Here is a 72,089-nt window from a genome sequence, read left to right as displayed (position 1 = left end):
CTGTCACCTTTTGTTAAAGTCAACATTTCAGTTTTAGCAATGAGTCTGTGGCCACACTGACTAGACAGATAATTTAAGCTGGAAACTCCGCTGCGTATTCCCCCAGAGTCAAGATCTCTATACTGTTTCCTGGTTCAGTCGTTTCCTAAGGACCCAGCCTTTACGGAGGCATACCGCACACGTGTGGGAGGACCTGTGTTATGAATAGAGGGAGCCTCTTAAATAGTAGTGACCTCGGGCAAGCATTATATACAGCAATGAATATTATTTATATTTCACAGAGAAGGAGACAGAGGCCATAGCAAGTGACGCCAGTTGGTTCACAGAACAGGAAGTGGTGGGCCTGCATGTTGCAGGGAAGGCCCAGTGCCTGAGCTCTCTCCCACCGGTGCACTTCTACGAAGTTATCAGTCCCAGAGCATCTGAGATAGGCATTCCGAGGTCAAGGAAGTGTGGGGGATGCAGAATAGTCTACTGCCTTCTCATGGAGCCAAGATTCCCACCGCTGCCTCTATGTTCAAAGAACCCGCCGAAAACTGTGTCATCTCCCCACCCACCCTGAACACAAAATTCCTCCACTCCGCTGACCTCGAGAGGCCCTAGAATGGATCAGTTGTTCCAACTCACACCTAAGTGAGTCTGAAAACCATATAAAAGCCTCCATTACTGGCAGACTTCTTTCTTCAAGGTCAGCCTCAGCTCTTTGGGGTTAGACCACCCCAAAGAGCTACAGTTCTATAAGCTGAAGAGGAACTGATCAAGAGTTCCATCAGTTGGTGTCATCCTTGTGGGTCTAATCTCAACCCAGCCCTACAAAGAAGACAGATAGAGGGAGCCACACTTCTGGGGACCAACGTTGGTGGCTTGAGAAAGTGCTGCTGGCATAGTCTGTTGGGCTTCCCAGGCAGCCAGTGAGCCTCTCCCTGGGTGCTGGGCCTAGCCTTGGGGAAACAGGCAGAGATGCATCTTAGGAAGAGTCCAGGCGTAAGAGAACACAGGCAGAGCAGCAACTAGCCCCTTGAATCTCACCCAGAAAAACAGGTACATCTCTGCGCACAAGCAGCCCTCTCCACATCCACGGGAGCTCTATACTGTAGGCCCGAGGAAGGTCCTCTTCCTGAGAGGCTCCTTTAGTTTTTCCCAAAGCCCAGGAAGTAACAGACACTTCTGCTAGGGACAGGCATAGAGAATGAATTCAGCAGGAGAGAAGGAGCCTGCTCTGTCTCACAGCAGAGCAGTTCTTGGGAGCTGCACTGGTTATCATAAGTGAATCCTGTCCTTGGAAACTAAGGCATTTATTTGCATTCCCATATTAAAAAACAAAACTACTATGTTTCATAAGGAGCATATATCTACTCAGAGTGCCGTGGTCTATAGGGCAAAAGAGCGCATTCCATGTACAATGACTACCTCAGTGTTCAGGAGGACCACTCCTGGGTTCAAACTCCTCTCACTGTGGCTTTGGGAACCTATACAATTATTCAGAGACTATTCAGAGACTGTTCGTCGCCTGTGAGAATTACAGGGGCGGGGTGACTATACAAGGCACAGGCAGAGTTTTTACCATCAAACTTTAGTCGCCATTATGCTAGCCTTACTCCACCACAATCGGGGGCCATTGTCAGGCCGTCTATGTCTGACCTCCACGCACCATCAGGCAACCAGAAAATACAGCAGGGAATGCGCCATCAAGTCGACTTCCTGGACACACACGCCTTGTTTTTGAACTTGGGGTATTTTGCCCCTTGGTAACTGTATCAGCTGAGAACACACTTTTATGAAATACCAGGCAAACCTGCTATCAAAGTTCAGTTAGGCCTTCAACATCAAGGTCTCTTCACACCCTAAGGTGAAATGCTTGGTTTCTAGGCCAGAGAGGCTGAGGCTGAGGAAGCAGCTGTTTCGAACTGCAGCCCTGACTACTCATCATGGGTCTGTTTTTCACGTCAGTGACATGGAGTGCCCACAAAACAAGGCTGCTCACTCCTGACCCGGGGTTTGTCCTCTTTCTCACAGCAACCATCTGACCTGGGATCTCCTTCCTCTCACTAAAGAATAACTTATTTGTGACAATTTGTAAAGCTTTCTCGATGCTTTCTAGCATAAAAAAAAAAAAAAAAAAAAGGAAGTGGGGAAGTATATGAAGCTGAAAAATGTTTTTTTTCAATCATCAGATTGTGACTAAGTGCAAGAACAATTCTTTTCCACTCTTATTTGTAACATATCTTTGCAGTTATTTATTTGTGTGTGTGTGCGTGCCATGGCACACCTACGGAGGTCAAAGAGCAACTCTCCTTCTGCCATTAGGCTCTGGGCCTGGAACTCGGGTCACCATGCCTTTCTTTACCCTCTGATCCATTTTACCGCTCTGTGATTTCATCTTTTGAGTGCATAGTTCAAAAACAACACTTGGTCCATATCAGTTTTTTTTTTTTCCCTCATGATCTGTATACATTTCAATAAACAAGTTTACCTTTAACCATGGATTAACAAGTTCTTTGAAGAGTAAAAAAATAATAAATGAACCAACCATGGAGATGGCGCAGTCAGTAAAGCCCTTACCTTGCAAGCATTAGGGCCTTGGTTAATTTGATCCCCAGCACCCATATAAAAGCTGGATGCAGCAGCTGACATGTTACCCCACTGCTGAGGAGACAGAGGCAGGAGGCTCTGGGGCTTGCTAGCCAGCTGACCGAGTCAGTGAGCTTCAGGCTCAGTGAGAGACCCTAGCTTAAAAAATAAGATGGGGGGGGGGGCAGATGATAGAGAAAGTTACCTGACACAAACCTTTACTCCCTCTCCATGAAAACACACATACACAGGTGTATATGAGGGCCCCTTACCCAAAATAATAATAATCTGTTACTTTTTTGGGGGGGAGAGGGGCATCTGTAGAATGAGCTCAGTATGAAGGGAAAAGGAGGCAGTGCCAGGGAACATGAAGAAAAGGCCTTAAAGAGACCTGTGGTGGTCAAAGGGAAAATGGTTAAGTTTAAGATGTAAGAACAAGCAAAGGCAGAGCTCGGGCAGCCTTAAATAGATCATCAGTGTGTGATGACAATCCTCACTGCCAGGCCACTCATATCCCCAGTCAGCTTGGAGACAGTGCCATCAAGAACACAGTTACCCGGTGGTCTAGGCTGTCATCCCTCTCCTCTGATCTCTCGGCCCTGCTGAAATCTGTCCACCGAGCTAGCACACAGTGCTAACACTGAGATGCGGGGCAAACAGCAGAAGCCCTACTCCTGCTTCTCTTCTATACCACCTCTGTGGTCAACAGAAACAATGGACAGAGCATGCACCACCAGGGCCAGGGTACCAGGGAAGAAGAGCAAAGTATTTGGGCCAAATAGAAATTAAAATGGAAGAAGAGAAAGGCAAAGAGAAGAGAGGATAGTTCTCATAAGCAAGTCTGACAGAACATGGATGGAATTGTCCTTGTATGTATGTATGTGTTCATTTACATGCTGAGTGCTTGTGTGTGAAGGTCAGAGGTCAATATCTGGTGTCAGTCCTTAGCCTCCATCTACCCTTTTGGAGACAGGGTCTGGGAGTGCCCTTGAACTCACTCAGTGGACTAGGCTGACTGGCCAGTGAGCCCCAGGGATCCTCCTGTCTCCGTATCCCCAGGACTGAGATTATAAACACATCTACCATGAAGAACTTTTGTTTTTAATGTGGGTTTTGGGATCAAACTTAAGTCCTCTTGCTTGCAAGACATGAGCTTTACTGACAGCCATCTCCAAAGAGCCCAGTGGAAATATTTTTAAGATGCACAGGCTGCATTTGTCATCACTCACCCAGGGGCCTTCGGACTGTGAAATTCCAAACGTGTGCAATTCTACTAGCAAAATCACCAACCTATATCTCAAGCAACTCAGCCTTTCTACTATCCCACTCTGCAATTTAAAAACAGAAAAATAAAGCAGAAAACACAGGGCAACAGTAATTGCATAAAAAAAGAAAACCTCTTTGTGGTTTTTATGACTGATGGAAAAACTGGTAAATAACTATTTTAAGAAGCAAAAGTATATGTTAATAACTATTTTAAAGTACAGCTAGATAGATGACTTTGATCCATAAAATTCAAGAGTCTTGACCACAACTCTCTGATGACTACTTCCATTCCGAGAAAAGAAAGTTCGAAAACTTACAGATGTAATGAGTCTTATTAATAAAATTAACCAGATCATTCATCACACAAATCTAGCAGACACTTGGAATACAAGAGGATGCAACTCATAAACACACTGACAGCAAGAAGGCAGGGTTCCACAGGCTGTCTCCGATGGCCTGTTAGGAGGAAGCCACTCTCAAATCTTATCTGCAGGAATGGCTCCAGCTTTTCAGTTACTGGGGCCACGTGACACTGTGCGTGTCCCCAGGCCTTCTTTCTGTATGAGCAGCAGATTCTCAACGTCATTTCACATTTCCACTTCAAATACACTTACTCTACAATGTCAGCGATTCATAGAACACCATCACAAAAGTGAAGCCTCCAAGGAGTGATGGGTCACAGCAAGCCAGTCTCCCACATGGAAAGAAAATAGATAACGATAATGAAGATGAGGCCAGCAAAAATGGCTCGGTGGATCAAGCTACTTGTTCTAGAAGCTAGTGACCTGAGTTCAGTTTCTGGAACTCACACAAAGGTGGAAAAGAACAGACTCTACAAAGGTGTCCAAGTTGACCCTTGACCTTCACACACTCACTAAGGCACACACATCCCCTACCACTAATAAAGTAAGGAAGACTAGGACTGACAGGCATTTCATATATTCAGTGTCTTCATCAACACGTTTAGAAAATGAGCAACAGACAACCTGAGAGGTGAGAGACAAGTGTTGTCCCTCTGTACTGAGGGGAGGCTGGTAGGCTGGCTTGGTAGGTAACCTTGTGTGCCACCGCGCCTCGCAACCTGAGTTCAGTCCCCAGGACCCACACAGAGCAAGGAGAGACGCGTAGGCAGCTGCTGTCAGCCCTCCACATGCTCAATAAATATAATTTTAAAATTATTTCAAGTGCCGTGGTTCACACACTACTGACTTTTTATGCTGATTATTCCTTTTAATAAAACCTGTTGGTCCCACAAACCCAGGACTCCTGGAAAGTTAACATCAAGAAACCGAGAGTTGAGTATGAAAATGTTTTGTGTTTAATATTCCTACAATCTATGGTTCCTGAGTCGGGTATGTCTTTCTTAAAAAAACAAAGGCATCTTTACAGTTCCTAACAAATGGCAAACTATCCATAAACTAAAGAAAGAAATCAGAAACAGTATGTCATGGTGACCTGAGCCTCAGCAACTTGGAAATGATCTTACAGATGATTAGTTTTATTTGCTCCTTAGAGAAGTCTTTGGATTTTATGTTGAGTCAGGGCCATTAGTGAACACGATGTTCTAGGGTCAGGCTGGCTAACTGACCAGGTGTAACAATTTAGTCAAAGCCAGTTACACTCATGCAGAAAGCAACTACTCAATTCGTGGGTGGAGAGAAATTCCACCAGAGGAGTCAATGACAACCCAAACTCTGCCACCTGGGGGACAGTAGTGGTATTTCACAACTTCCAATTTCCAAAAACCCAGCACACTCTCAATCTAGGATATTTTCCTCATAGCTACCATGTCGCCTGATATGAAAAACTAGCAAACTTAACAGTTTCACCTCACGAATATTTTCTATTACTGCACATAAAATTAAAATTACAGTTTTTAAAGTGTGGCATTTTGGAAAACTCCTTGGGTCAGGAGCTGGGGATGCCTCAGTTGGTTGGGCTTGCTTAGCATTTGGGAAGCCTGGGTCTGATGCCTAGCTAGTGCACATAGGTCATCCCAGCACTCGGGAGACAGAGGCAGGGAGACCAAAAGTTCAAGGCCATCCTCATGTTGAGGCTAGCATGAGCCAAATGACACCCTGCTTCAAAACAAAAATCCTTGATCAGTGGCAATGGGGCATTCTTGATCATCCTTGAGTCCCCCGTTATGTCCTAGATGTTAACATTCTCAGCTAAAATCTACTTTATAAAGCATAACAAAAATGCCTGCCACTGTGGTAAGCAAAAAACAGCAGTCCAAGGCAATCCATTGCATCTCAGCACTAAAGGGAGCCCTACCAAGACTGTGGGTGCCAGACAGCACCCAGATAATCAAAATAAAACCTTTTAATTACCAGACATGCTCAGGCAAGACCTGTAATGGCTTCTCCAGCAACACACTATGCAATAAACTGACCTCAACTGTCAAAACACACCCTGGAGTTATAGAACTCAATGTTGCCATTGCCAGGAAGATGGGCATCTCGTTCCATGGTGTCTGAGTCCGTCTCACACTGGCCACACTCATGTCACACTTAAGGCCACTATGTTGAGATACTCTATTCTCTTTCCCGTCGAGTTTACTTTCTAGAATGTTATTTGCTCTAAGCTAAGACTGACAGCAGTTAACAGGTTGGCATCCCTTATCCACAGAGAGCATTTAGAGATGCCTGAAGGGCTGTCTTGAACTGGAAAACAGCAAGCCCTACTTATACTATCTTTATTTCTATATAGACATACCTATGGCTACTATGTATAACTAGGTTTATAGACATATTATAATTATGTATATATAATCAGTATATAATTAAAATAATTACTAAAATATACTGTAATAAAATAAACGTCCTCTAAAAGTAGTCCACCATACTACACATCTTTTTGCACCCCCAGTAATTTTCCTAAGACAACTTCACCTTTTCATTTAAAGGAAGCCTTTTTAAGATTCCCTTTGGCACAAACTGCCAGCCTACTATTCTACTTAGGAGCCACTGTTAGGGTTATTTGAATATAAACACTGCAATATAATGACCAACATGGCTACTCCTGGTTTGGTAGTGTATATCGTGTGGATATAGTGGACGAAAGGATGATTCATTCCCAGGCAGGATGGTGGAGCATTCTCTCCTGATGCTCAGAGCAACAGACAGCTTAAAGCACGTCAACTCCTGACATTTTTCATTTAGTATTTTTACAACATGGTTATCCACGGGTAACTGAAATTGCAGAAGGCATAATCACACTGAAGTGGATGACAATAAACCAAGAAAACTGGTGCCCACCTAAAAATCAGCTTTCAGATGAGGCTCAAGGAAGCAGGTCAGGGAGTCAAGCTTCCATGTTCCATGTCCCTCTGGGGTACTTAGTCAGCTTGCTGATATAAAATCTCTTCCTTTCATTCTCTAAGAGGCAAAAGACTGACATTTCTGCAACTGTTAGTGTTTTTCAGCATGAGGCTTTTCTCCTCAGATTCTAAAGTCTCTGTCACTCTATCTATTTCTAATACATCTGGACCACACCATCCATGATATTTCCAGTGGCATTGTTGGTAAGTTCTCATTTGTCTTTGGTGATCATTCTAAATGGGAGAAATGCAGAGTTTTCAGGTAACATTAACATCCTCAGATCCATGAATTTGTATGTGGCTTTTGCTCTACTAAGACCAGTTCCAAACCAGAGCATTTCCTCTCTGTGGTATCTTGAACTGAAAGGGACTTCCAAGGAGAACCAGCACACTGCTGAGGAGCTCCTGGAAACGTCCTCTGGAGACATATGTGGTTAATGGAAAGCCAGGCACTTGAGGGTCACGGTGTCCTCTGCTCCTCGTACCACTGCCTTGTGGAGGACAACCGACCCTCTTGGATCAGAGCCTTTATGTTGGTTACACTCTCGGGAGAAGCCAGTGCTATTGTACAAAGACAAATATTATTGTGTAGATGTTATGTTTCTACTCCCCAGCATTTGGGGAGAGCTGCTGTGACCCGCTGTCTTTAGAGCTGATGTCAACTCACTGTTTATGTCCCTTCCATGGCGGGGTATGCATTTTTGCCTAAGACTGGTCTGGTTCCACAAAGGCAAACAGGCAACTGTCTAGAGCCTAATCAACAGCTGCAGGGCCACCCACGCACACACCGGGGACACAGCTCTCACTCAGCTGTCTCTCTACCACCAGTCCCAGTTAGTCCTGACCCCATACAAAGTTGGTGTTCCCACTTTGATGTTTATGAACTGATTGCATTAAAAATGCAGCATAATGATTCCAGAGTTACAGAAACTGTTATTTATACAAAATGTGGTTAACACCTCATCATTTAAACCGGCTGGGCTAATAACACCCACTACGTTGTTCTCTATTTCCCCTCAAGTCTGTGGCTCTGGCAGCAGGTCCAGTGTGCACTGGGACAGCATGGAGCCCTCCGACAGCTGACGGCACTTCCTGAGGAAGGTCCTAAGGAGGGACCCGACCCAGATGGAGCTGTGAAACAGGGAGGCTCATCACTGCAGAGCCCCTACACTTCATCATAAGCCTAGTCCTGCAGTGTGCTGACAGGACTTAAAGCACAAGGCATACATTCTACAGACTTACCCATGCCCAAACCAAGAATTATTTGTAATTAACAGTGACATGACACTTGAGAACAATAGCTATTCCATACCCTTCAATTATATAATAGTGTGTGTTACACACACTTCAAAATATGTCCCCCAAACTGGACAGCTCCATTACTATTAAGAGTCCTTGTGCATGTGGATGAACTACACTCCAGAAAGTATGAGAGGTCAACACAGACTTGCACAGCACTGAGTTTCCTGCTAAACTTACAGAAGAATAAGTTTATTTGGGCTTATTGTTCCAGAGGGACAGGACTTTGTGGCCGCATAGCAGAAGCATGGCAACAAGCAGACATGGCGTGTGGAGAAGGGGGATACAGGGATAATGACAACAGGAAGCTGGGAGCTCACTTCCTGAGTTGCAAGCACTAGCAGCACGAGGCCCGGAATGCCACCCTTCCCCCTGCAAGGCCGCATCTCCTAAGCCGCGCTAATAGCCCTGCCGGCTGGGGACCAAGTGATCAGATGCCCACTGGCATTTGAGGAAATTTTTCACTCAGACTAGAATTAAACATAATTCCCAAACCTACCACTGTTTTAATCAAACTGAGCATATATGCTGAATAACTTTACTATCTTCAGAGTCAATACGTGACAAGAAGCTACACGTAGCTTTGAGAAATTTTAATGGAAAGTAAAATTAAAAATGTGTTTCTTGTTATTTCTACCCACAACAAAATGGTCACCAGCCATCTATCTGTGCCAGTGACACCACAGTGCAGAGGGCAGACATACACTGTGTCTGTCACCAGGAGGGCACTGGCTTAGGACAAGCAGAAGGCGCCATGCTCACTCTGCTCGGGTATGTCTGCTGACCTCAGGTGAAATCAGTTTCCAGGGTATACGCTGTTGTGGGGATTAGGTGAGAGGGTACCTCATGTAACAACACGTAAGAGGTTCACTCTGCACCTACCCGAAAAGCCACCACTACTAACTACCCAAACTGCTCAGCAGAATAGAGGAAAATTCTGAGGCCCTCTGAGCTAGAATCTACATATTGGCTTACAGGATCAAGGTTTAGTTATGAAGAGCTAGAACCTATTTCCATCTATGGAATTCTGACTATCTTCATCAGAACCATTCACCCTCGATACGCTACTCACTGAGGGGACCTAACCCTTCCTTAATCTGCCATGATGTCTAACAGAGCTTCAGAAAGGCCCACCCCAAGAAAGCCCGTCGCCCTGCTCTGCTGCAGCCCTCAATAAAGTCATCTGCCCCACCGGCCAAACTGCAGACTCTTGTTTGCTTCATGAAGGAGAGAGCTGTTTGCAGGCCTTGAGTAGTTCTCCCGTTTCCAAAATTAGCTCTTCCTGCCAGCTCACCTCAAACAGTCTCTGTGCTCACAACACACGTAAGGCTCAAGAGCCTCTGCGCCCCCCCCCCCCCCCCAGGAGCAGTGAGAGCATGCCCGACCACCTCCCTCGCAATTGTGAGTGTGGGGAATGGATGGACAGGGTGAATCCTCTCAAATGGAAGGGGGCTGGCCCAGCGACAGCAGCGAAGCTAACACTCAGCACCAAGCAGTCACCTCCACAGCTCTGCGCAGGCTTCTTCTCCCACGGCCTCAGCAACGTAAAGCCTAGGCTCCGTCTTAGGTACTTTAACACCTCTCTCCTTAAAACCTGTTGGCGCAATGCGCCTGGGGATGCATGTAAGCTGCGGTCGACCTCAAGCACCCTTCCCGGAGCCACCCAGCGTGCCTTCAACGGAGTCTCCGACTGGGTCAGAGGGCCACAGGTTAGACCAGGTTACCTGGGAGGCAAGCATCCCTCCTGCCTCCACCTCCCTCAGCAGGGATTCATGATCTGCTGCAACACCCGGCCTTTTCCACGCATTCTGGGGAATCAAACCCAGACCTTCCATGCAAGCACTTCAGCATTTACTGTGAACATTGAACTTCAATGTGAAAAAGAAGATTCAACTCCATCACTACAGTTTCAAGTAACTTATTAGGCTGTAAACAAAACACCCAACTGTCGCATGGCACCTAGGAGGAGCGTTCAACCAATGCCATCAAAATGGTGAATTAACTTCCAAACTCTGCTAGATTTGTAAGGTCATAAATTTCAGTAGCTAAAGCTTCTGAGTTAAAACCTGGACTGATGGCCCAGCAATTAAGGGCAGCTGTTGCTCTTGCAGAGGACCTGGGTTTGACTGTCAGTGTCCAATTGTGGTTCAAACCTAACAAAGATCCAACAACTTTTTCTGGCCTCTGGGAAACCAGACATGCACACAGGACACACACATAAATGCAGGCAAAAAAAGAACTAAAAATTACTGTTAAAAAAAATCTATCCCCAGTTACTTGACAGCATATTTCCTAAGAAACACTTAAGTTGCCTGGTGTGGAGTCCCAGCTACTGAAGAGGCTGAGGCCAGAGGATCTCTAGAGACCAGGAGTATAAGGCCAGCCTAGGCAACACAGTGATGCTCCTAACAAGTCAGGAGCCTCCCACAGAGGGCCTCTGAAAGGCTCTGCCCTGCAGACTATCAAAGCAGATGTTGAGACTTATGGCCAAACTTTGGGCAGAATGCAGGGAATCTTATGAAAGAAGTGGTAAATAATAGAGCTGGAGAGGACAGGAACTCCACAAGGAGAGCAACAAAACCAAAAATTTTGAGCACAGGGGTCTTCCCTGAGACCCATACTCCAACCAACTACCAGGCATGGAGATAACCTAGAACCCCTGCACAGATGTAGCCCATGGCAGTTCAGTGTCCCACTCATCTATTTGCTCTTCAGTAACTCTGACTAATCTTTGGATCCCTTGAGGGACCAAAGGTAACTTAAAGCTAGTCTATCTATCCATGGAGTTTTGAAGGTGTATCTGTTCAGTAGCACTCAAGCAAGGAAGAACCCTATGTATCCTGACGATGATGATGAGTCAGGACTCCAATTCCATGCTCTAAGGCATGTTACCTATTACCAAGATTCACTCCAAAACACATACTGCTTCTGACGTTCAAACAGTAACCAATGAGAAACTGTTCAGTCACTGTACCAGAAAAGGGAGTAAGGCACACTATCACGCTGTTGGCTATTAGGCTCCATAATTCTTCCTAGATAAAGAAAATAAACTTCCGGCTCTGGGAAGCTAGTTCAGTTGATAAAGTGTTTACCACGTGAGTACGAGCACTTGAATTCAATGCCCGAACCACGTAAAAGCAAGGCATATTGATGTTCAACTACAACCCCAGTTAGCTGGTCTGCCAAATCTGCAATCTCCCAGTTCAGTGTGAGGCCGTAGACAGACAGAGAGACAGACAGACAGATAAAAAGAATGAAGAGGAACTGAGGAAGATAGCCATATTCACATCTGGCCTACACACAAACTCTTATGCATGTACATAAAAGTCTCCCATGCCTGGGTAACAAACAGCATACATACACTGTGTTTGTCTATGTATGCATGCATGAATGTATGATTGTCTGTGTGCACAGAAGTCTCTGTGTGTATGCATGTATGTATGTATTTGACCAAGAAGCATAAGGATGTAGGTTCAATCATTAGTATTTTAAACAGCACCTCCCCGCTCCCCAGACTTCCTTAACTACTTCATTAAATTAGTTACTAAAAACAAACCAAGAAATTACTGGAGCTGGAGGGACTCTGTGGTTCAAGCACTGGCTCCTCTTCTTAGACTCAAGTTCAGGTCACAGCACCACACCAGCTACGCCACAACCAGCTGTAACCCTGGCCCTAGGGGATTCAACTCCCTCTTTGCCCTTCAAGAACAATAAATTCACGTGCACATACCTAATACAGAAACACATATAAACAAAAATAAATAATCAGTAATGGGGCTGGAAAGATGGCTCAGAAGTTAAGAGCACTGGCTATTCTCCGGGATTCAGGTTCAAATTCCTGCACCTACATGGCAACTCACGGATATCTGTAATGCCAGCTCTTGGGTATCTGACACCCTCTTCTGGCCTCCACAGTTACTGAATAGACATGGCACATAGACATGGATGTAGGCAAAACACCACACACATAAAGTAGATTTTAAATAGTAACAATGTAACATAATGCTGTTATCTTTAGATGTGAGAAGACTGAAGCTTGTCTCTTCTCTATACAAAGTAGAAACAGAAGAGACTGAGAATCTCGGATGACAGAGGAATTTTGATTATTTAGAAATCCACAGGGCAGAGGCAACAGAAGTACCCTGTTTACAACACCCATCTCCAGCGCACACCTCACGGCTGGGTATGGTGGTGCACACGTGCAGTCCCCGAGACTGGGAAGCTGAAGCAGACGATGGTGATTTCCAAGCCAACCCAACCCTGGTACTTCAGAAGTCTGACTCAAGAATTAACCATAGATATTCTCACCTTAGGCGGCTCCTGACATACCTGTTCTGCTTAAGTATTTTCAATCAGGACACAGATGAGAACGTAGAAGACATGTCCACATGACAAAATAATGTCACAACCTCCCTCGAGTGACCCTCTGTTCCAGTGGCAACTTGATGTTATTATGGAATGATATCCCTTCTGAAAGAGGAGATCTACTTTATGTGTGGTGTTTTGCCTACATCCATGTCTATTCAGTACCTGTGGAGGCCAGAAGAGGGTGTCAGATACCCAAGAGCTGGCATTACAGATATCCGTGAGTTGCCATGTAGAATTTGAACCTGAATCCGGGAGAGTAGCCAGTGCTCTTAACTTCTGAGCCATCTTCCTTATTTGCGTTTTGAAAGCTAGGCTCCGCTTCCAGAAGTTAAATGAAGGGCTGTAAAGCCAGACCTCCACTCCAGACAACCGGATCTCCACAAGCAGCCACTTACCCACTCACCTTCAGCATCAAGTGTGAGCTCCAGAAAAAATTGCAAACACTTAGTAGGGCCCAAAAGCAGCCACCAGAAGACAATGAAGAATACTTTTGTTCTGAAGAGCCAAAGTTCACAGGTAGTACAGTTTTCCCCAAACTACCGCTGTGTCGAATTCTGTTGAAATGGTGACCTGTTAGGAGGTATCTGGGTTCCTCAGCATCCCTCTATCACTACCGAGGAAAATGTGTTCACAGCTATATCAGAATCAGCACAATTCAACACAAGACCCACGTTACACAGTGACATAAAGACCAGCGCTCACTTTGGACCTGTTCCGTAGGAAGCACTCAGCACTATGGTGCGTCCTCTCCGCTCTGAGCAAACTCCAGCCAGGGCTCATTCCCCTCAGTCGCAGAAGAGCTGCTGCCCTCGAACTGGTGTGAAAACTAAACATCTGTGCTGCAGCACACAGCAGGGCTAGGCCTCAGTGTGCAGAAGGTGAAAGCACGTGAATGTGTGTGGTGGCAGGGCTCACTTCATGGGAAGATGGAGAGAAACGGATCCTTCTCAAAAGAACACCTCACACGTGTACCTAATTTCCCTCACAAACTTCGGAACTCGAGCCAAGTTTCACAGAAGACTTGGATGAATATTAGACAACTTTATCGGTGTTTCTAAAATTCAAATAAAAAAGATTACAGCTTGAAATTTAACTACAGAGGTTTTTCTCAAAGGTTTAGCAACACAAACAAATGACACCAATTATCCCTCCCTCCTCTCCACCACAGGTGACTGGATCTGAGTAGGAAAGCAGAGAAATCTTATATCAAATTCATTTAATTAACTATAAACGGGACTGCACTTTAGAAAAACTGGTGCAACACAGTATGTGTCTGCATGTAAGAAAAGTGCACATCTTCCTGCTCAAGAAAAAATATTTCTTTGTACAAGTGTTTTGGGAAAAAGGCTTAGCGTTGTAAGGATTAAAATATGGCAACACAGTCTGTCGGTGGAGGAGCACTAGCTCTCAGGGAGTCACGGTTGTCAGCAGATGGCCTCTCAGCTCCAACCCTTAGGGACATTTGGAGTCTCAGATGCTCAGTCACTGGCCGACCCTGCCCTGCCTCCAGCAGGCTCATCGCTCTCCTTGTCCCAGTCCTTCATGCTGGCTCCCATCATGAAATCATCTCGCAGAATCTTCCACCCTGGGCCCTCTTCTGATTTCACTTCCGTCTGAGAAAAATTACAGAGCCAAAAATTCACAAATCAATTTAACCAGAAAGAAATATTTAAAATTGTACACTTCAAAATAAACTTTTCAATATGTAGTTTTAAATGAGATTAAACTAAGATAATAAAAAATTGATTTTATATACTGTGCTCATATATATACAAATACAGAGTAAAGTGAAAATTTCCAAGTCCACCAATGAAACATGAAAGCAAAATAATTTAGAGCTGGGAAAAATATAGTAAAATATAGATTTGGTAGCAATTCAGACACATTAATTAAACCTCAGTGATGCCTTATTAGAAAAATCCTTGACAACTGTTTTAATGGAGTCATTAACCCCAACTGCACTAACAAGAGAAGATGGGCAGGTGCTCCGGACAGTACCCCATCCAGACTTTGTAAAAATGTGAATAAACAAGCTCTCATTACCCAGCACAATCATGGAATCACAAACTAGTAAGATGACAAAATTACAGATAACTGAAGCAGGCGACAAACTTAGTAGCCGATTCACTGCATGCAGTCACAGGACCGATGTGACGCCTGGAGCTCTGTACACAGGCTTCCTCTGCAGGGCAACAGCACCACCTTGTGGGATTACGTAAGTACTGCAATACATTTCTCGGACATTAACCATTGTCCACCTGGGTCTCAGTGCCACAGCTATTATCTATGCAATAAGCATTTTAAAGGAAAAAAGACATCAAAATGTTTGCAAGGTTTCACAAGCCAATTACATAACTCTGCTAAAGCTTGTCTTTTCTTAAGGACACTGTTTACATATTAAGAGGAAAAATGTCCTACTGGAATCACTTGTAGATTTGTAGGACGAACAACTGAAACGCAGCTTGCACCCAAGCACATCCTGGAGACATGGCAGCATATAAGCTTGAAAAGATGGAGAAACCTCCACAGTGTTTCTATATCAGACACTGTGCTAGAATTTACCCAGCACTGGAACCAGAAACACTTGTGCTGTTTGTAGCATGACAATGCAGTGCTTGCTTGTCAGGCTGCAAAGCAGGAGGCAGAGCTCCCCTCGGCTGTGTAGCCAGGCCCTCTGACTTTGGGATTCGCCAGCCAACCCTCAGAAACTGATGCTCCGCCGCTGCCATTGCAGGCCTTTTCTGACTCGGAATTAAAGATTGCTCACGGTGTGTTACATACGCCCTCCAGACAGGCTCAGTTCTCAAAATTATGATATTTTAAATACACTTCACGATGTATGATTTGAATAGCTGAAATTCTTGTTTAAGGGATAAAATACAGCAAGTCTAACCTTCAGGAACAGGCAACAAGCTTCACTTCAGTTTTCAAGTGGCCATTACAAACACCAAGGAGGGAAGCTAAAGCAAGACAAGAGGCCCCCAGTGATGAGGCCCCAGTTCAGCGACAGGCCTTCTGCTATAGACAAGGATTCATCTGTCCACCTCTGGCCTCCACACACTAGCTTGTGGGTGAGTGTACCAAAAAAACCCACGTGACACAAAGAAACACAGCAGTGCCCCAGGGCCACTGTACGCAACTATGCATTAAAGGCCACTGAAGTGATTTGCACAAACTGTGAAGATGAGGACGGTTCTTGCAGTGTGGAGCAACGCCACCTAAGAACAGACACGCCGACAGCCAGGTGGCGCTGAGGAAGATAGGGCGTTACCATTAGTCCAACAGCAAGCACTTTAACGGCTCCACCTCACCCCATCTGAAAGGGAGAGAACGTCAACCCCCAAGGGAAAGTCACATCTAAATTCAGCAGTCACCAACAAGTGTATGTCGACTGACTCATAACACTGAGCTTTACTTTGATTTTAGCTAAACTGAACGGTTTTACTTCTGGGTAATTTCCTCTCAATTCCAATAGCAAACTATTTCCAACCACAGCTGTCCATCTACTGCTAACTAGCCTGTTGCAACATTCTCCCTGGGAGATGAAGGACACACAGGGAGTCCCTTCACATCTGAAAGCATGTAACATGGAATTAATTCAGCCTTTCCTCTCACAAGTGGAAACGTACATCGACGGCTTTTCATCCTGCAGGACATCCTACCACCTCACTGGTCCTAACACAGAAACGGTCCTCATGAATGCACAAAAGCTCGATTAAGACCCCACACTAGAGGGGAGACTGTGGACAAGCATAGCAGCATACTGCCAGTTTTCCCTGGGCCTCAAAGAACTGTTAGCAAGTGACAGCCAAGGGTCCTGATGGGTTGCTCCCTCTCACATCTTCCACAGTCTTGCTGTAATTTGCTTTGCCCGTTTTTGCAAGGTAATAAATAGTGTAGGCAGTAAGATCGCTGGGGCTTCATTTTTTAACTCCTCATTTAGTTTCCAAAGTTCTGTGAGGGGCATGGTGACACAGCCTATGTTCCCAACACCTGGGACGCTGAAACAGCATATCATAAATTCAAGGCCACTCAGAGCTATTAAGGGAAAGTCCACCCAAACAAGCAAGCAAACAAACATGTAGTTTCCACATTTCAGATGGGTAATTTATGAGATCCAAAATTACCAGACAGATAAAGAATGCTCCAGAGAGAACGAGAGAAAAAACTTCCAGCTACTAAGATTCAGCTGCCTTTAATAATAATCCAAGTACATTTGAAATGGACATACTTTTCAGAGAAAGCCTAATTCCCCTGTCCATGGCTATTACTGAAGCCTAGGCTCTGCTGATCCCTGCTTGGAGCCAATGAGCTGTTTCTGCTGTGACCTCCTTGTCCGCCCTACTCAACAGTCCTCACTCAAGGCTGTCCTGTGCGGCTTCTATCCCACGTCACTCTCGTGTGTCGAGTCCCACAGGACTCAATTTTAGGTGATATTCATATAGTACTGATACTCCCGGCCATTCACAGGCTCTTACAGTTTTTGTTAAGGGAAAGTTCACTAAAGTAACCAAAAGCCAAACAATGCATCTCATGAGTGTGCTCTACACATTTGCACACTAAACTAGCAGTCTGAAACACCTAAAATTTGTACTCTGCCAATTAACCCTACTTTATTGCACAAAATAAAAGGAAAACCCAGATTTACAACTAAATCAGCACACTGTGAATTCATGTATGGAAATAAGAAGCCGATCCAATGTCTAAGGAGATTAGTTTGCTGAAGAGTCTGAATGAGCAAACCTGTTTGAAAGGGCTCTTTTCCAGTGCTGAATCCAAATAAAGAATATGAATATAAAACAATATATATTAAACTCAACAAAAGACTTAAAAACACACAGATTGCTCCTATCAGAGCTCCTTGGAGAATGTGATATATATTAAACTCAACAAAAGACTTAAAAACACACAGATTGCTCCTATCAGAGCTCCTTGGAGAATGTGATTTTAGGGGTAGGAGAGTGAAAGCAAAGATTTGGGCTGGATATCAAGTCCCAGCACATGAAACCCTACAATAAAAACTGGGACTACACCTAAAGAGCACAGGGATCAGGGTTCAGGCACTCCTGTTGCCACATTTGCAAAGAGAAGGTAACTGACTGAAAACACTAAACAACTAAGAATCCCACATCTGTGGCATTTGAAAAGATGGACACAAGTCAAAGGGAGGCAGCTCCCTTGCCAAGGATGGAAGCGACTGAACAGTCTTTGCACTCCAGAGGGTGCAGCCTGAAAGGGAGAGACATCAATTTCCATCTTTAGAAAATTCAACACATCCCCATGTTAGCTAGTCAACTGGACTGCAAGGAGACAATTAACCCCCAACGCCATGTCTCATGCAAATATCAGTCAGTAACCGATGCTAAAGTACAAAAGGCAGTGAGCCAAATTTACTCCTCCCCTAGTGTGCATCCCCGAACCACATGCTACCTGCTGGGGAGGAGGCACAAACCTCTGTCAAGGAAACTGATTACTTGCCTGCCCCACTACCCAGACAAAACTACCTGCAACCTTCTGCCCACACCCCCGATGTACTACCATACCGCATTAAAGTAGCACGCCTGAAAATCAACTGCATCAAAAAAGTTCGACACACACCCCACCAGCATCTTGGTTCCTACTTTCAAGCTTACAATTTAAAAGGCACCATGAGAAAAAATTGGATAAATGAAAAACCATGCATCCACTATTAATTCTTCAAAGTCAGTGGTGGGTTTTTGTTTCTGTTTTGTTTTTTTCAGTTGCTTTACTGGTCTAGAATAAATGACAATAAAAAACAAATACAGCATGTTAACCTTGACTGGATTTTGGTATTCAAAGTTATAAAGAAAAATCTTCTGAATTGTGTGGTATGTGAATTATATCTCTAAACCTGTTTTTTAAAGGGATCTTTGGTGTACACATAGCTATAGCCTTCAATTATCAGCAAACAGAATTTATATGGGGAGAAAGATGGACAGACGAAACAGAAACAAAACAAAGATGGGTGAGTAAGTTAAGAGAATTACTAAAAGAAGCAGGCATCCCTCACTGTACTACCAACTAAATGTCCTTCCTATTTAGAAGTTTTCATAAGGAACTGTGTAAGAAGGTAGTCCACAATTTATATTTGGTGTACAATGGCTAAATTTTTAAAAATGTACCTGCTTTCTCGAAAACCTTAATTTCTTGCAAAAACAACTAAAAAGCCAATCTTAACAAGTAAATTTACAAAGAATTTTCTACAGGAGTTCTATTATCTTCTACATCAAAAATGGATGAGAGAGCTAAGAAAAATTCATGCTTGCAGCTGCCTCCCCAGACCTCTTTCTAGTCTGTCTCTGGGTAACAAGGATGTGCACCTCAATTCTGTTTTACCAGAGTGAGAGGAGCTGGGAAGTTTTCTGTTCTCATTCCCATGACATCCGGCACGTCAGGTGTGTGCCGGCCCAGGCACCTGCAGCTACAGCAGGAACTCAGCGCCACACTGCATTTGAACTGAGATTCCACTGAACACTACTGAGGTGAGCAGATGACTGACTTGTCTTTTCAACTCTAAGATGGAATTCACTACTTCTAAAATCAGCAGCTGTGTGAAGGACCTTGCACCCTGCCTAGCACACAGGGACCTGCTGAGGCCCTGTGCTAACTCATACCCATGAGTGATCTTCTAATGAGGGGAGATCTGGACACATTCCTAACGTGACCAGGATGTGAACAGTACAGCATTCTCTACTTAAAATCCACTTTCTTCTAGGCGGTTTAGTGTGGGGTCTTTCCTGAGACTGATACTCCAACCAAAGACTATGCATGGAGATAACCTAAGACCCCTGTACAGATGTAGCCCATGGCAGTTCAGTATCCAAGTGGGTTCCATTGTTCCATAATAGGAACAGGGACTGCCTCTGACATGAACTGACTGGCCTGCTCTTTAATTACCTCCCCGAGGGGGAAGCAGCATTATCAGGCCACAGAAGAAGATAGTGCAGCCACTCCTGATGAGACCTAATTGACTAGGATCAGAAGGAAGGAAAAGAAGACCTCCCCTATCAGTGGACTTGGGGAGGGGCATGTGTGCAGAGGATGGAGGAAGGGAGGGATTGGGACGGGAGGAGGGAGGGAACCACAGGGGGGATACAAAGTGAATAAAGTGTAATTAATAAAGAAAAAAATGGAAAAAAAAATCCACTTTCTTGCTGGGCAGTTGTGGCGCACACCTTTAATTCCAATGCTTGGCAGAGGCCAGTGGATCTCTGTGAGTTCAAGGACAGCCTGTTCTACAATGCTAGTTCCAGGACAGCCAGATCTATTACACAGAGAAACCCTGTCTCAAAAACAAACAAACAGGAGAATAAAATAAATTAAAAACACACCAAGCAACAACAAAATCCACTGGCTTCCTAAGAAAGCTGCTAAGCAGCACTTAGATACAGAGGACAAAGTGAACAAACTTGTGGTTTCTTGAAGCTCTCTTCTTTTTAAGAACTGTGTGTTAAAGACTGAACATGTAAAATGTTCCAAATCTAATTTTTCCTGAACTATTTTCAGGACCTTCTGAATTTATAACATCCAGATAAGACGTTATAATGTTCCCCTTTGAAGTTGGTTCATCTTGTCTATTATTTCTAGGAAGACAATAAGCAGCAAGGGCAGGGACCTCACTCTGCTGACAAGTAACAACGGCTGTGACGCTTGCACGATAGTGCACAACATCTCCCTGCCCATTTGTGACTCTCCTCACACACCTTCAGCATGCAGGTTATTCCTGCACACACAGAAACACACCTTCTGAATCTTACCAGATTCTACAATCTGTGGCCTCTGTCACCATATACAGTGTATTACATTTCCAGAGACTCCCAACTGCCTTCTGCTCAAAATGATGATTTTTATCAAGAAACAAGAAAATATGTTTCAGATTTTAAACTGTGACACAGGTACAAGAGTCACGTGCACAGGGTCCTTCACAAGGCAATATTCACACAGAGCACCACACTAATTTCTAGTTAAAGACAGAAGCATCACAACCGCTCTGTGAGAACCAGTCCTTACTCCACACTTAGCCCATATTCCCACCCAAAACGTACTCCCATCACAACCCTGGCTCACGTCAGACAGCCTCCTTCACCCTGACTACACAGTGTTCTTAAGTGACTACAGTGAGAAACTGACCTCAAACTGTTCCCATCCACAGTAATGCTGAGGACCCTGTTCCTTGGTTTCAAGCTTGGAGTCTAGCTTGTCTAAACTCTACTCTTTAAGCATTTTCAGTAAACAAACATTAAGTTCAATTATTTACAAAGCTGGCATTCCCCACATTCCATTTGCAGATCTTAAGGGACAGTAGAGCCCTGTTTGCAGCCCTGTAAGGAGCAATCTAGGGACAGTGCCTTTCTCTACCCAGTCCCAGGCTTCTGTGCCTCCAGACCAGCTGGGAATGTCCTGAAAATGCAGAGGCCACTTGGAGACTTGTGTGACCTCCACTCCAGGCTTTCTTCTCAGGGCCGTGGGTCTAAGCACCAGAAAGGCAGTTTAAAAAGTGCTAACAAGGCCTGGTCTGGGTGGTAAGACACCAAGCAAGCCTCTTTCTTCAAAGGCATTGTCCTCGCTGAATGCCTGGCTATGCTGCAGGGCTGCTGTTTAAGAGAGAGACACAGTATGCAGCCCCCTCCATCTCTACACAACATTTAAAGATCTTACATCACAAAACCAGAGAGAAAGAGCCTGCCTCAGTAAAATGACTTTTTCTGTACAAATGTGCGCTGCAATGCGTTGCCCAGCAGTGATTCTGGGAATTTCTATCCTGTGCTATCACTTGCCCCCTCTGCAAAATCACTGTGGCTTAATTATAGTACATCTGAAAAACTGACATAGTGTCAATTTCTGATAAATGAAAACTTTGCAGAAAGCCTGCAATTAAAAGCGGAGGTTGCACACAGCAACACTTTCCTAATTGTAACCAACAGTCTCCTTTGAAACTCAGATGGAAAACACAGCACAATGAGTCCTGGCTTCAGGGAAAGAAGTGAATTCCACAGAACTAACTGGAGTTTAACTAGCTTTTAAAGAAAAAGAGCAGAAGAAATAACTACAATTTTTAAGGATAAGTAAAATGAACTAACCTCTTTTCGCACAGTCTTAAATCCGGAATGGAAAAAACACCATCATCTCCTCACAAGTTGTACTTTGTAAACACAAGCACTCGCTGCTCCCCCCCCCCCCCCCCCCGCCAGCACTCACCCAAGTGCCAGCCATGTGTGCTCTGAGGAGGCATTGCTAGTCCAGGGAAGGCCTGTGTCTTAGAAAGAAGCACTTCCCTAAACCAAGAAACTCTTCAGTTTACTCATGACAAACACGTCCTACGACACTATTCATCCAGCCTGATTTGACAAGCAGCTGTCTGTCACCAAAGATTCAGGGGCCTTACGGAGACACCCAGGCTCCATCAGCACCTGCCGGAAGCAGCCTCAGCACACATGGTGGTTTAACTAGGAATGCCCCCATAGACTGGTGTTGTGAATGCTTGGCTCGAGGAGGAGCACTGTTAGGAGGTATGGCCTTGTTGGAGGACATGTGTCCTTGTGAGGCAGGCTTTGAGGTCTCCTGTGGTCAAGCTCCGCCCAGTGTGGCATAGTCTCTTGCTGCCTGCAGACCAAGATGTAGAGCTATCAGCAACTTCCCCAGCACGACTTCCTGGAAGCTGCCATGTTTCCCACCGTGACAATAATGGACCAAACCTCTGCAACTATAAGCCAGAGCTGCCGTGGTCATGGTGTCTCTTCACAGCGATGAAACTCAACTAAGATGCCCCACGTGCTCTTCCCCCAGCTGCAGCAATGTGGATTCCTACAACTACAAAACGCTTCTCCCCACACTCGGTTCTGACTTGTCATTCCGGTCTCTATCTCATCTCTGTTTTCAACTGGGAGAACACAACACCTACCAGAGTAAAAACTGTTAGATTTAAGTCTCCTGCTGGAAATCAGTTATTTGTTCATTCTCACCATCTCAGACAAAAATTAAGTTACTCCAACCTCCCATCAGCCTCAGCAAACTGGTTACCAACACCCACACCACCCAACCTACAAGACACCTATAATCCCAGGGCTAAGGAAGCAGACACAGGGATGATCCCAGGGAACTGTGGGAAAACAGTTTAGGCAAATCAGCAAGTCCCAGATCCAGTAAGAGACCTTGTCTCAAAAAGTAAGATGGGCATGCAGACAGACACCTAAAGCCAGAGCGACCGGACCGCCCCATACCCCCAGGAATACACAGCAATAATATCAATGCTGAATGAGACAGATAACTGAATAAACAGCTAACGTGGACACATGAAACATAAAGTAAACATCCTAAGCTGGGGCTACTGTCTCTCCTGGGCTGGCCCATAGAGTGCCCTCCTTCAGTTTCACCTTTCAGGACCCCAGCTCCACTCAACTGTAACTGGTGAGTCAACTGTAATTCATTCATTACCTAGCAGTCTTCTAAAACCCTTTCCGTAAGATGGCCTTTGAAAAGCAGCTCAACTGTTTCTCCTGAGGGAACTTCTAAGACATCATTTGTAACAACTTCACTGATAAGGACATGACTGTGTAATAAAACTAAGAAATAACCCCAAGTACAAGGACACAATGAATGGTGGCATGGACACACAACCCAGTAGTTTACACAACAATGTGAGCTCTATCTATCAAAGCACCAAGGACATCTTTTCACAGAACTAAAAGATCCACTAAAATCTGTAGCCACAGACTCTGAAAGTCAAGGCGTATTAGTCCCTGACTTCATATGCTGCAGAATGACAATAAAACACAAAAAGACATAAAAACAAAAACCAGCTCGGCCTACAGCAACTGTTGTGAGAAAGGCTCTTGCTATAAAGACCTGGAGACAATCAACAGGGTGAAGATGCCACCTACAGAATGCACGGAGGGGAAGAGGTGGCATCTGCCCAGCAGCCGCCCAAAACCGCACAGCAAAAGTCCAAATACTTTAATTTTTTTTTTTTAAATGGGCAACTGCCCTGAACAGAAACGCTTCAAAACAAATAAAATTTCGAATTATTATATAAAGATGTCCAAGACTGTTAGCCATTACGGACATCCAAGTTAAAACTACACTGAGGACAGGGGCCTGGTGGTGCCTTTGATCCCAGGTACTCAGGAGGCAGAGGTGGGCAGATCTCTGTGAATTTCAAATCAGCCTGTTGAACATAGCAAATTCCAGGCAAGCCAGGGCTATACAGTGAAACTTTGTCTTGATAAAGTTAAAATAAACCTGCCCTGAAATTCTAACTCACCCCAGTCAGAATGGCTATTACCCAAAAGACAAAAAATAATAAATACTGGTGATGATGTGGAAAAAGGAGCTTTTATATGCCTTTGGTGGGAATATACATTGGTAATAGCCACTATGGAAACCAGTATAGAGGTTCCTAGAAACATAGCTATCATATGTTCCAGCCATGCAACTTGAGGTCATTTATCCAAAGGAAAAAAAATCAACATACTGCAAGAAAACAGAGGTGGGCAGGGAAGGGTGGAGGGTGGGGGGACAGACACAAGGCAATTACTAAAGCCCTGTTCAAAACAGCCAGCAAACCAAATCAGTCAAGAAATAAATGCATGAATAAAAGTGTATGTACACCGCGCAGCATGTGTACATATTATTCAGTCTTAATGAAAAGCATGCCTTTTGCAGATAGTATGTAAATCTAACCAGTAAGTGAAATGAAGCAAATTCAGAGGCAGCGGCAGAGGCATTACGTGTTTTCTCTCACATGCAGAAACCAAAAAAACAAAAACTGACAATGACCTGAAGGCAAAAGAAAGAACTACTGTGAAAAGGGGGAGAGGAAGGGCAAGAGAGAATAGAAGGGAAAACAGACACAATCAATGCACAACATATTCATACATCAAAGTATGAGAAGCCCACGAGTGTGGACAACTAACGTGCATTAATAATTATAAGGTTAAAAATCCACTGGGCAAAAGTGCAGCAAACAATCACATCAGGGAAAGTGATGTCTAAGTAAGAATCAAGACTCAAATCAAGTTATGGAGGGGAGTCAGAGTCAGGAGAGACTGAGATGACAGGTTTAGCAATACAGAGCAGCGGCTACGTGTCTATACAAACGGCAGCAGACAGCCATGCTCCAGGAACACTGGAACAAAGAATCTTACCCCAATGCAGCAGACACTAGGACCTTATTCTAGAAAAGGGTTCAAGAGAAACAGACTGACAGATGGGCCTCCTTTAAAGAACCCAGCTCTGCCTGCTAGTCCACGAGCCAGGGCTCACAGCAAATTCGTGCCACTTTTCAGTACGCTATTCTGAGACAAGAACAGCGAAGGTGCCACCATTCATTTGGAGACCTCTAACAGGAAAGACATGGACCAAAACACACAGCAAAACTAAGCTCATGAAATAAGACAATGTAAAGCCAAAATAAATAAATAATTATAATTAGTTTTTCAAAATGAGAATGTGTATCATATCTGTGAAATAAAATCAGCACTCTCAGAAAGAAACAGATCATCAAAGGTCCTCAAACTTAAAACCATTACACCAGGTTTATTTTTTCCAATTAAGCATAAGTGCTGGAAATGAAAGAACTTGTCCAGAAAAGAGCACAAGTGACAGGAAGTAAACACTTACAAAAGCCGGAGAGCCAATCAGACAAGCCCAAAGAATCAAGCAACCAGACAACAATGTGGATGAACGCTATGGCTTATGGGACAGAGAAAGAAACGCCACACCAGGGCACTCCAGTGCCAAACTTCAGAATGAGAAATGAACAACAGGATTCCACTCTCACAGAAGTCTGCCTGCAGATATCAAACATGAAAGAACTGAAAGGCAGCTATTAAGGAAGCAGAGAACAACATTTACTTAGTATAAACTTTTAAAAGACACAAGGATAACACAGTACCAACTGCGCATCCATAAATGTTTGCGATCACAAGCAGTGCAACCCCTTAAAATTAGATTCAAACTCAAGTACAATGTTCAGAAACAGGATTTTGTGTCCACAAGTAAGAAACCAAAACAGAACAACAGAACATGAGAAGAAAATGCTCCAGGGTACTGGCGGCACGCAGCCACTGTAGAGCAAGACTGGAGACCAGAGCGCTGACCGTCTCCAGGTTTCCACCTTACTCTAGATCAACAGATGCCTATGATTACGATACAGACAAGAAAGCCAACAGCAAGGTCAAATGGCAGAAAGTAGCCACTATTTCTCAGCTCATAGACCTGAGCATCCATAAAAAATTACTTTGAAACTAACAGAAAAAGAGAAAAAGCAAGTATTTACTTTCCATTTCCCAGGAGTTCTATCTGCTAATGCTACGAAATCTCTCTGATTCTTAGAGAACAAAGTTGTCCGTGTGAATACAGCCTAAGATTTACAATAAGCATAAATCCCACAATGTGATGTCCACGTCACTAGAACATCTTCTGATAGACACCTCAAAATAAGAACTATCGTCCATACAACACTATATGGGTCCTTTGCTACCAGAGACAGACTCTCATAATGGTTATGCGAATTACAACTGTCCCGATGGCATTTCAGAACCAACATTTCTCTCTGTGGTACAGCCATCCTGATGAGATGGATGTTGCTCCATCAACTACAACACTCTCCATCGATCTCATTCTTGAAAATATTCTCAAAGACAGTGAGATCAGGAATGTAGTTTGGTGGTTGAGTGCTTGCCTAGTATGCATGCGTAAGCCTTGGTTTGACTCCTAGCAAAAGAAGAGAGTAAGGAAGGCAAGAAGAAAGGGATGGAGGAAGGGAAGCAGGAAATGACCTGAAGTCAATATAACAAAATCTTATCTCCCCATGTATACTGCACCATTTCAGTACCAGGATATAGAGTAAATCTAAATAGCCATCAACAGACAGGGGATAAAGAAAATGGGACTTAACCCATATACCTGTGTTATACCACTATTAAGAATTAATGTACATTACAATAGAGTATTATTCAAACATAACATATGATGAACCCCGAGGAGGACATGTGTTCTGTGACATAAACCAAGTGCAGAAGACACAGTCCACAATCTCTTGCAGAGTCTTAAAGTCACGTCACAGAAGCTGAGAGCACAGTAGTCACTACGGAAGAAGACTGAGGAGAATATGGGGGCGGCTGGCCAACTGCGACAATGACAGAAGGATGAACTTTCGGTGTTTGGCTACAGAGTAACACACTGTGTAGCTCAAGAGACACCTGGGAGGAATTCAGTTGTACTCATTATTAAAAAAAAAAAAAAAAAAAAAAAAGTGATTAAGGCAGTGGATATGACCTGCTCATTACCAACTTAAGAAATGACCCCCAAAAAGCCCACCTCCCACTGTAGTCCCTAACATGTATGACTATCTACCACGGTCTCACCTGTCTGGCTTTCGGGTTCTTCGCAGCAGGGCTGTTCTCATTTGTACCATCCATTCCCCGAAGAACACTGATGAAATCCTTCTTGGAAACAGTCGACATCAACTTAGCTTGCTTCCTGATAGAGCCTCCTGCTTCCTTAACTTTTTCACCAACATTCCTTTGGTGTTTCTGAACAGCATTGAATAACTGCACCACACCCCTACAGAGTAAAACATCAGAGCAACATAAAACAGACAAGGACAGCAGAATATAGTCTAACACCACAGTCTAGAAAGAAGGCAAGTGCTCTTGGGTGGCAAAAATGCTAATTTGCCCTGAAAGCAAACACTGAGATGAGCTAACCCACAGTGCCTGCTCAGTCGACAGAGCAGGGACTTAAATAGGTCCTGTCTTTTGTAATTAAATAAGGTAATAAGCTTATTTTACTTTCACTTTAAAGCATGTTGAATTCATGAGTGGATGGTCTTCTTAATATGCCAATAAGATGAATTTTCATGTAGTTATTTTAAAATAATCATGGTTATATATATAAAATAATCATGGAGCTCTTGAAAGCCAAGTTTAGTTTTTTTCAAACCAAAATGACCAAGGTGCCTCAATTTCTAACGACCTTCACAGGCTAGAAATAACATCGTCTTCTTTCAACAGATAAGCTGAGACAGAAATTCAGTAGGATATGCAGATTCTCACATCTCACCATGTAGCTCCCAGACAGATCAAAAGAATGTAACCACTATGCCCCCCTTTATTTGTTGTTGTTTTGTAACCCGATACAGGGTTTCTCTGTGTATTCCTGGCTGTCCTGGAACTCGTTCTGTAGACCAGGCTGGCCTTGAACTCAGAGATCCTTCTGTCTCTGCCTCCCAAGGGCTGGGATCACCAGTTAGCTAGCATTCCCACTCATGAAGCCTTGCACAATTCCCCAACTCCCATGGCTGTCACCACCCACAGAACACATTCATTCTAAGAGATTCATTTCTACAAATGAGAAGCGATCACACAGAAGAGACCCTATCCTATTCAGTTCTAGATGTGGAAGGTTGCTCTGTTAGGGGGAAACAAAAGGAAAGGTCAAGGTAAAGCTACCATAACGTACGGCATAGCATCCTATAAACATAGTGCAAGAGAACAAACCCAGCACCATCCACTGCGACAAACACCAGAGGAAAGTCAGGGCTCTGACTATACCATCCTCAAACTACAAAACTATGACCTGAGCAGATCCAAACAAAATACACACTTGGCATTCCACAGTTCTGCTTCATGACACAACTCCAAAGTCTTTGTTTAAGTTCAGTGCCCAACAGCAAGTTGGAGGTGAGGCCCTTGGCTCTGAGAAGGCAGAGCTCAGGAATCTAATCTGAGCACAGGAGGTCAGTACCAAAGCTTTCGTGTACTTGCTTTTAGGGTGGAAGCACTGTCTTACCTCGTTGCAATCCTTTGAAGGTTCCTCTCTGCCTCTTTGTCTTTGACAACATCTGGCTTCACTCTGCACATCATTTCCCACTCCCGCTTTTTATCAAGCTGTGTTATAAATACAGTTATGTGAACAAGTATTAGGCATCTCTGAAAGTGCAGCAAACTCTGATACGGTATTCTGAAAGGACAGAGATGATAAATCACCTGAGCCCCATGTGTCACAGAGGCTCTTTTTAAAAACCAATTTCGGGAGCTCAGCTCAGCAGCTTGTGGTCAGCACTCCGTGTGCTACATGAGAGGCAGAGGCTTTAAGAGAGCCTCTGGCCCCAGGCTCTGGAGAACTGCCAGTACATCCAGTCACCTGACATCACAGGACATCATCAGGAGGATACCCAACACCACGCTACCCACTTTGGGAAGGGCAAGCGAAGCTACCCACTCCCTTCCTGAGGACTCGTCAACTCTCAGAATCAAGTCTGCACCAGCTCTGAGCAGAGCAATACCGTATGCAGACACTCACGTCCTGTCTATTTCTCTTTGTTTGAAACCATAAACCTACTTCTCCCCTAATGGCATATCTAACCAATGTTCTCACCAACACAGCCCTGAAGGGAGCTGGAGAAGGAAAGCACCAGACAACAAACGGACTAGTGTAAACAGTCTCTGAGCAACATCCTGAGTCCAGGTGCCTCACCTGACAGACTGGCTATTGGGTCTGTTTCCCAGGCTGATAGATATTGACTGGATGAAGTGCTCGCCTAGAGGCCACTCAGCATCACACCAAGAATGGTGGAAACGCCAACTTTCTCTACCCTCATGTCTGTGTTAAGAACAAGGCTAACGCTCTTGATCTGACAACATGACCTAGCCTGGCTCCTTTAGAGTGCAGCCTCTCCCAAACTGTATATTTTAAAGCCAGTGGACTCATTAACACACACAGTAAGAAATGGACCTCACCAATTTATACACCATTGCTACCTGACTCTCTACATAGTTCTAGCCATTGCTGCTATCAGCAAGTGTGCTTCTATGTGCTCTGTGCTATCAGTAAGTGTGTTTCCGTGTGCTCTGTGCACGGCTGGTCTCCAGCACTCAGAGCTGACCCACAGACTTGGCTTTAAAATGCTGTCCCTTCCTTCCTCCCTTCCTGGAATTTGGAGACTAGATATAATTACAGAGTCTGTCATTTTTAAAACTTTCAGCCTTTGCCAGTAAGTAAACAAATATTCAAATTTCAACTGAAAAGCTCTGTGTAAGGCTTAGAAACAAAATTTATCTTCAAGTACAAAAGAACTATCAGTCTGAGCACACTGGTGCGTGCAGGTGTGAAGCAGAGTAAGCAAAGAGGGACAAGGCATGCCCAAGGAGAGCAATGCACGTAGCTCAGGCCTGCTGCCTTTCATTCGCACCCCACGCCACTCCTTGGAACTCACTACCTCTACACAGTCAGTAAAACCTAGAAGTAAAATATACTTTGCTCTCATTAGAAAATGCCTACTTTCTATCCAAGTATTTCTGACACACTGATACTTAGGTGCAAGGGACAAGAAAACCTCACCTGAGCTTCTTTTATACTGTGAAACAGCCAACTTATTTGCAAATTTAGGGCTTTAGTCAGAGTTAAAGTAGACCAACTTCTATCAGCAGCGATTAATTCAGTTTATCAACAGAAAATAGCCTTTTTCTGAACTGTACCCACTTCAGTATTCACAGATTTACACAGCAGGGCTGGGTTTGCTCAAGGGGTTGCATAGGAATGTACTCCTGGCTTAACCCTGCTTACCCACCCCTACAGAAGAAGCTCTTAAAGCTGAATGCTTGTGGACAGACTGCCAAGAACAGCACAGACACACGGACAGACACACCTGTTTCCTTTTCTCCAGCCTCTCCTGCTTTAGCTTCTCTTTCTCCTTCTCGAGCTCTTTGCTTTTCATAAGGATGGTGGGTTTACTTTTAGGGGTCTTTTTGTTAAGGATTTTGGCCATGGCATCCGCCCAACCTGAGTTAGTCCCAGCACTTGGTTCTGCAGCATCTTCACTTTCTTCCTCACAGGATTCAACATTGTCCTCTCTGTCAGCTTCTGCAGCTCCGTCATCTGACTGGTCCATCTCTGAGTCACAGCTTCCTACAGACCCTAAGAATAAAAACAAACTAACATTAGTGCTGGGGAGAGCACTACCCACGGTGCCCATGTCGGTGCCCATGTCGGCAGCACTGACCAGAAGCACCAGGACTTCCTGTGTTGCTACCAGCATGGGGCACCAGCCCACAATACAGAGAAGTCAAAGTGGCTCTAAGACCCAGGCTGCAGGGACAAATCCAACAACTGCTCCACTCACTTTAACAAAACAAACAATCCCCTCGAGATGTTGAACTGCAGTTCTGAGTAACAACGATACATCCACCTCAGAGCTCACCGACCACGTTTAGGGGTGCACTGCAGAACCCCACCATGCAGGAACACCAATATTTACAGAATGCAGCCAAACTAGTTCCTCACAGAAAGCCCAAGAGTCAGGGTCAAAGGACAGCAGCAACAACAGCACAGGTGGGGCTTGGCTGGCAAAGCTTGCTGAGCAACCGGGGTGCTAGCGGGCAGGCTGCACCGGCTACAGGCCCAGGGCACTCCATGGACTCCTGAAGGTTCTTTCAGAATCCTGTGGAATTCACTGGAAAACACTTCAAAGGGGAAATCACTCAACAACTAAGTGGCTTGGAGGGTTTTCTAATAAGAAGAGCTAACAAGGCAGCTGAGACGTTCTCAGAGGATGAGTGGCCTTTGAGAAACAAAGATCCTTTCTTAGGTTGACTCCTATATATATATATTACCTCAAACTTTTCTTATCAAAGTACCAAAATAGCAACATTAGTAATCAACTACTGGGAATCATTCAGTGACTTCCTTGTATCAAGAGACACTGTTAAAGTAATTCCAAAAAGAAGAAAGACAGAAAAACCTAGGCATGAATTTCCCATTACTTAATAAAAACCTCCCTACTTAATAAAACCCCAACACCTCCTCATTGCAGCAGACTTTGGAATGAGCTCTGACTTTAAGACATAAATCAGACAAAACTGTTGTTTAGACCTTTTACCTGGGGACTGATTATAATGCACACCCTCCAGTTACTACTTTATATAAGCTGGGCATCCCTAAATCCAAAAATCAAAATCTCAAACACCGCAATAGAAAAATTTTAAGTGCCTTACTGATCAACTGCATTCAACTTTGGAGGAGTGAGGATGATCAACCAGCAAAGTTTACACTGGGTAATGTAACCAAAGCACTAATAACTGTACAAAGTCAAAGGTCACAAAACTTCTCCCCAGACACACATCTGAGGCCCTTGCCTATTAATATTTAAATAAGGCAGTTAGTAGAAAATATAATAATGTATATGTTTTAGCCCTTAGAAATAGCAGCACTGCAGAGACTAATAACAAAGTTTTCAGGGAAAAGAAACCAAAACCCTACTTTTTTAGCAAGCGTTGACCAGATGTAAAGAGACACAACCAATGAAAGCTTAAGACAAACACTGCCATCTGGAGCATTAGAAACAGACAAGCTTCAGAACTACAACACTGACATCTAGTGTCCATCCTGATGCACCTGTCCAGAGGCCACAGAGAGGCTTTCCATGAGGTAGGTCACTGCAGCTCACCACTGAGACTTGTGCATTTCACTGTGCACTGTTTAAAAAAAAAAATCCCAACCTTCTATTTTATCAATAAGGACTCAAAAGCCAGATGCTGGGGTGAAAACCTGCTAGCGCAGAGAGACAGAGAAAGTAACCAGCTGACCTTCCTTCTCAGATGAGGTCTGGATGGAAAAATCTCAAAAGGCTCACTAGCTCAGCTGACAGCCCAGGAGCAAAAGGACAACACACACACATACACACACACGGCCAAAGGCTTGCTAGCTCAATGCCCAAAAAGCCAGGAAGCTGAGGAGCTGAAGCCTAAGCTAAAGAGTTTTAGCAAATAGCCTTTTCTTCTTCTCCATGCTGTCTTAAATACCCCTCAACTCAAAATCCCTCCTACTCTTTAATCCATGTCAGCTGGTTTCTTGTTCTGTCTCTTGACCTAGGGCTAACTTATTAAATCCTACGTACAGAAAGCTCTTGGATTAAAGGTATGTTCTAGGGCTCAACAGACCAAAGAAATGGGGTTTTACAGTTCACAGTTGGGGGGTCACAATGGGATCAAATAGCCAGCAATACTGTGATGTGTTTCTTACCGAGAGTAATACAACACACACATACACTCTGCAATCAATTCCGTGAAAAGTTTACAGCATTCTTTTATACAACCTGAACTCATCATACCAGTAAAAAGAATTCCAGAAGAATTTGGAAAGGTGATTTTTTTTTTCAGCAGTTGAAGAAAGGCATTTATTGGGGCAAGAAAACACACGCATGAAGCAGACACACAAAGAAAAAGATGGGGAACACAGGAAGCCAAAAGATTACTATTTAATTTCATTTTTTTTATTTATTTTTTTAAAGAAGTTCAGGCTCAGGGGCAGCACTTGCTGCCAATGGAAATGATGTCATTCTGTATAAATAAATTAAAACTGCCAAAGTAATAAGATCTACCAGCACATACGCACAAAGAAACAGAATTTTCTTGAAGAGCATCACCATGAAAACCTGAAGGGGGGGGGCTCTCCAGGCTTGATGGTACCTGACGAAAGACTCTGTGGTTCACTGACCAATCATTAGCAGCAAAGTAAACACAGGTGTCTAACGCATGACTAGAAATCTCTACATGTGTAAAGGCAATACTTGAAGTGCTTTATTACTATATATGTGACTTCTGAATTTTACTTTAAAAATCTGAAACCCAAGGAAGAACTGCAGAGGATGTCTACTGCAAATAACGACAAAACTTCCAGCAATGGCAATGCTCCCCAACAGCTGGCCACAAGCCCCAGCTACTATCACATGCTTCAAATACATCTAGCACGGCTACAGCTAAACTCAATTCTAACCACCTTAAACGTAATATAATTGGACTAAGGAAGACATGCCCCCTTTTCACCTGCTGCCCCTCCCTCAGCAGCCTCACAAACTTGCCTATCAATTCCTCAGCCCAGATAGCATTAGTGGCCATCTGATAAGAAAGTAAACTTTTCACCAGGACTGAGACACACTTAAAAACTTGCACCCTCGCCAACATTTCTGAGCATCCATGAATGGAGAAAAAGAAATGAAGCTTTCTCTCCCTGCAGACCTCGAGTTCAGCAGATAAGAGATGTTCAGTAAAAGTTGTGAATGCACTAAGATAAAAGAATGAAAAAGCGGTGATGGAAGCGGGGGAAGGTGGGGAAGCTCCACAACAGTGATACAGGCCATAAGTTGCTAAGGGCTCACGCAGGGCTGCAGTGTACTTCGTTTGCTATTTTAAGTAGCTTAAGTGATAAAGAAGACTACAGTCTGACGAGAAACATTTATCTGCTGGGTCTAAAGTGCAGCTTTGACTATCTCTAGGATTTCTAAACTGGATGAAGTTATGAAGTCCGGTGAAAGTGGACAGCCATTTTTCATAGAGTGACCAAGACAATTCAGGGTTGTTTACTGTCTAGCAACATTACCACTCACCTTCCTCTGTTCCTCTGTCACAGTCCAGGCACACTTTCTCTGAGGATTATGGACCAAAGAAGTCCTCCCCCCACCTCCAGGGTACAAGCTCCTGCATCTTGTTAGCATCGCCTGACAACTGGGACAACACAAATTTAAAAGTTTCTACTGTGCAAAGGAGAGAATTAGCACAGGGAAGAAAATAAACAGTCAGCGGAAGTCTTTACCAGCTCCACATATGGTAAAGGATTAACAGTTTTGGAACCTCAAAACACCACAGTATTGAAGGAGCAAATAATCCCATCAATAAATGGGCAAATGGACTAGGCAGACACTTTACAAATGAAGACGTACAAATAGCCAAAATTAAAATAAATGAATATATATATATGCTTACTATCTTTAGCCATGAAGGAAATAAAATCAAAACTACAGTAATATTCCATCTCTCTCCAGTTGGAAAGTTGGAATGGCATCAAAACAAAAACTGTCGCTAGAGGGCTGGAGGTGAGAGGGAACACAGGAAGACCTGCAGCTGGAAGCTGCTGTTAGGCTCACAGCAAGTCTGGGCTCATGACATCCATCTTAAAAAAACCGACCATCAGTACAAATACAAATTGGCAGCACCTATAAAAAAAAAAATGAGTATAGATGTTCTTCAAAATGCCAAAAATTTTACTTTTAATATTTTTAAAATTCATGAGCCATAAAAAAATGATATAAAGTTACACTAATTATTAGTTTCCTACTGCTAGACACTTTATATCCTAAATAAAAGCAGATATTTTAATAACAAAGATTAAAAATTGAACTATGATTCAGTATCCCAAAGAATCAAAGTCAGAGACTTTGGTCAGAGACCATGTCTACCATAGTGCTACTCAGCCAAGTTCTGGTACCAGCCTCAGCATCCATCAAAGAAAGAACAGAGACCTTTCCAATGTACTTAAGGAATAAAAGTCTACTGAGCACTACACATGCACCAATCAGGCTCTATGCTAAATTCTGATGATGCTACATCAAAGTCAACAATTCTTCTGTCTCAGAGATCCTGAAGTTTCTGAAACACACACTATTTCATAAAAGCCAAATTTTCAATTTTTCTTGTACAAGATATCAAAAGAAATAAAAACCAGAATATGAAAAGTACTTAAGCGAAACCCATGTTTCTTGTGAGGCAAGTGTCATCCTTCAAAAGGACACCGCTTGACATCTCAATAAGGCCATTCGTCATCACCGTCATGCCCAGTTGAAAATCAAACATGTCCTGATAGAAGGGCCCATACAACTTAATATGGCTACAGCTTGCACACCACTCCTCAGGGGTCTGAGGACTCAGGCTTTATAGTTTTTCAGTTACGATCATCTGAAAACCTAGCAACAATTCTAAAATCCATGAGTCACCTTTCCAGAAAGACTATGAATTCACAAGAGAAAAAACCACTTTTCAGGTTAAATATCAAATTCTGAGTGACACCAAAGAATGCACATTAGCCGACAACCCTTTATTACCAAATTTACAAAATGAATGAGACTTTATCGTTGTTGTTTTTTTTTTGTTTTTTTTTTTTTTTTTATTAAATCACTGTCAGAGAGACTAAACGGCTTAAATGCTGAAAAGGAAAATTGGATGGAGAGTACCACACAGTAAGACACATAAAAGATGTTTGGTTGTTTTTGTTTTGTTTTGTTTTGTTTTTTAGAGGGGGCTGGGCTAACCACATTTGGTGCTCTTCAGAGGACCTGAGTTCATTTCCAGCTCCATGTCAGGAGGCTCACAACCATCTGTAACTCCAGCTGTAAGGGATCTAATGCCTCTGGCCTTCACATCTGTGAACATATGCACATGCAGGACACACATATAAATAAATGTTAAAAACTCAAGAACAGAACTAGCTAGATGGCTCAGCATTTAAATGCCCTTGACACAAAGCAAGTGAGGACCAGAGTTCAATCCTCAGGGCCCACACGGTGGAGAGACTCTACTCTTCAGATCCTTTGCCCTCCACATGTGTGCTGTTATAGCATGAGAGTCCCCAAAAAGAAGCAAACAAACAAATAATGCCATTCCAAACTTTTAAAAAGACTAATGAGACATGACATCTCTATTTAATGTGGTTCTGGATTAAGGAAGAAAAAACTAACAAAAGATCCGGCTGAGTACATGGAGGTGGCATGTATGTGGCAAAAAGCACAGCTGTGAGCTCAGCCCTAGAAATCCAGTGCCCGACAAGACCCTACCTGAAAAGGTAGCGGCAATCATCATGGAAGCTGCACAGACGCTGTCACCAGTTCACAAGAGGATACAGCTCAATGGATTCTTTTGTTGTGGATTCTCAATGTGCAAGTTCACAGATGTGCTAAAGTTTGTTCTGAACAACATCAACAGTCCTGCACTTGGCAGTCACACTCCATCCTGACCATTTCTTGTGTTCATATCTGTCTTCCTTAAAACTGTAACTTAAGGTTCAAGTCAATGCCTAGAGTGTTACTATAACATAACAAAGCACAAGCATTCATTGTATAAATCCATATTATTCAGAAGCCTCCTTGACACATGATCTATAACAAAAGAGAACTTTAGAAATCTAATCAGCATTTATACTGAAAAGAACATTTCCCCCTGGAACTATCCAGTACTTGAGTAAAGAAATCCAATTTCCATCCAAATTTGTAAGCAGTATCGATGTCTTGCTTAAAATGGAAGTGTTTTCTTTTTCTTAAACAGTCCTACTTGATCTAGGAACTGAGGTTCAACTGTCTGTACAGGTATGGTACTTTAAAACAGCAAATACACCTCAGATCTAACATGGATGTTTGAAAAGAGTAGGGTAGGACTGGAGAAATGTTCCGTGGTTAAGTTCATGCACTACTTTTCCAGAGGAACCGAGTTCCTTTCTCAGCATTTGCACTGGGCTGGTAACATCCACCTCTAACTTCAGCTCCAGAGGATCTGAGACCTCTAGCATCTACGGGCACCAGGACTCACATTCACATACTCTCACCCACCCAGCATACATACATGTAATTTAAAAATAATAAAACAAATCTAAATAAAGCAGGACACTGAGCCACAAAGTGAAAATGCCAAGGAGCACAGTGGCACATCTAAAACATAGGACAAATCTCCTTGACAAATGCACGGGATCAGACTGACGTCCATACAAGATGAGACGATCATGCAAGCGTCTGCAAAGTACTGCGCTTAATAAAGGCAAAGGGTGGAGAACTCCAGAACGAGAGCATGTTCAAATGCGGATAGAAAACAGTAATCATCAAAGGGTGGAAAGGTACATGGGGAGTCGAGATAAGCCACACCACGGAAGCTAAAAACTCTGGATGTTATTCTGGTATGTGAATCCACTGGTTCCTGAATAACTGACACAATCAGACACACACGGATCGTGAGTATCAGCCGCAACACATGAGAGGTGACTGGTGTATAGAAGCAAGTGCCTGCCCTTCCTTCTAAACTAAGACGCTAGTGCCAGGAACCACGGAAGCTTAAAAGCAGCAGGAAGGGCAGACACATAACAGTGAAAGATCTCCCCAAGACACATCTTCCTTTGATTCTCAAACTGTGAGCAGATGTTAACGCTGCTTCATCCTTCACCACACGCTCCTCTTTCACTACCCTGTCTGTAACTCCCAAGCGCTCACATTTCCCCAATGTACAGTAACAGTATTTCCCCCCTCGTGTGGCCGTTTGCTCCTCACTCCCCGAGCCTATTCCACCCATCATTTCAACTGCGACCCTTACTTCCACGCTTTGCTAGGGGTTCCAAAGAGAAGCTCGTGGACATTGCTCTTACAGCCTTTTCTGTTTTCTGATAAACGCTTACAAGCTGACAGGCTGAAAGTACAGAGCCAAATCCTCTCATCTTAAAGCTGGGAACATTTTGTGGGAAATGAAGAAAAAAAACAATACCTGCTTTGATTTTTCTCTGTCAGACCCTTAGGTCTGATCTGCGAAAAATTAACCTTGTTTTTACTCCACTTCTAAGCAGGAAGTGGACCTGCACTGGGGTTATCACCTGCCCGTCTGCTCCAAACTTGTGTGCTGCCTGCCACTATTTCTCATTGGCACAGGCACGTTCGCCCACCTTAGTGACAGCTGACGGAGTGGAAACACTAAAATAAACACGACAGCGAGGAGCCTCTGAAGAGCAGGTCTCCCCGCCCAACCTCAGGTGCCCTACGGACCCAAGGCAAAGAAACACACCCCTTGCCTTGGGGAGCTCAGCCCGACCTTCTGAGCCAAAGCTCCGCCCGATATTACCTTCTCCGTCGGAAGAGTCTTTGAGCTCATCTTCCAGCTTCGATGTTGCGGCCTTGACCACCATTTTAACCTTTTTCTTCTTCTTCAGGGATCGCTTTAGCTTTTTCCCCGAGCTCACACGTGAGTCCTGAACGGCCGCGGCCATTTTGGCTCATCGGAAGTGCCACCAGATAATTCGGTCGTGTCACAGCGAAAGAGGTTTCCTCCTCCGGTTCCGGGGTTACAAAGTTCCGGAACACGGTTGTCCAGCCTGGAGTTCCGGTGGTGCAGCCTCGGGTGTAGACGGAGGGACGTCCACGGATGCTCGCGGGCGAGGTCGGTCCCCGGTCTCTCCGCCCTGCCCCCCGGCGGCGGGTGCGGCCCGCTCTTATTTCTCCCCGCTAGGTTAGCATCCGCAGTCCCACCCACTGTCCTGAGACCCGCCGTGAATTCATCGGAATCAGCAAACCGAGCGTGTTCTACACGGCTTCCCCGAGCTCCGTTTGTTCCGAGCAGAAATTCTTGGGTTTTGATAGGTCCGAGAGGCTGTCCGGGTAGAGCAGATGAGCCACGCCCTAAATCCTACCTACCACCTTCCATAAACTGCCAAACAGCCTTGCCCCAGGGCAGGGGGCGACGACCGCATTATCCTCCTAAATTAAGCCTTTAAATTCTACTCGGTACCTCTACTAATCTGCAGACCTCTGGTTCCACCCTTCCTTTGAAAGGCTGTATGTAAGGAGTTTCTTTGGGTTGTGAGTGGCTGTCGGTTCCCCACCCCAAAACTCGCCAGGGTAATCACCTGAAATACGTCCCAGCACCTGACTATGGGGCGCCAGCATTTCATCCAGGTTTCTTTCCTTATCTAATGGCTTTTAGTACCCAAATTTGTCTTTAAGAAAAGCAACAGAAAATAAGAGTCTTCATTTTGATGTGTTTTTTTTTGTTGTTGTTGTTTGTTTGTTTGTTTTGTTTTTTGCGTGATGTCTATGCAGATAATAAATGTAAACGTCCTAAAAACAAGATAAATATAAAATAAATATATCCATCCCTTAAACAATACAGGACATCTGTCACTGTAAATACAGTTTAGGACAAGATCAGGTTCCAGGGTAAGCCTCAAAAAAGAACAATTCCGGTTCCACTTAAAGAAGTTTCCCAGGTCTCCCTGCTTCCTGGGTCTTCTTGCCTCTACAGTAGTACAATGCTCTCATTAGAGTGCTGTGCTGACCTTGAGGCTACTTCCTGCTCTCTCATATTTAGCATGTGTTCGTTTTTTAATATTTACTTTCACTTTCTCCATACACTATATTTTAATCATACTGCTTCCCTTTTCCCAATTTCTCAAAGATGCTACCTGCCTGCCTATTTACCCAACTACATATTCTTTCTCTCCCCCAACCAAAAAACAAACAAAAAAAAAAAAAAAAAAAAAAAACCGAAATGATCAACAAAAAATATCAAAACAGACAAACTATGTTTTTAAGATTTAATTTTTATTTTTATAAGCCTGGATGTATTTATGTGCACCCTGTGTGGCAATGCCTGTGGGGCCCAGGAGGGAGGGTGGGCTCTCCTGAACTGGAATTCATCTGTGAGCCGTCTAATATGAGTGCCGGGAACACAACCAGGGTCCTCTGCAAGAGTAGCAAACACACTTAACCACTGAACTATCTTCTCAGACCCCAGCTTCCCTTTTAATTTTTTAAATTTATTCTTCGTCAAATTCATGCATCTTTCACCTTATCTTGATAATAGCCACCCAGAGTCTTCTCCTTCTACGCCATGCCCTATACCATGTACCACTCCCATCTCATGTCTCTTTGCTCATGGGCAACCTACCATCAGCACACCCTGGAAGAAAGATGCTTCCTCAGCCTAGTCATCAGTTTCCAAAGCCCCTCATCATTAGTCCCTCCACTGTCCATCAACCCATTTCTTTGTTATTTTAGTTTTGAGGCAATATCATACAAAGTCCCATGCAGGTCTTGAACGTTACAGTGCTCCTGCCTTGACCTCTATAGTAGTTGCAGTTTCAGGCTTGTGCTGTCAGGCCCAGCTTTTACATCAATGTAATAGTTTCTATGTAAGAATTGTTATAGGCTTGGTTACATAGGCTTGGTTAAAACGTTGCTTGCAAGAGAAAAATAGTTAATTGGTTCCAATTAAATTTTTTTTCTTCATTAAGGCAATATAAGGTGAAATGCAGGTTTTGACTCTGAAAATTTGACTATCAGAAATGGATACAAGTCAATGAGAAGTGTCTATTGACTTCCTTCAGTTTTCATAGTACACCATTGAGCTGGTTACTATTACTGTTTCTGTTTTATACATGAGGAAACTGAGGCTGAAAAAAGCAACTGTTCAATATTGCACAGGCAGCAAATGGTAGAAGCTACGTAAGTCCTCTGCTCTAGAGTCAACTCAGCCATTCAACTGCATGGCCTACTTACCGTGTTGTACTTTTAACAGTTAGAAAGCATGAAATAAAAGTAAGCAATGAAAATTTCAGGTAAGGACAAGCACGGTGTCACACGCCTGTAATCCCAGCATTCAGGGAGGCAGTGTCAGGCAGATTTCTGTGAATTTGAGGCCAGTCTTGTCTACAGAGCAAGTTCAGGACAGCCAAGGCTACACAGAGAAATCCTGTTTCCAAAAACAAAACAAAATTTTTCAAGTAAGCACTGGAATTCACAAATTAAAAAACAAATTTCTTCTATTACAATCATCCACAGTAATTAAAAAGACTCAAGAAGAAATCTACTGTTCCTGAGGACACAAACCACTCTTAATGGCAGACTAAAGGTACAGCCACCACCCTTGCAAAGCTACACTGGGCAGCTACAGGGATCCAGCACCACCTTCTGGCCTCCATGAGCACTGCACTAGTGTACATGTTCACAACTACACAAATGAGGCAACAGCAATAACAAAAACACACAATAGGCAGATCTCCCCATTGTCCCTGGAGCATCAGCTGAGCTCAGTCCCCTGTCGCTGGCATAGCTTACTTACCTGCCTGTCTACCTGTGTGCCCATTTGGACCACAATCCCACCCTTTCCTGCCCTCGTTCCAGGCTCTGCTCTTTTGCCTCACAACTGTACTCCATCCTGCCACTTTGTCTTGCCTCTTGGTATCGGAAGAATTCATCCATAGTCACCCGGCACCAGGTCTCTGAGCCTGTCGGTGGCAGAGCATGATGTGGCAGCGGGAGTGTGTGGGGGATGTGGCTATTCATCTCGAGGTGAACAGGAAATACATGGAGAGATAGGAACAAGGGACCCACACTTGCATCTAGGTGCCACCTCCTAGAGTTTCCACACCTCCCAAAATAACACCAAGTGTGAGTCAACGCACAAGCCTGTGGGGGACTTCACACTCAAGCCGTAAAAAGCAGCCAGTTACCATTTCACATCAAAGGAGAATGTGCTCCAGCTATGGTCTAGCGTAGCAGTTGCCTAGAACAGTTGCCTCGCATATACATTGCCTGAGTTCCATCTGTAGCGATGACTTGAAGGTTGGGGGCAGCGGGGGATGGGGGCTTTTTGCCATGAAAACAGCAAACAGTGAATCCATGGAGCAAGTGGTTCCCAGAGACGTAAGGCCAGAGGTAGATACCAAAATGAGGTTCCTACTTGAAGGGTTATACTAAGCTAGGTATTACTGATTTTGCTACTGTGTATTTATCCTCACAGATCTTTTTGAGCATGAAAAAGAAAAGAAAAAATTGGTCTGTTTCCCAAAGTGCCTTGAAAGAACTCAGGTAAAAACACAGATAAATAAACCAAACTTGGTGGCACACGCCTGTAATCCCAGCACTCAGTGAGGCAGAGGCAGACGTATCTCTCTGTGAGTTCTTGGCCAGCCTAGTCTACAAAAGCAAGTCCAGGACAGCCAGGGCTACACAGAGAAGACCTGTCTCAAAAAAACCAAACCAAACTAAAAAAAGACACAGATAAATAGAAAACTCTAGAACTCTGGTTGCATGGGGTAGTGTCTTTTTGTTTGTTTTTTAGCTATGCCCCCCTTCAAATCTGCTAATTAGCTACTGAGCCCATACAAACTAAAAGTTTAAAGTAGAAAATCATTAGCAGCCAAGCTGTCCTAGTGATCTGCAGTCTGTCAAGGTTTCATGAGTGATAGGCTGTCTCAGTTATTTTTTACAGCTGTGAAGAGACACCAGGACCAAGGTAAATTACAAAGGAAGGCTTACAGTAGGGGGTTACAGCGTTAGAGAAGTAGTCCACGATCAGCATGGCAGCCAGCACACAGGCATGATCCTGGAGCAGGAGATGAGAACTCACATCTGATCCACAAAATTGAGAGAGGGAGGGAGAAAGAGGGGAAGATACTGAGACAGACAGACAGACTAGTCCTGGTGTGGGCTTTTGGAATCTCAAAGTTAGTGACACACTCCTCCAACAAGACCACACCTCCTAATCCTTCTCAAATAGTCCACCAGCCAGGAACCAGACATTCAAGTACTTGAGCCCACCGCTGTCATTCTTATAAACCACCACATAAGCTTTAAGGTCGATGTAAGCCCACACAGATCTTGTTCAGGAAAACATAAGTGGCAGCAAGAAAGAGAAGACTGACATGTGTACCAGTGTGCTCTCCTGATCAGCCAGAAGGAAAGGGCAGACAGCACCTGGCACCTGACTTCAGGGCTGTAAATTGTTCATTCCACTCAGCAGCTCGCCTGCCGTTCTGCACTGGCACCTGGCTTTGGAAAGTTGTGAAACAAACTTCCTCACTTTTGCAATGCTGAATGAACCTCCAGTCATTTTATTTCTAAGTGTGTGTGTGGTGTGTATCTGTGTGAGTATGTGTGTCCAAGTGTATGGTATTTGTGTGTGTGCATGCATGCTTGTGGTGTGTGTGTGTGTGTGTGTGTGTGTGTGTGTATGCTGTGTGAGTGTGTGTGAGCATGTGTGAGCGTGTGCATATGTGCGTGCCCATGTGTTGGGGGTTAAACAGGACTTTCTTTGGAGCACCAGCTCCTAAATAGTGACATGAAGACATTTTATTAATTCTACAAGCTTGGCCTTAGCTTACTTTGTTCCCCGCTAGCTCTTAACTTAATCTACTTTCTGCCACATGGCTGTTACCTCTCAGTCCCTTAATCCCCCACTGTTTCTTTCTCTTGTCCATCTTCCCACCTCAGATTCCTTCCCAGATTTCCTATCTCTGGGAAAGTCCTGCCTACCTTCTCCTGACTCTGCTATTGGCAGTTTAGCTCTTTATTAAACCAATCAGAAGGTATTGAAGGGAGTATTTAAAAAATATGATGCAGCCATAGGAATAACAATACAAAGTCAGTAGGGCCTGTACTCAGATCTCAGCATTTGAATAACACAAAGACAATCTTACATAGAGCACTAAAGGATCAAGGTGTGTGTGTGGGGGGGGGGTACTTTACATTGCTGGAGCATTGTTAGCTTCAAAGAAACCTTAGTGTCTCTGATGACAGACTTTCCTGAGCCGGTATTTCCTAAGCTTGATTTCCTGAGCTTGGCATGCTATGGGTTCACTGTTAGCTTTTTTTTTTTTTTTTTTTTTCTAATAGCCCAGTCCTGTAGGCTGTCGTGTAAAGGAAAGTGTTTGTTTGGTGTAGAGTTCTGTCTTAAGGTATAGGCTTTATCCTGTGATGAACCACTGGTACATGGATTTCTCCCAAGGAAAGTGGGAAACAGGGAATGCATTTTGGTCTCCCCTTTACCTTATGAATTTTATTTATTGTGTTGGGAATTGGTCCCTAGTGTCAGGCGTGATAAGCATAAGCCCTACCACCAAACTGTTTACTCAGCCCATCTGATCCTCATAAAGCACCAGGATCCATCACAGGGGCTCATGCTGACCTTACTCTCCTCCTAAAGACCCAGTCTCTACCCAGCATCTATTGCATTTCTGTCCTCTACAGTATCACAATGGAGAATCAGTTCCTGTCTGAATTTTAGAAGAAACAAAACTAGTCAAATAACGGTGACTGTCCCCAGGCTTTAAATAGCTACTGAGGCTGACTTCTGATTCAGAGGCCATACTAAACAGCTATTTGGCCAAGAAAAGTCCTTTAAATATGAAAAGTATTAACTGAAGTTCCAGGATGGAAGCTCATATTTAGAAAACCGATTGGTTACGCCCCTGTTACTCTCAGCACATTTATTAATGATCTGTGCATCACACACAGGAAAACCAACAAGTGTGAAATCATATATTTTTCTTTTTGTAGAATGGCCCAATTACATCCTCTCCTAGAGGTTCTCTCTAATTAGTGGTTGGAGCGTGCAGGGAATCTCTGACCTTTTGTTCCTGCTTCTACTAATGGAAAAGGCCTTATGCCATGTGAGGGTGGGCATAATGAGGTTGGGCTGAAAGCCGCTAAATAATGTCATAAATATATTCTGACAATTGTTGATTTTTCCATGGGGGAACCATAAGATGATTCTGTTGACATCAGCAGATACTCTGAGTGGGGCAGACTCCAGACTCTTCTACTGCAAACACGTGATTTATCCCTGAGTATTTCTTTTCAAGGAGAGATGGCCAGAGTGACAGGTGCTGCTTGGACTCCATTCTAAGGAGATGAACACAGAGAGAAAGCCTAAGGCACACATGCAGCCCAGTTCTCACTGAGGAGGAAAATGCAAACAGCGCCCTTCAGATCACAGGAAGTCCAAGGTCAGTCTTAAGACAAAACAATTGAGAGACAGAAATTACCCTTTAATTAAAGTAAGCAGAGAGGGTTTCAGAATGTGGGGTACATGTATAACCACACGAAGTCAGTAGTTGATGACAATCAGGAGCCAAGTTCAAGGCCCAGGGAAGAATCTAGTAAATGGGGCACAAATGAAATAGTGATTATAGAAAATTAACAACCTTTCTCCACTCTTTCGTCATTGCCCAGATCCAAACTTATACAACCCCTCCAACAGACTTCTGGATAACCGAGGTTTTCTCCCTGCATTCATGTAGCGATATAGTGAGCTTTAAAAATGTATGCAAAGTATCGTGGTCCCTTATACCCACTCTTCAAACCCTTGCATGACTTCAAAGACCCTGCAATAACAATAGAATTTTCAGTCTCAGAGAGTTTGTGCTCAGAAGTGCAGGAACAAGAGATACTTTTCACTGTTACATTGTAACAGCACTGTTACAATGTGCTGTTGTACCTAATGGTCATGCTGTGAACCATCCTACAAGACACCGGACAGACCCCACAATGAGGAACTGTCTGGTCTTCAGCACAAATATTGAGACTGAGAAAGGCTGGAGCCTGCCCCCTGCATGCATACCTTTTCTCAGATTACCCGTCCCATGACATGCGCTTCCGGCATGCTGCATTTGATTTCGCAGGTTGCTACCTTCTCTTTTATTTATTTCCTCTATTCGTGTTACTTTCTCAGAATGATATCTTCCTTCCCCCAGCACTCCCTACAGATCATTAAAATGTCACCATCCTTGGGGAGACCTTTCCTACTGCCCACCCCACTTCTTATAGATGTATACGCACTTTTAAGATTGTTTGACACCCTGGGTAGGAGTAAATCTAAACTTTTGCATCTTTAGTGTTGGCAGCTGGCTAATGGGAGAAAACTGTGGCAGATCCCATCTCTAGTGAATAACACAAGTGCATATTGCTAAATGATTAGATTTTGGGTCCGTCAGTTCTGCTGTCAATACTCTCTAGTGCAGTTTTCTTGCTTGCTGTATTTTTCAGCTCTTAGGTTACTTAACTATTAATTTCAATTTTACACCTACATTTCTCGGCTTGATTATTATTTTCCTCATTTCACTGTTTTTTCCCGCGTACTTTCTTGAAGCATGCTTAGGTTCCTTTAAGCAGCTGTTTTGAATTCTTTGTCAGGCAGTTGAGGACTCGCTATTCTTGAGGGCCAATTACAGGCGCCTTGTTTTGTTCACTTGGTCATGTAGTCTTTCCTGATTAGTCTTGGTCCTGTCGTCAGGTGTCTGAAAGGGTAGAGGTCATCAAGCTTTTCACAGACTAGCTGTTCTGGTTAGTTTGTGCTAACTTCATACAAATTAGAGACACCTGGAAGAGGGAACCTCAACTGAGGAATCACTTCAGTCAGAATCTCCTTTGCACATGTCTTTGGGGGATTTTCTTGATTAATGATTGATGAAGAAGGCCAGAAAGCCACATGATGCTCACCCACTGTGGCAGGGCCACCCCTAAGCAGGTGGTCCTAGGTTCTAGAAGAAAGCAAGCCATGGGGAGTGAGCCAGTCAGCAGTGTTCCTCCATGACTTGCTTCACTTCCATCTTGAGTTCATGACTAGACTTCCCATCTTAATGGGCTGTCAGGTCTAAGATGAAGCATACCCCTTCCTTGTGAACTGCTTTGATCAGTGTTTTATCACAGCAACAAAAAAGCAAACTAGAACAGAAGTGGTACCACAGAGGGAGATCTTGCTGATAGAGCTGATCATGTGGCTTATACCCTGGAATTTGTAGAAGGAGGGTGGCAGGTTTTGTAACCTTGGTCTGGAAAAACCATTAGTACTCAGAGTTTAATGGGCTGTTATGGGGTTTTGGAGGATAGCGATGCTGGGAAAGGTGCAGGCCTGGTGTAATGGTAGGTTTTGATGTGAACTTGCCACAAATTAGAACCAACTGAGTAGGGAGCCTCAACTGAAAAATTGTTCTGATTGCCTTAATTGATGTGGGAAGACCCCACATCACCTTTTGGTAGCAGCTCCTATGACAAAGGGCAGGGCAGAAGGAACATTATTTGCCTATCCATTGCTTAGTCTCCTTGTTGACCTGCTTAGAATTCCCTTTTGCTGCTGAGTTGATTTCTCCTGCTGTACTCATGGCTGTTGCTGCTACTACTCCTATTGCTGCTGCTGCTGCTGTTGCTACTGATGATGATGATCATGATGGTGGTGATATTGGTAGTGGTAGTGGTGAGGATGATCATAATCATGATGATGATGGTAGTGGTGATGATGATGATATGATAATGATGATGGTGATGATGGTAGTGGCAATAGCAGTGAAGATGGTGATGATGATGGTAGTAGTAGCAGTGGTGGTAATGATGATGATGACAACAATGGTCGTGGGGTATTGACGATTTTGATGATGATGATAGTAGTAGAGGTGGTGGTGATGATGATGATGACAACAATGGTCATGGGGTATTGATGATTTTGATGATGATGATAGTAGTAGAGGTGGTGGTGATGATGATGACGATTCCTTCACTGATGTCAGAACCAGCATCTTCAGGATTTCAGTGCCAGATTGGGACTACTGAGTCACCCAGCCTTATTGATTTATTAGCTATTGTGTCTGCGCCTCTCTGGTGTGACACTGCCATTGTGAAACTATTCTGACCGCTGAGGTACTCGGCATCAAGAATCAAGCAACCTCAGGTTTTCATCTTCTTGGATATGAGACAACTTTTGTTACTATTTTAATGTAAGTTGATTTAAGAAATTATTTAATATGTGCATGTTTATCTGGCTAGTGTTGTTTCTCTAGAGCAGTAGTTCTCAACCTTCTTAATGCTTGACCCTTTAATACAGTTCCTCATGCTGTGATGACCCCCAACCATAAAATTATTTCATTGCTACTTCATAGCTGTAATTTTGCTAGTGTCATGGATTGCAATGTAAATATCTGATATGTAGGATAACTGATACGTGACCCCTGTGAAAGGGTCACTCATCTCTACAGGGGTCAGAACTCACATACTGAAAACTGCTGCTCTAGAGAATGCTGATTAATACATTGGCTTTGTCTGGGACAAGTATGATCTGAAGCACAGCAGAAATGTAGCCAATGCCTGCTGTTGACCAGTATATTAGAGGTGGAGAAAACACAGATAAACCAGATGTGTCCCCACACCACAGGCATATTGTTAAAACTGCTACACCAACTGAATGAACAAAAGCAGGTAAAAAGGACTCATATGTGCTCTGTGCACAACAACATAAATATGGCGATGACTGAAAGCTAAACATTTTGCAAGGTGGGAATGTGTTCTTAAGGGACTTATGGTTCTCTGGGAATAGTTAATGTTACTGGGCTTTACATGCTGTTCCCAGGGATGATCCACAAATTCCCCCATACCTTCACTATTCTTGTGAGTTACTGTGAGCTCATGAAAATAAAGGAGGAAGCTTGACTTTGAAGAATGCAGTTAAGATAATATCTGAGCAACTTCACTGCTACAACCCAAGTTTACAACCTTCAGCAATCTTTTTGTTTGGGGATTACATTCTTGCAACAGTGTCTTCTGCCCTTGTTCTTCACCCAGGCTGTACTCAACCCCTGTGTCAGCCAGCATTCATATCCCAGCTTCTGTCTCCTGGAACTGTCTTTCCCTCTTTCCCACAGTCAGCTCCGTCCCATCTGAGCTGGTCTACAGCAGATTGTGAAAATCATGCAAAAGCATCCTTGCCAGAGACAGCCCCTGCTCCCTTACTAGGGAACCCACATGAAGACCAAGCTGTCCATCATGTACATGTGTGTAGGGGCCTAGGTCCAGTCCTTATGTCGCCATTGGTTGGTGTTTCAATCTCCACAAGCCCCCCTGGGCTAGGTTAGTTGGCTCTATTGGTCTTCTTGTGGAGATCCTGTTTCCTCTGGGCCCTTCTATCCTTCCTCCCCCACTCTTTACAAGGCTCCCTGCTCACTGCCCAATGTTTAGCTGTGAGTATCAGAGTTTGTTTTGATCCACTGCTGTGTAGAACCTCCCAAATGACAACTATAATAGACTGCTGTCTGCAAGCATAGCAGAGTGTCATTAATAGTGTCATGGGTTGGCTCTCTACCATGGTGTGGCTAGACGTTACTAGGACATTCCCTCGATCTTTTATCTTTATCCCTGCACATCTTGTAGGCAGGGTCAATTTTGGGTCAAAGTTTTTGTAGATGGATTGGTGTCTGGTTAGAGGGCAGCCTCTTCAGTTCTCCACGTCTCCTGCTAGTAGGAGCCTTCACTAGAGTCACCTGCTTACTCTCCCTGAAGCCTACGCTCTCATAGGTCTCCAGCCTGTCTCAGAGATGCTCTAGGCCACTGATTCTCCTCTCCCACCCACTCTCCCCACATCAGATCCCCACCTTCATTTCCCTCAGCACTCTCTCGCCTATCTTGTTCCCTCTCTTTGAGCACTTCCTCTGACTTTATTTCCCTTTATCAGTGAGATTCATGAATCCTCCACTGAATCCTCGTTACTTAGGTCCTTTGGGTCTGTGAATTGCAGTATGGTTATCCTAAACTATATGGCTAAAATCTGCTCAGAAGTGAGTACGTACCACGTGTCTTTCTGGGTCTGGTTTATTCATTCAGATGAGCCTTTCTAGTTCCATCCATTTGCCTGAAAATTTTGTCATTTCCTTTTTTAAATATTCATTGTTGTGTAACTCTGTACCTATCACTGCTCTTTAGAACACAGAGATCAAAGTCTCTAATATTAATGCCTAGTGACAGAAGGAGCAGGGTCTGGGTATTCTAGTTTTTAAAATTTTGTTATTATTATATTATTAATGAAGGGGACCCTACCATATTAGAACAGACATAATAGATATTGTCAGCACAAGAAACACAATTCTGTCCTCAAAGGGGATAGTTTACTCTGGAGCTAAATAGGAGTAAATATGACCCAGGAACATAAATTCAGGTTACCTCAATCTTCATGTTCAAATGTGGCAGCAATTTTACAAACAAAGAAAGTTACTAATCAACACATTTTTTAAATAGATTGGTAAAAACATCAGGTGGCCAGGTTACAGCAAATTGGGAAATCTCTCCTGTAGGCCCCAGGTGCTGATAACATTCTTTGCTTTGGGATTGGTAGAATATAGAGGTCTATTCAAAGATCCCCAAAGATTTCCCTAATAGTCATAAGGAAGCTAGGTCATACAGAGGTGGGTGTGGGGATTAGTTTGACTTGACAACTTGACACAGTCCCAAATCACGTAGGAAGACTCGGTCCACTGTGCGCAGCACCATTCCCTGTACCTGGGTCCTGGACTTTATGAGAATGAACAAAGTGAGCTGAGCAGTAGGCACATATGGATTCATTAATTTTCTTGGAACAGCTGCTGAAGTTCCTGCCTAGATTTCCCTCCAATGGTAGACTATAACAGTCTCTGGAATTGTGAATCAAATAAAATCTTTCCCTCAAAGTTGCTTTTGCCAATGTAATTTATCACATCAATAGGAAACTAAAACAGTGAGCAGTTAAGTGGCCATTAAACGAGGCTAAAGTTAGCCCACAGTAGACTCTGGGATTGAGATATTCTGACATCTCCACACCATTGAAGTTCCAGTCAGTTAATCAGCCTTTGTGGTCACAGCTTCTTTCTAGTAATGTTCAATCACAACATCGAACTTACACATCCTGTATCCTTTTGAATCAAACTATAATTTACATATTGATCGATATGTGAATGTTTTTATAGAATGATGTTGGTTTTTGGCATTAGTTTTTTTAAAAAAAAACTCTTATTTACATTTCTTATATCTTTTTCTTCCTACTTCATCCCAATCCCTTCCAACACTCTAACACCAGGTAGGAGAGAGAAAGGGTTAGTGGGAGAGGGGACGCAGTTCTTTCTTAGCTGCTTCCTGCTGGTCATCAGGTTCCTTGGAAGCAGTCCAGTCCTCCTCTTGTTTCACAACAGCAACTAGGAGCAGCAAGGACGAAGCGGCAGCATCCTTGTTCTTTCTCATGGCTCCTCACTCACTGGGCTCTGGCATTTATTCTCTCTCCGAGTCCTCAGATTTCAACTATCTGCAGCTGGAAAAGAGCTCCTCTTAGAGCCTGCATGAAGCAAATAGTTTGCTGCTGTGGACCATCTGAATCAGTCCCACAACCCACACCTGGGATTAAAACAAAAACATGCTTATATCTACAACAAAATGTCTTTTTGAAAGTCTAGATTTTGAAGAAAACTTTTCTGTACTGATATGTGAAACATACAATGAAAATAGATAAAAAATTATGTCTCTTGCATTGTTTATATATAGGCTACAGCAGGTGAAAAGCTTCTGCTTTATAAATGTCATCCTATTGCAACACCAGCTGATGTTTTGATTAAGTTCTGTGGTTTTTGTCTTTTGACACAGGATCTTGCTATGTACTCCCTGCTAGCCTTGAAATTACAATGACCCTCTTGCTTCTACTTTGAAGCAATATTAAATTATTTTTATTTTAATGAACAAACACACTAACAAGTAAATGAATAAGTTTTTGGGACAGGGTCTCACTATGTAGCCCTGGCTGGCTCAGAACTTACTATGTTAGGCCAGGCTGGTCTCAAACACACTGAGATTTGGTCACCTTTGCCTTCTTCGTGCTGGAAAGAAAAACAAGTGTCACCATACCCAACAAAATATTTTTTAAAGAGAATAATATACAGGAATATTTTTTACATGAAAATATTCATCTTCTTCTTCTGTGCCTCTGCTCAAGATCTGAAGGATGAGAACCAGAGCAGCCACATTCCACGTGGTTCAGAAGGTCCCTGGCAAACATTTGAGTCTTCATGATGAGAATAGGAGACAGAAGCCAATCAGGTCATGCATGGACTACAGGGCAGCAGTTTGGAAACTGTCCTTCTAGAGGCCAGAAATGCTAGAAGAAAGTTTCCTTTTTTCTCTTCTAAAGGAGCACTTTTTCTTAGATGCTATACGGGGCAATGCAACTGGAGCAGAGAGGAGGCACCTGGACACATTGTGGTCTGGCCAGCTGGACTGACCAGCTCATCCTGTCCCAGCATATCTGCCAGGAGTCCTTTAAAATGTCCCAAGAGTGGAAGCTCAAGGGTACCTTCTTTCTGGGACCACTACTGTTGTGCCCTGTCCTCTCTCTGTCTGTCCCCTTACATTCTCACCTAGGGCTCTATAGTAAACATCTATCCCAAACTTACCCCCTGGGCCCCATCAGTTTCATTTTCTGAATTCCCAAAACAAGAACTGAAAGCCAGGGGCTCTGAGCATCTTTGTCACCCTTGGAGCTTCCTGAGGCCCTCACCTCACAAGACAAGCTCCCTAAGGGTCTGCAAAGGCTCCCTCACTCTCAGCGGTGCCTTCACTATCACCAAATCACTTCCAGCCTCTACATCTGCACTGTGCTGTCTTTCCTTCTGACCCTCTTGTTGCTATCTTCAACACACAAGCACACATATTTATTTTACAAGCTTACAAGCTCTCGCTGTTAAATAGGAAGGAAGGGCCAATTCTAAATTGCAGCCTTAATACTCACTGTTCCTTCAGACTGCACAGGGAAAAACAGCCCTTCTGACATTTGAAAAGGTGTGGGTTTTGCCCTGCTGTGTAGGCGATTGGGGTACTTCATTGCAGAAGTCCCCTCTCACTCTAAGGGACTAGAGTCTCCTGCCTCCTTCCACTCTCCATTCTTTATTTGTGTGTGCGAGCCTTTTCGTGGCGAATAGAGCCCTAAATCTTGCTTTAGAAATGGATATTGCGTGGTGTGAGCATGCGGGGGAGGGACTATCAATAATGTTAGTTATGAAACCTGATCATAAGTGTTTTTACTCCATTAGCCCTTTCCCTTGATTTATGTCCCTTTCAGGAGGATCTGAGGCCAATATTCAAAAGATGAAGTTTGGATAAAGAGCAGCACCAGAGGGTATAAAGCACTGTGGCATTATTTCATGCTAGGAATCATTTGTTCCTTATACTGTTTCTTTAACATCTCCTAACTATAAGTAACCCTTGGCAGGGAATAAGGGTGCAGAATAAGGGCGGGGCCGTGGGTGGGAGTTATATCATATCTCCCTGAATGCCTATGCTTTTCTATCATTCCAGGACATTACCTTTAAATCTTAAAAATTGCCATCCCTCTGATAAATATGACAATGAGCAAAATGACCTAGGTTGTTCCATTTCTGCTCTGAACAGGAATTCCGTTCATGCTTTATAAACAAAACCTTGTTTGTTCTTATCAGTTGCTTTGTCTACTGGTGAAACAAAAAGTTGAATCTGCAAGGAGCTAAGGCTTCTAAAACAATGGTTATTTGCGTACCTATTTACTTGTTTATTTATTGCTTATTTCTTTATTGATTATTTATTTGCTTATTTTTATTATTTATTTCTTTATTGATCATTTTAATTTATTATTGATTGATTGATTCTTATGCCTTTATTGATTGCTTAGTTATTGATTGCTTATCTTTTTTATCTATTTATTTATTGCTTATTTATCTATTGTGTGGTCTATTCACACTGTGTGCAGCTGTGTGTGTCTATGCATGGAGGCTAGGCAAAGCCTTCAGTTGTCCTGTCTGTCACTCTCCACGGTCTTTCCTTGAGAAGTCTCTTGCTGAACCCAGAACAAGGCTGACAGCCAGCAAGCCCAAGCAATACTATTGACTCCACAGTGCTGAGTTACAGGAACTTGTGCGCACTCTTGTCTCATATTTGACTACTGAGGATTTAAACCCATATCTTCATGTTTGCACAGCCAGCACTCAACCCATCCTGAGCCATCCCTACAGGCCCTCCCCGTGTCTTACCATCAAGGGTCAAGTGGCAAGATTGCTGGAGTGTGGTTACTGCTTTAATGTCTCTACAAAGCCAATGCTTGATCTTCTTGCTGCAAAACTTGTGTGAAGAAATCAGCACAGGGACTTCTTTGACCGCTTGGCCTGAGCTGTAGGTAACCACTTGCAGAAAGAGAGAGAAAGAGAAAGAGAGACAGAAAAAGAGAGAGAAAGAGAGAGAGAAAGCAGCAGGTATAAGAGTGCTGTGCTCCCCTAGGAGAAGACAGGGAACAGGACAGAAGTCCTCCACAGAAGGTCTCTGAAAGACTCTACCCACCAGGGTATCGAAGGAGGTACTGAGACTCATAGCCAAACTTTGGGCAGAGTGCAGGAAACCTTATAGAAGAAGAGGGAGCTAGAAAGACCTAGATGGGGACAGAAACTCCACAAGGAGAGCAACAGAGCTAACATCCTGGACCCAGGGGGGCCTGCAGAGACTGATACTCCAACCAAGGACCATGCATGGAGAGGACCTAGACCCTCTGCTCAGATGTAGCCCTTAGGCTGCTCAGTTTCCAAGTGGGTTCCCTAGTAAGAGGTACAGGGGCTGTCTCTGAACTCAGTGGCAGGCTCTCTGATCTCCTCCTCCTGAGGGGGGCACAGCCTTACCAGGCCACAGAGGAAGATGATGGATGCAGCCAGTCCTGATGAGACCTGATAGACTAGGGTCAGATGGAAGGGGAGGAGGACCTCCCCTATCAGTGGACTAGGGAAGGAGCATAGGAGGAGAAGAGGGAGGGACCGTGGGATTGGGAGGGGTTGAGGGAGGGGGCTACAGCTGGGACACAAAGTGAGTAAATTGTAATAAATAAATAAACGAGTGCTGTGCTGTGCTTTCCCTGGTTACCTAGATTTCTCTGGCATCCTATCAACCCCATTGTCACATAAACACAAAGGAGCTGTTCTGTCTGGTAGGGCTCGGCACGTGGTGGTGGTGGTGGGAGAGTGTCTGCGAAGAAAATAATCAGTGTTTAGCTCAGCATCTAAAAGTGGTGAGCCGTGCTTGGCGACCCACTTAAGAGTGAGCCTCTGACGTTAATTCCCCCTCGTGACAATGCAGGTGCCACTTTAAATCTCTCCTCCAGGTACCTAGCCCTTCTCTGTGAAACCATGTCTAATTGAATGTTAAGATCAAAGTTTAAGTTTATAAGAAAGAAAAACAAGCGCAGATAAATAGTTATTATCTGACATCCTTATGAAAATTCATGACCTGCAGTTTTATCAGAGCCCTTATACGAATTCTAATTGTGAAGTATGCTGGGCTATTAAATAGCCAGCGTGCCTCCGTCTCTTGATAAGAAGTGAGTTAAATAATTGTCCTGTTTAACTTCTGCTTGTTAACCTATAAGGTCAACTAGTTTGAACATACGTTTAATGAAATCCTAGAGCCAGAATTTATGATATTGCCACTGAATGTTAAATTGGACAATTTACATAAGCAGGGCATTAACCTTCCGAGCACTGAATAGCATTTTAGCACTCAGCCGCTGGGGACAATAAGGGACATGTTCTATATATTTGTGATTAGCTTGCCTGGAAACTCTCAGGATGACCAATTGGCCTACCAAGTTTAGCAGCATAATTAAATGAATGGACTCAGCCTAAGTAAATTATCAGTGCTGTGTACAGTACATCATTACAGTCCGAAGGGAAAAAGATATGAATAATTTAATAATACATTACTAATTTATCAATGCTAAGTGACTTCGAGGAGGCTCATTGTAGTTCATTGTTTTAAATTTGATACTTAATTTCCTGTGTTCATGACTAAAAACAGACAGATTTCTTCTCTTCCCCCCCCAAACACACCCATGCAGCAGGCTTTGTACTTTCGTTTTTCGAGGAGAAAGCAGCAGTGTTTTCTGCTTCGGTGATATTACAAATGCCTACCACTGTGCGCTGCTGAGAGGGTCACCTAGTGATTTGTCACAGTCAGATGTTTGGAGTCCCCACTACCAGGCGGCCTTAGTGAGAGGAGGGCACTCACCCCCCCCCGCCCCCCAAGTTGTTCAGAAGCCCAGCTGGCGACACTGCAGCAATTATCATTATGGTTTGGAAGGGTCAAGCAGCAGGGACAGCAATTTGCAGGGCACCTGGGAATGCTCCTGCTGACGGGGACCATCGGTCCTATCTGGGATGCCTGCATCAGAGTTGCGCTCTGTACACTCAGCCTCACGATGGGGCCTGTGGAGCTCCAGCGCCTACTGAACTTATTTGCTGAGATGGTGTGTCGCGTTAAAGCCAATTGCTGTTAGCCACGCCCCAAGGGCCCCCTTTCTTTTTCTGTGGTTATGGAGGGGCTGGGATGCTGCAGACCTGGAGCCTAATAGCAGTTTATCTTGGACTATCTTTAGCTCCTTTAAATAGTCACTTACGGTCCACCTGCTTGTATGATACACATACGTTAAAGTATCTGGATTAGAATGTTATTTTATGTGCCAAATTAATAATAATAGTAATAATCTTAGTCACTGTCAGCTACTAGCATTACTTTATTTACTTAACTTAACTTTCTTTCTTTTTTTTCAAGAGGGTCTCATGCAGTCCTTTTCTGTTTCAGACTCCTTATATAACCAAGAATGGCTTTGAACTTCTGATCCTCTTTCTCTACCTCTCGGCTTCTGAGGCAAGTGCTAGAACACCAAGGCTAACTATGAACCAACATAATTAAAACCTTCCCCAAATATTTGATTAGATACTGAGAGGTCTAATAACTCCAAGTTCCCTGAGAGACACCCCCCCCCCCCCCCCCCCCCCGAAGGCCTCAATCTGCTTGGCTAACCTGACTCCATGATAGACTTCATTTTCAACTTTGTCTGATGGGGCCTGAGTTTCTGTTTCTTGGAATATAGAAAAATAATTTGTGAAAAAACCTCAGATGGGGGCAGCCAATCAACTTAAAGGTTAAACATGAACTTGGGTCAAACACAAAGATCCAGCAACTCTGGAAAGTCCATAAGTGATTAGCCAATCCTAAGTCCACCCCCACCCAGTTCCTCCTGAGTCACTACAAACCAATCAAATTAAAGGTTGCTTCACCTCCTCTGAAAACCCCTTAATTGTTTTTAAATTGAGCCTGCACACTCATGCACACTCACTTCTGGGTTGCCATTTTGGAAAAAAAAAAGGTGATCCCTGCATGCTGGAATACTGCAGAATGAACAGTCTCTGCTTTTGCATACTCCTTGAATCTGGGGTCTTTCTTCAGTAATTCTTGGACGTTACAATAACTAAATTAACCTCAGATAAAATTTTGTTGTTTATTTTTAATTTTTAATTTATTGACACTGAGTTATTAAATGACAATCAGTTGATTACAGTCATTTAGGTTGACTTTGTAAGTGGATATGTCCCAAAGGTAATATTTGTTAATATTGTTAATACTATGGCATAGACATTATTGAGAAAGAAACACTTTACTATTCAGATGAGGACGTTCACGTAAGATCTTAAAAATATTTATATATTTATATACTGTATAGGTATTTTACCTGCAGGTATAGATGGACACCATGTGTGTGCCTGATGCCTGAGGAAGCCAGAAGGGGACATCCCATCCCCTGAAAATGGAGTTACAGCTGGCTATGGTTCACCATGTGGGTGCTAGAAACCAAGATCAAGTCCTATAATACTAATTCTTAAACTCTATTTTATTTGGGGTTCCTTAAAGCCTGTCCCTTTCAACCCCCCCCCCCAATCCTAGGTAGGAGAGAGAAGGTTAGTGGGGAGAGGAGGTGCAGACCCATCTACTTCTCCTGGCTGTTTAGGGTCAATGGCTTCCTTTAGGGCTATAGCAATCTCTGTCAACAGCAAACACAGCCAGCAGTCTCCTCCAAGCCACTGCACCCCAAAGCATTTCTCTCCATTTGTCTGTCCCAAACCATTTATCTCTGGCCTCTCCAAACTGCCACTTGCCACACGCCACCACCACATGCGCCACCTTCTTTCTAGGCTCTCATGTTTATATCCTTAGCCTAGACCATGATCCTCTCCAGAGCGCACAAGGCAGGCTGTTACCAGCTGGCAAAGGCCACCCCTTGCACTAGGCAATTATCAGCTGTGGACAAGCTAAAGCCCAACTAAAAGCCCACACTTGGGATTAAAGCAAAAACATATTTACATAACATAACTGAGTTTACAAAGATACCAAAACTTGCATTACAAGGTGCCATGGAAGAGCAGTCAGGGCTCTTAACTGCTGAGCCATCTCAATACCTCCAGGATCTTAAAATGATATTTTAAGGGTGTTAATTCCTAGTTGTTTTCTTTATTGGTCTCTATTTCATTATCAATATTTCATTGTGAGAGTATTTAAAAATAATATTTGGCCTTTGATACTTCTAGATGTCTCCTCTCATTTTAACGTGGTTGGGGGAAAGTAAAGGAAAGATAAGATTGAGTTCTTTGTCTCCTGGAGGCCAAGACTGACTATAGAGAGTTGGAATCCACTGTCTGGAATTTGCCCTAGGGACTATTCTAGTAAATTGCCTTCTGGGATATTTGATTCCTCTCTAGATTAGGCCCGGTCTTCTCAGAGTCTTGGCCTCCAAATATTCCAACAGGTTAGTCTGATGGACAACCTAACACAGCTTAAAAAGCATTTGAATTTGGACTCAGAAAAAAAATGAGTATTTTGTACCTTGAATATGGCTGATGCTGAAGACAGCTCTTAAAATGCTGAGTCAGTTTACTACCTTCCCCCCCCCAAAAAAAAACAGCTGGAATGATAACAACACCTTTTGAATAAGAGAACAAGGGAGAAATTTTCATGATTTTTGTGGTTTGGGGGGGAATTTTTGTCATTTTTTAAAAATAATACCAGTTTTCTTGTTACCATGAACAAATGCCTAACAACAACATCAAGAACAACAAAGTGGTTGTTATTTTGGCTCACGGTTTCAGAGAAGTCAGTCCTTTATAGAGAGTGGAGTGTCTCAGCTCACATCACAACAGACCAAGAAGGAGAGACTGAGACCAGAATCAACAACGGATAATCCATCCCCAAGGACCATCCACAGTGACCCACTTCCTCCAGTTTAGCCCCAGATACTGAGCATCTAGAACTGCCCCCCCCCCCAACAGGACTGCCATCTGGGGACTGAAAGGCTCAGGTTAGGGATAGGAGCCAAGTATTCAAATAATACAGGTACCAAGTATTCAGGTAATAGGCCTATGGGTGACAGTACATATTCAAGCCATAATGATAGCTCCCATCAAGAGTGATAAAAGCTGGATGAGGCGGCACACACCTGTAATTCCAGCACTGAGGGAGGCAGAGGCAGAAGGATCTCTGTGAGTTCTACCTCAGCCTGGTCTACAAAGTGAGTCTAGGACAGCCAAGGCTACACAAAGAATCCCTTTTTTTTTTTTTGGGGGGGGGGCAGGGTGAGGGAAGAGTAATAACAATGTTCAGAGTCCAAAATAGAATCAGGGGCTGAGCAAAGAGGGAGCCTTGTCAGTGCAGCAGGAAAAGCCTTTTGTCTTCTGAATTATCTGCTCCACTATTTCCACTCTTTATGCAAACTTCCTGTCCATGTTCCTGGAAACTACAAAGGCTTTTCTTGCTCCAGGGTCTGGAATTTTACATATGTATGTGTGAACAGTAGAACTGGGTGATTTCCTCAGCTTTTTTTTCATATATATATGAATATATATATATATATACATATATCATATATAATATATATATATGAAAAAGGGATATATATATATATCCCTTCAAGTGCTTCGGCTCAAATTGTAAAGTTTATGTTTTTTATTCAGTCTTACCACCTTCTCCCCCCTCATCTATTTCTCTACAGCCTCCAACAAGTCACACATAGGTAGCAAGCTCACGGAAACAGCAGCCAGATCAAAATGAGAAACAGCAGCTGGGTGTGGTGGTGGCAAACACATCGATTGTCACCTTAGCGTTTGGGAGATGAGACTGGAGGATGGCAGTTACAGCCCAGCCTGACTACATGAGACCCTGTCTCAAAACAAACAAAACAGCAATAAAAAAGATGACTTGAGCCAGCACCTTTATGAGACTTGTGCTTTTGAAGGCTAATCGATGTGGTTTATGGCTTAACTGGTGTTTTGGATTGACCAAACCTTCATTTCTCTCCAATGTGTTTGATACTCCTGAAATAGTTCTTAGCTGAATATGGCAGTGTATGCCTATCAAACTGGCTTTGGGAAGGCTGATGCAGGGAAATCATGGATCTAAAGCCATGCCAGGCTGTGGGCAGGTAAGATTTTGCCTCAAGAAAAAAAAAAATATCTAGGATTTTGATAAGGTAGTATTTTCCCTTTCCTTCTATTTTTTTTTTTTTATTAGTGTTATGCCAGGTTCACGGGACCCTCAGAGACCACCAGGAGATGACTCGATGCAATTGCAAGAGAGCTTTATTACGAGAGCGATCGAACTCAGGACCCAAGTCTCACTGGCGCAGCAGTAGAGAAGTGGGACCCCGAGCTCTGAGTGAACAGGATTTTTAAAGGGAAAGTCTGTGAGCCAGGGGTTTCCATGGCAGCAAGCAGAGGGGCACAAGCCTTGGCGTTACAGAATTGGGTGAAGTTTAGCAGGGCGGGGTGACCTTTTCTGAGGCACATAAACACATTGGCTAAGGCATATAATCACAATGGCTATTTTTCTAAACCATATCTGAAACATTGGGGAGAATTTTCCCACCCAATTCTCAACTGATTCCCATTGATTATCGCCAGGGAGTTTGTCCCTATTTTCTATGAAGCATTTATTCTGTTATATTTCCTGGAGGCTGTTGCTAGGAGAGTTAACTTTGTTTTCTGCCAGATGTACATTCTGTGATATTTCCTGGTACCTGAATTCAGCTCCCAGTCAAAATCTTTATTTCAAAATGGAGTTATATTCAGGCTATCTTAAGCTCTTCATTAGCATCCATTAATTGTACAATATGCTAGGTTCCATTCTAATCTTCTCACTCACGTATATAATGTATTTTGTTCATAGCCACCCACCATCACCTTCATTCATCTTCCCACCCCAGCCTTCTTTTTTCTTTCCTTTTCTCAAATAGTCACATTTTTCTTTCATTTCCTACCATTTTTTATTTTTAATTAAATTTTTATTTTTTTATATTACAGTTTATTCACTTTGTATTCCAGCTGTAGCCCCCTCCTTCATTCCCTCCCAACCCCACCTTCCCTTCCTCATCTCCTCCCCGCCCCTCTCTAAGTCCACTGATGGACTTAGCAGCTTTATTCATAATAGCCAGAACCTGGAAACAACCCAGATGTCCCTCAACAGAGGGATGAATACAGATATTGTGGTGCATTTACACAGTGGAATACTACTCAGCAGTTAAAAACAAGGAAATCATGAACTTTGCAGGCAAATGGTGGGATCCAGAAAAGATCATCCTGAGTGAGGTATCCCAGAAGCAGAAAGACACACATGATATATACTTACTTATAAGTGGATACTAGTTCTATAAGGTAGGATAAACATACTAAAATCTGTACACCTAAAGAAGATAAACAAGAAAGAATACCCGGGGTAAGATGATCAATCCTCACTTAGAAAGACAAGTGGGATGGACATTGGAAGTAGGAGAAAACAAGAAGCAGGACAGGAGCCTACCACAGAGGGCTCCTGAAAGACTACCTAGCAGTGTATCAAAGCAGATGCTGAGATTCATAACCAAACCTGCGGCAGAGTGCAGGGAATCATATGTAAGAAGGGGGAGTTATTATGACCTGGAGAGGACAGGAGCTCCACAAGGACCAAATATATCTGGGCCCAGGGGTCTTTTCTGAGACTGATTCTCCAACTATTTTTTTATTAAATCACAACATTTTATTTCTTTTTAGTTTATGTGTACAAAAGCTTTGCTTATGCATATGTACTGCACTAGATGTGTTTGGTGCCCACGGAGGTCAGAAGTGGGTGTGGGGTTCCCTGGAACCAGAGTTACATAAGGTTGTGAGCTGCCATGTGCATGCTGGGAACTGAACCCAGGTCCTCTGTAAGAGCCACAAGTGCTCGTAACCACTGGACCTGCTCTCCCTCCACCCACTCTCATTCTAGTAAAAATCTGCATTTAATGTAGGAAGAAAAGCGTGCGTTAGTCTTTCTGAGACTATCTTATTTCACTTAAGACTATAATCTCTATCTCCACTCTTTCTGTTCAGAAGGCATAGCGTTATTCTTCCTGCGTCTGAGCTAAATCTCATTGTGTCTGTGCTCCTGTTTCCTTTATCTATTCATCTGAACTCTGCCAATAGTGTTGCAGGAAGCCAGGGTGTGCAGAGGCAGGGTGGTGGTATCTGTACCTTTGCTTTGTGGCACAGATTTCTCTTCTTTTCTGGGGGTACTGGGGTCTTGCAAATGCTAAGCAAGCATCTCTGAATTGCATCCTCCGTCCTTGTATTCTTGAGACAGAGTCAGCTATGTGGCCTAAGCTGGCCACAGACTCTTGGCTCTCCTGCCTCTGCTTCCTGAGTGCTGGGATTACAGGCGTGTGCCACCAGACCTGGCTACTTGGCACATGCCAGATCACATCTCTTAAGTTACCATTTTGGGGTTGATTGATTCTTTATAAAGAATAATGATTAAAACAGACCTTGGTGCCCAGGGACTGTCTGGGAACCATAGTACTTCCTAATTCATTAGTTTGGAGTTACCGTAGTTTTCCCATGTGATGGTATTGCTTTCTAGAACGTGTAGGAACATGACTTTTAAAACATTTTTAAAAAGGAATGCAGATGGTCTGGTGGCCTTCATCGTGCCCAGGACAATCAGAGCTAGAGATGGTTTTCAACAGGTATGTCATGTCTAAGCAATACAGCTTGCCTTGTCTTTAGTTTATGGCTTCTTTCCCTACATTCTCTTCTTCCCTTTGATTGGAATACTTTACTTCAATGGGAAACAGTTAGCCTTCTATGGTCCTAATAAGCACTTGGCTGGAAATATCTACAGACAGTTTTCATGTTTTATCTAACACGAAAAATTCAAGGAATTTGAGAAATGAAACATTCTTTGAAGTTCATTGCCAACCCTCACCCATTTTGTAAGAAACACCTTTCCTGCAAGCTGAAAGGAACAGAAATTTCTCTGACATGTTTTCCACCCAGCCCTCTTCACTACCATTCTTTTCATTGCTTTGGTAAGTCAATCACGCTAACAGGTACCAGTTATTTTGTGTCTGCCTTGGGCTAAATAGAGCGGGTGACAAAAACCCCTTCAGGTTGTCAGGTATTGATGTAAAATACCCATAGACCTCGCGGCTTATCATCTTCATCGAGTCGACTAATGCTTTTCCCATGTCGTTACATGTTGGTAAATTAAAGGAACCATCTAGACAGTTCAGTCAACAGTTTACTGAAATGAGCCTCATTAGTGAGGCTCAGCTGTCACAGGAGTGTAATTTAATCCTATTGAATTATCACTCAAAAATGCCTAAGCGCCTGCTTCTTGTATACTGGATACAGGGTTTGCTACGAACACTGTCACTTCACCAGCTGATGAGAAAGAAAGTAGCAAAAAAAATATGCAGGGACTGTCTGTTCCCATCTGCCCCCCCCCCCATCAGAGTACTAGTGTCAACTCCGAACAGAATATTACATTTCATTGCAGATCAAATACATCCCAGGGATCATTTCCTTCTCAGATCTAAGATGTAAAGGTTGGGTGAAGAGTACTTGCTCCCTCCTTCCTCTCTTCCATTTACAAGCGGGAAAGAAAAAAGAAGAGAAAAGCCTGATTGGTACAAAGCCAATTTGAACAAGATGTTCTGTTTCTGAAATGTTGATAGAACTCTTTATTGTAGGATATTTGTGAGCTGCCATATGTGGAGCCGTGCTTTGTAGATGGCAAACTAGCACATGAGATTACTTCCTAATAGCTGTGTCCTTGCTGTGATTTCCAAAGTATTTGGAGGTGAGTTGTGTCTGGGAAGCGGTAGAACTAGAAGAACTGAAGGCCTGCTGCTGAGTAGAGATGTTTGCTGCTCTAATTTCTAGGGCGTATGTGTGACTGTCTGCTGGCTCAGTCAAATCATTCTGGAGATTGTCAATGTATGAGTTTTGATGAACTAATGATTTTTAAGCCCTTTCAAAAATCGAATTATTTTTTATTAACATAAGAAAATCAGCCTAAAACTATATAGCTAAATCTTTAAAAGTTAATTATCAGCTAAATGGTTAAGAGCATTTGCTGCTCTCATGGAAGACCTGGGTTCTGTTTCCAGCACCAGCATCAAGTGGCTCGTAACGGCCTGTAACTCCAGCTCTCTTCTGGCTTCTACAGACACGAGTACTCAGTATATACATAACAGCTCCCAACCCCTGCCCTCCCCCCACATACACATAGTTAAAAAGAAAACAAATTTTAGAAAAATTATTCTCCAGAGCAGGAGAGAAGTCTCAGGGTACTGGCTTCTCTCACAGAGGACCTGGGTTCGGTTCCCAGCTCCCACATGGCAGCTAACAAGCATCTGCTACTCAGTTTCAGGGGATCTGGTGCCCAGTTCTCCTCTCTGTAAGCACCACACAAACATTGTGCACATCCAGGTAGAACACTACAAGAAATACACCGAAAAATAAATAAAAGAATTCTTCCAACACAGATGAATTTCTGGTGTTCTACCATAATCATAAAAGCCAATATTTCACATTTTCTTCATATATATCAACCTCTGTATGGCATATTCTACATGAGTAATTTTTCTTTTTTCATGACTCTCAAGGAGTCTAAGACTTGGCTTTATTTCAAGCAACATTTTGCATCTACAAAAGCTGCAACTTAATTCAAGATCATCCAGTAAGAGCGGTACTCGAACCCACAACTTGTGAACATAACCATCCTGGCCACACTGTGGTAACAGCTGTGAAGTCACAGAGTGAGAACCAGGTCAGAAGTTCTAGATGTTTGCACACACCACTGCTGGTTTCTAAATGAATGCCAGGCACCAGTCTAGTTGCTGTCATGTTCTCCTCTTCTGCCATGGCAGGCTAACCATGGTGCTGGATCAGGATGTTAGTGTACTGTGATGCATGCAGGTCACGTGATAACAAATAGGGTCCCTTAGCATCTGGAGGCCTGGCGGATGTCCCTGTGACAGCATATCCGACCTGACCTGCTTCCTTCTCTCCTCAGTATTGTAAATCATACGGCTGCTCTCTTCCGTCCCTCCACCCTCCCTCCCCTGACCCTCATGTACCTGTCAGGCTTCACTGAAGATGCACTAAATTCTAAATGGTACAAAACTGACTCTCCATAATAGGTGGATAAAAACAGGCAATGGAGCTTCGTGGTCCCATTCAGATGGCAGGTGGCAGCCAGGCCAAGCCAAGAAATGACAATGGGCCAACCTGTGTGAAAGCACACCTTGGGAAATACACCTGTTCTTCTTCCTCGTTGTTCTTCTGGTAGAGAAGAGGAATCATTACCAGAATATACATACTCATCTTGGTCCCCTCCAATGGAATGATGCCTAAAAACAACTCCAAGATTGCTATGGATTGCTATGGATGCGGAACTCCTCTTGATCTCAACATTGATTTAAAGGTTTATTTTCCACTTATGTGTCTGCCTGTGTGGATCACATGAGGGCAGCGCCCACATGTGAGGGAAGAGGTGGTCTGATTCCCCTGGGGCTGGGTCTACAGGGGGCGGTGAGCTGCCCAATGTGAGTTCTGGGAACTGATCTCAGGTCCTCTGAAAGCAGCAAGAGCTTTTATCCACCAGGTAATCTCTCCAGAATCAACATGTATTTTCTGTGAGAGACACAAAGGACACCTCCGTTACTTTGACTAGTGGTGGGCAACCTCATTTGAAAAGTAATGAAGATGGCAGAGATGCTCCCCCAGGAGGCTATATTCTAGTCCCTGCTGCACTGACTAAGAGAAAATGTAATTTAAAATCCATGCCCAGTGATTCGCTGGCACAAAAATGTCTGTAATGCCCTAGAACAGGGCTGCATGTTGTCACTGCTTTTTTGTTTTTTTGACTTTTTTTTGACATGTCACTATCTATGGCAGTCAACAGCACTGAGTACAGTGCAGTAAGGCTTTAGATAAATAAACACAAGCTCGATAAGTGAAGATACAGTAGCTAATCTTTCCCCAGGAATGGCAGAGGGGGGTGCCTAGGCAGAGAATCCACAAAAAAAAACTTCCTCCAGACTCCACTGAGCAGGCCACATGCAGCCAGGAGAGCCCTCTTTATCAGAGTGGGCGTGCTCTTTCCAGGAACTTCTAACAAAACACAAGAACAAAGGGCATCTTGTACTCAAGATGCCTTGGTAACTAGCATGTCAGTGCTAGTCTTCTGAGTGCCTTCATGAACTTTCATAATTAACTCCAAGTCACATGTTCACAGTCACCCTATTTACTTGTAAAGGGGACATGTGCGGCCCACATCCAGACCTTGGCAGCATCATACCTCGTCATTAGTAACAGCCGGCATCCATTTTCCCTTCCACTGTTTCTCATCTCTGATAAGCCTCCCCCAGTTCTACTGTCTTTCATCTGCTCTCGGGATTTTCCAGGTTCCTTTCATTAGAAGTCTGACAGAATCATAAAGCTCTTTACCTGATAAGAAATGTTGGAAAAGAATTTTTTAATACTCTATTTAAAAGTAGATTTAAAAAATAATTCATAATTATAAATGTATTTGATATATATCATATCATACATTATTTATATCATATCAGATATATCATACATTTAACTATATAGAATAATATAGTATATATTTATAAGTTGTCTATTTATATAATACATATAATTATATAATTATTAATATAAACTAGAAATATATTTATAATTAAGTTATAAATATATTTAGAACTTAATTATAAATATATTTAGAAATGGAAATATATGTACAAATAAATTGCAATTAATCCATTTATAGAAGGAGGGCATGTCCAGTAAACTAGACACTAGTAATAATATTGCCATTTCTTATTTGTAAAAAGCTTCAAAGGTATTGGTGAGCATAACTCCCTGTAAAGTGAAATTTTGCTTATTAATTCTATTTTGCCAAAGCATATCAAGTAGCTAATACTTTTCTCTACTTACTTGAAGAATCGGCACACACAGCTCTTTTTAAGTTAAAGTATCACAGATATGGGTTATTGGAGTAACTTTTTCTTCGTCTTCCCCCCTCCTTTCTCTTCTTGTGCTTGGTTTGACACAGGGCTCTCGCGTGCTAAGGACTTAGTGTGGACTTAGTACACACTTTACTGTTGCACTCACCTCACCCTCCGGCAACACTGTATTATCACAACCAGGAAGGTGATGTTAAGGATCCCGGGGGTAGAGCCACAGATGTGGCCTAACACCGTGTCATGGACACAAAAGTTCCTAGGACAAAGGGTTAGCTGGAGAAAGCCTCACTCGAGTAAAGGCTGCGTGGCCTTTCTGCATGCAGAACATACAGAGGATGGTGGCAGAGGGCGGTAGTTATGACTCCCGGTGCACTGTTTCAGCACTGGGGCCTATGTAAAACAGAAACACGCGGGAGGACAAGATCAAGTGTTTCTTAGGCCTTTAAGTGACATCACTCCAAGGTTTCCTTGAGATGTACCTAATGACTTCGGTGGTTTGGATACCATTCTCTGCAGTTCCAGGGACTTTCAAAATAGTATCTAGGCTGTGACAGGAAAGTGTAGAGAAAGGCATTTCCCTGTTGGTATCATTGGATGCCACATAACAAACATCTGGATAGATAACATAACCAGAAGGTTAGGCAGGCGTAGGTGGAAGGTACGGAAGATGTGAAGGCTGTTTTCCTGGCATGTTCTATAGTATATCTGCTATCATAATCTAGTCAGTTTCCCCAGTCATTTCCTCCCTGACTTGTGACCTGAGATTTCGCAAACTTTGGGCCAATTCCTTTACAGGATGGCTTTGCGGTCAGCTAGATTTCACATACGCTTTTTAAGATGCATCTCAAAGCTTTAGGACTCTTACAGTTCCCAGGTAATTATATCCATGCTTTCTTGTAAAAATGATATTTGTCTGTTTTCCTTACTAATGAATCATGCCAACATGCTCTTATGGGGGACTTCTCTCCAGGGTAAATTCGGGAAACCAGACTAGCCGGAATGCGTGACAGCTGGACTATCTTTGACATACCAGTAGGACAAAGCCGTTTCCTTTTCATATAAAGCCAAGCTGGACTCTGGAAAGAGTTTTCTGGAAAGAATGTGCTCCAAATGAACAGCGCCCCCATGCGTCATCTTTACAGGGCAGTTTGGATTTAGTCTCTTTCAGTAGCAGCCTCCTCCTTGGTTTTGTCAAGAACAGTTTCAAGCCCCTTAGTTAGAAGTCCTTCCCGGCCTGCTCCAGCGTCGTGTCTGCCTTCCACCTCTTTTCAGGGCTGCCACGACCAAGCTGGCAGACCTGCTGCCCCTTCCGCTCGCTCTCCCAGTTACTTTTCCCTAAAAGGCGACTAACAGCTCACACTGCTTACAGCAGTGGCTGTTCTGCTAATCTTTGGATTTATTCTAAGCGTGCAGCCCGAGGGGCTGGGCAGATGGCTCAGTAGATAAAGTGCTGGCCACGCAAGTGTGAGAACCTCAGTTCAGATCTCCAGAACCCATGCAGATTTGGACGGTGAGACAGAAAGGAGGTGAAAACGGGAAAATCCCCCAGCTGACCTGCGGTTTCCAGCAGCAAATGACAAGGAGACCTGTCTCAAACAAAGCAGAAGGTGAGGACAGACACCCAAGGCTGTCCTCTGACTTCCACATGTGCACCACAGCATGCGTGCATTTACACACTCACACACACCATTATCCACACATGCACAAAAAAATTCACGCACACAGAGTATTTTTTAAGTGTAGCATAATGCAGATACACTACGACCCTTCCCCCCAGATGAATTTGATCCAATGAATAAAGACTGACACACGTTCAACTAAGTTGTCCGTTCCAAAACACAGGGTTGTTTACACAATTTTATCAATGCCTCCCTAGCTGAGTGCATTGAGCCTGGTTGTGAACACATTGCAGTTGGGATTTATCTCTAATTAACACTTAGATTATCTTAGAGTAAATCTAAGATTCTTAGCCATTGGAAGGCTAAATGTTGGGATAAATATTATTAAAGGTTTGTGTCTGTCTTGAGGCCCTTACGGTCCATGACTACCCTATAGCGTTATGTCTTTGGCAGATATGAAATGAATTTAAGTAAAACCTTAATTATAAATAAAGAAAATCATTGCAGTGGCCCAGCTAATTCATCACACAGTTTCATACCATTCAGATTGGCCTAAAAATTCCTTGGCAAATATTGAATTTTATAGCATGCTGTCAAAATGTGAAAGTTCAAGATAACTTTTAAATGAGTGCTACAAATTAAATCTGAGCCAGAAGAGAAGAGCAGCTTTAAGTGGATAAGTATTTGTTGAATACCTATGATTCATTGGATACTGTTCTGGGTACTAGGGACGAAACAGTAGTCAAGGATCTGTCCTTAAAACTTAAATAAGTTCTTATTAATTTTCAGGAATAATTCAGAAGGAATGGCAGTTTATTTCCTTTATACATTGTTAACTATATTGTGCTTTTTGATATAGTTTATATGATTTTTGTCAAAGAATTAACTTGGGGAGTGAAGGATACATGCATTCTTTTTGTTATTTTGGAATCACTAGGATATACAAGTTTCAAGGTTGAACCCCACAATCCTGCACTGACAGTTAAGGGATTCCAGTTGGGATGATGTTTTTCATTCCACTTTCTAGCTTCCTAGTTTGCTTCTGAAACAACACTTTTTGTCTTATAATTGTGTAACAAGTAGTTTCATGTAGCTACATTCTTATGTGGTTATTCAAGTTTTAATCTTCTGTTTTAAAACAAACGGAGTATTTAAGGAGAGAGAGACAAGCAGTAAAGGCTAGCAGCGCTACCTGGGGTCATTAGTGGAGATCCAGTTGTCCGCACATTATAGGGAATTAGTCGCTTTTCGGAAGGAGCTTTTAATTGCTTAATCTAAGTAATGTGGGCGATGGCATACGTGTTTTATTTCAGGACCTATCTAGCCCACTCAGAAAATGTAATGGACCTAATTTTCATTTAGTATAGGTCTGTGCAGTTCCTAAAACATCTAAATGGCTATTAATTTAATCAGGTAATTTAACTATAGCTCTAGAAAAGGCCACCAGCTAGTTGTCACGCAATGATTAGGAGGATGACATTTCTATCCCATGATGCCAGAGGCAGGCTTTGATACATCATTTTCTTTTTGAAGGTTAAACTCAGATAACCTGCCTTTGGCATTTAATTAGCTACATATTAAACACTCTTTTAATAATAAAATGATTAAAATTTTTATTGCTTCTCAAATGAGCCCCCTTTAGACAGATTTAATGACTTGGTTAGATCACTGTAGTTTGTGAACCAAACCTTTCTCAGGCCACTGTATGGTAATGATATGGTTTATAGCTTGCAAAATGTGTATTTCATTCAAATGGTAGCCATAATCATTTTGGATAAAACTGATAATGCTTTCTTCTGTATTTTTAAGTCGGACTGTTAAATGTCACCGGAAAGTAACTAGAAACACATTGATTCAAAATTTCCAGAAATGACCACGTTCAAGATTGATAAAGAGACAATGAGCTTTGTTTAATATGCTGAATCACATATGCTAATTGTTTACTCTTTGAAAAAAATGTTTTCCATCATTAAAAGCAGTGTTGAAACGACTTCAGAGGACTGTGGGAGAAGGGTGAGGCCTCCCCTGCAGCTGCAGCCCTCACTAGCTCTTCAGTTAAAATGGCCACCGAGGGACTGCTGGGTGCTCATCCATAGCCCGAGTCTGGAAGGAGAGACTGTCAGTAAAACACCAACGTAGGACTACGGAGACAGACTTCTCTCCTTAAGAATAAAGAGCAGGTGACTTTTTTTAAAGTTCTGCTGAACACTGATTATTTTTTAAAATTTACCCATGGGGGCTTCTCCTTCTCTGAGCAGGCAGGAAGTAAGGGAACAAGTGTGAGAGTGGGAATGTGGCGGGGCGAAGAGAGGATGGAGTGGGCTGCAATCAAGCTGTAAAGTGAATGAATGAATGAATGAATGAATAAATAAATAAAATTGCACCTGCAAATTCATTGGCTGCTGTGTTTCTACCAGGGTCAGAACACAGACTTTTACTTTTTTCCCTCCTACTAAAGGATCTCGTCGTGAAAACGGGTGTTTGGGTGTGGTTTCTGCCTACTCCAGAGCCCAGGAGGGAAGCTGTGCTGTGTGCGGGGGTGAGGGGCACTCTGCAAAGTTGAGCTGCCTGCCAGCTCTGCAGTGGACTCCAGGTGCCCAGGTTTGAGACCTATTGCCCTGGCTGGGAAGAGCTTTGGTGATGTCGCTGACTTTGAGTTGTTTCTGTTCTTGTAAGGAAACATTCATCTGCATTATTGTGAGTAAACTCAATAAAACTCATGAGAATAAGGGGTAAATATTGCCTGAATTTACTTTTTCACTTAAAAAAAAAAACACCTTAGTTTTCCTTCAATTTCAAACTTATCGCTTAAATATGTACATATTTTATAGTTTGCATGTTACAGGACCCTCAAGCCCCCTGTACTGAAGGCCTGGCCCTCAACTTGACAGGAGTGGAGCCTTTAACAGGTGGGGTTTAGGACTGGACTTTTAAGTCATTGAAGCACACACTTAAAGAAGGCAATGAAAGTCTGTTCTCCTTTGTTTTCACTTGGCTGGTGTGAGCTGAGTGATCTTGCCTCTTCAGGCACTGTGGTGGTTTGAATAGTTATGACCTTAGTCAACTCCAGTGTTTGAATGTTTATGAAGTGAAAGTTTTAGAAGGTGTGGCCTTGTTGGAGTAGGTGTGGCCTTGTTGCAGAAAGTGTGTCACTGTGGGGCTGGCTTTGAGGTCTCCTGTGCTCAAGCTGTGTCCTGTGTTGACATAGTCCTCTTTTGCTGCCTTAGAATTAAGATGCAGGACTCTCAGCTTCTTCTCCAGCACCATGTCTGTCTGCACGCTGCCATGTTTCCCACCTTGATAATGGACTAAACCTCTGAGTCTGTAAGCTGCCCCAAATAAATGTTTTCCTCTATGAGAGTTGCCTTGGTCATGGTGTCTCTT

General features: G+C 43.3%; 1 protein-coding gene across 1 annotated transcript; it reads right to left on the bottom strand.

Annotated features, from left to right (window-relative positions):
• Window positions 1–14,025: 14,025 nt before the first annotated feature.
• Window positions 14,026–38,662, bottom strand: Rrp15 (ribosomal RNA processing 15 homolog). The gene is made up of 5 exons (XM_055609276.1): window positions 38,491–38,662; window positions 30,498–30,766; window positions 28,640–28,737; window positions 27,214–27,412; window positions 14,026–14,439 (listed from the first exon to the last, which is right to left on the bottom strand). The coding sequence occupies exons 1-5, from the start codon at window positions 38,633–38,635 to the stop codon at window positions 14,305–14,307; spliced, it is 846 nt and encodes a 281-aa protein (XP_055465251.1). The 5' UTR covers window positions 38,636–38,662; the 3' UTR covers window positions 14,026–14,304.
• Between the last annotated feature and the right edge of the window lie 33,427 nt (window positions 38,663–72,089).

This window comes from Psammomys obesus, unplaced genomic scaffold, assembly GCF_907164565.1.
Source record: "Psammomys obesus unplaced genomic scaffold, mPsaObe1.curated_primary_1811, whole genome shotgun sequence".
Lineage (NCBI taxonomy): Eukaryota > Metazoa > Chordata > Mammalia > Rodentia > Muridae > Psammomys > Psammomys obesus.
The sequence above is the reverse complement of the archived record's forward strand: the minus strand, read 5'-3'. Positions and strand labels throughout refer to the sequence as shown.

What these genes read in the sequence shown, in the direction of transcription:
- Rrp15 (XM_055609276.1), bottom strand. Translation starts at nt 38,635, where the DNA reads ATGGCCGCGGCCGTTCAGGACTCACGTGTGAGCTCGGGGAAAAAGCTA. An exon ending in AGACTCTTCCGACGGAGAAG is followed by an intron (nt 30,767 to 38,490) that starts GTAATATCGGGC and finishes TTTTATTCTTAG; the next exon opens with GGTCTGTAGGAAGCTGTGAC. An exon ending in AGAACCCGAAAGCCAGACAG is followed by an intron (nt 14,440 to 27,213) that starts GTGAGACCGTGG and finishes AATTTTTCTCAG; the next exon opens with ACGGAAGTGAAATCAGAAGA.